Here is a 72,089-nt window from a genome sequence, read left to right as displayed (position 1 = left end):
GAGTAAATTTGGATCATTTTATTGTGTATAAATTTTGCCTCAATAAAACTGATAAAAGGAAACAATTATGTGGAGTGAATTTGTCTATAAAGTGAGAAAGTAAAAAGCAATAGACAACACGGTAGCTAGAGATTCTTAGAAACTCAACCAGTGAGACAATCTGCATCAGGAACAAAGTATTTATTAACCTGTCTCCCTTGTCTCACTTCTCCCTTGTTTTCTAATTGTAAAATAGGGATCGTTTAAGTATTTCCTACATAGAATCACTGTGAAAATCGAATTAGCCAATATGTAAAGCAGTTAGAATAAATCTTGAAATATTAAGAATTCAATAAAGGTTAGCTATAGTTATCATTCTTACTACCAAGAGTCAGATACTATACCAGGCATGTGGAGGTTATAGTGATAAGCACTGTAGACGTCCCCACCCTTGGGGAGCTTAGGGTTCAGTGGGAAGCAAGACCAGACAATTCTCAGTCCACAGTGGGGTGCTCTGGGAGACTAGTGGACAAGTGCCCCTTTACAGTCATGGAAGCAACCCAGCATCTGTCACATGAATATTTATTTTCTGCCTTTCTCTTGGAAAATAAATGGGTGGAAATGCCACATTGTGAGTTTTGCCTATTATTGTTACATAATTTATATTATAATATAATCTGTATGTACATCTCCCCAAGAACAATTTATACATATTGAAACAAAAGGAATATGTATTTCTTGATAACTTTATTTGAAATTTTGCTTGCTATATTTATGTTGTTCTTAGGAAAAAAGCAAAGGAGCTTCCTTTGAAGGAGAACAAAATTATGATTGGTGTTACTGTGGCTCATCATATTAGACACAGGAGACATGTTAAAACGGTCAGGATTCTGACTTTCAAGAAATCACCCGGACATGTCCATTGGGCTTGGACTGAAGGCACCATTTCTGTGTCCATCTTCTAAGACCAGGGTGCCTGCTGTAGTAGTTTCCTGTGACTGGGAAGAAAATCCATTTCATGTTTCTCTCCTTACTTCTAGTGGCTTCTGGTAAACCTTGGTACTCTGACTTCTAACTACATCAGTCCAATGTCTGCCTGCTTCACAAGGCCTTCTCTGTTTCTTCTTCTCTGTAGCTCTCGTAAGGACATTCATCATTGGATTTAAGGCTTATCTGAGTAATTCAGGATGTTTTCACCTCAAGATCCTGAACTTCTACAAAGACCCTTTTTCCAAATAAGGCAACATGCACGGGTTCTAGGAATTTGGACACGGATAGATCATTTTGGGAGTCACCATTCAACCCACTATGCCTCCATCTTCCCCCTGTGTTTGAATTTTTTAGATAATCCCCATATTCTACAGAAGAAAAAATGTAATTCTGGGATTAATGAATATTACATTGCCAGAAGGAAGAAATAAAGGAAACGGGAATAATTGAATTTAAGATTCATGAGGACAGACATTGTGTATATTATTCACTCATATTCCACAACACCTATAACAGTGCCTGGCATATGGGAGATATTTTTTTTTTTAAGAGAGAGACACCAAGCGATAGCATTAGCAGGGGTTGGGGAGGGACAGAGGGAGCAGGAGAGTGATCACTTTAAGCAGGTTCCACACCCAGCATGGAGCCCGATGGGACTCCATCGGTTGTGATGGGACTCTATCAGGGTTGTGATCTCTCACAACCCTGAGATCACAAAGTGAGCTGAAAACAAGAGTCCAATGCTTAACCGACTAAACCACCCAGGTGCTCCTGGGAGATTTTTGGTAGATGTTCATAAATTCTAAGAATGGATAGATAACTCACAAACTAGTCTTTGTATTTTGGTGTCCTGAAAGAATCAAATTTGGCTTCACTTAATCAATGACATTTTGGTAAGGCCCCCAAGAAAAAAGACCATAACCAGAAAAACTTAATGCTGAGTCCTGGCAGCATGGGGTAGCAGAAATGCTCCTGGTGACCCAAGTTCAGTCTGGATTGCAGGGAAAATGAATCTTGTAGGGGCAGCTGCAGAGGCCCGGAGAGAGGCAAAGCTTCATTCTAGGCTCTGAGAGAATTAGTCTCCTTCTTCCAGTTATGATAAACATATCTCCTTCCCACATCATACAGCAGGTCTCTTGACAACAAAGCAAGAGTTGAGAATAAGAGATTATGTCCTTTTTGAAGCTTTCAACTATAGGAAACTATAGACTTAACAAAGCAAAACAATAACTAAAGCAAACTCTTCGTGTGTTTTCCCGTAAAGAGAAAGTAGATAGGGGACTCTCAGGAGCAACCAACCGTTCTTCAAATTCTCATCCCCTGGGTTTTCCCAGAGACTCTCTGATTAGCAGGCTTTCACCCAAAAGTTATGAGCTACAGGGAAACCCAGCGATCGGGGCAAACAGATCAGTCAAGGAATTCTCTGACTGACACTCTTTATGGCCTTCCAAGGAGACACTTGACCACTCTGTGTCTCAATTATTGGCAAATTGGGGACAGCGGTAACAACACTTGCTTACCCTACAGGGATGCTGTAAGAGCCAATTAAACGTGGGCAATGTCACTGGAGATTGAAGGATGAGTGCCATTATGTAGTTACAAGGCATTATTACTGTAGTGTGAGTGGCGAATGGAAAGTAGAGGCTTAGCATGGAAATTCATGGGTCTGCCTGGCGGCAGCTTCCTGATAAATTGCCAATAAAGCCTTCCTAATTTATCTCATTCTGCGGGCATGGTGACTTGTACCTGACAGTCTCTGCCCATGACAGAGAGGAAGAACAAGGAAGCCAAGCCAGGTACAAAACATTGACAACATGAAATCAGGCACTGCAGAAGAGGTTTCCTCTGAAGCTGAATTTTAATCACCCTTTACCATTCTGTCCAGAATATGGATTGGGCAAGGGCCCTGGGAGGGGTCTGCCGTGAAGTTGGAGAGAAAGGGAGAAATTCTAAAGATGCATTTCACCTGGGATCATTAGGGGGTGACCTTTAGGATTTAAACTGGTGTTCAGCAGCTTGACTACAGATCCCTTTGTGAGAAATGGGACACAAAACCGAGCCACAGACCAGACAGTGTGGGCTGATGGCTCTGTCTGAGCATTTCAGTAATGTATGAAGCCGATTTGGGCCACACCAAAAGGTTGCCTTAAGAGCTGAAATGAAAACGTGGGAGCAATTACAGACCTGCAGGGTCAGTAGTTTGGGGAGAGGGCCTGGGAAAATGAAAGAATGTCTTCAAATCCAAAACAATATGCCAAACCCCACCTGGGGACCCTGGCCCAATGCCAGGCCTGATGTGTTTACGACTGACTCCCCGTGGTGGGCAAAAGAGAGAGAGAGGAAAAAAAATGCACTGGTTTAAGAAAATAAAGAGAAGTCTTTAGACACCGAAAAACCTAGACTACCAGGACAAAAAACATCTGCTCGACAGAAATCTGATTCTGCCGGTCGACCATGGAGATTTAGGGATTTAAGAGAAAATCCCCAAACCTGGAATACCTCAGAGTGCTAAAAACTGCGGAAGATTATTGGAGCCTGAGAAACCATTTGGGCATGGGAGAGCAGGGCCCGGGGGCGTGGGAGGTGGTAATTCTCACCCTTTTCCAAAGCCGTTAATTCCTTCCGCCTTTATAATCCTTATCACATCACTGAACTCTGACGTCAGACACTGTGCTAAGTGGCTTAAATATATTGTCACGCCTAATTGTTGCAACAGCTGTGTCAGTTAGAGACTGAAATCATTCCCATTGTAGACATGAGCAACCTGAGGTGCAGAGAGGTTATGAAATTTTCTCACAACCACAGAGTTAACGGCTGGTAAATCTGGGACTCCAACCCTGAGACTTTGACTCCAAGGCCCATGTTGAAGTACTGATATTGTTCTCTCTCTTGAAACACTTCTGGGCAATAAAAAAACTCCTGAGGAAATACAATTTAAATTCCTACCCGGGCCTACAGCTCAGATGAAATGGGATGAATGCCCTACAAAATGCTATTAAAAAGATGCTATGGGGTTGTGTTGAAAGGGGAGGTATATTCCACGGGGCTGAAGGAAATGGATGAGATGAAGAGGAGAGAGAAGAGGCAGCGTGGATGCCGACACTGAACTGTTCCCTGGCCTTTTTAACATCAAGTAATTGCCACCTCACAAAATCCTCGTGCAGTCCTCGGAAGTAGGTAGCATAAAATAGCACCTATTTCACAAATGGGGAAATGGAGGCAGAGAAATGTTCAATACGCAATCCGTAGTATAAATACAAGGGAAGGAGTGGGAGCTAGAGCGCCATGTTGGGGTCTTGAGCTCTAAAGACCTCATTCCTTCTGTTAAATCACATTGCATGATGGGAAGCAGCAACAAGGTAGGGCTTGCGACCTGTCTAGGGTTTCCACAGGAAGAGCAGGAAACATTCCAGATAAAAGAGAGTGTGAGCAGACAGCCATCATACACAGGAAGAAAAACAAAAAGAGACAGTGAGTGAGCTTGAAGAGGCAGAGGTGGGAAAGTGCAGTGAATTTTTGCAAAACTCTAATTAGTCTAATTTAGATAAATGCGAAGGGTCACAAGAGTCTGGAAAAGAATGGCTCCCAAAGACACTCATTTGACCTTGTTCAACAAGTATGAACCTTCATTCTGGACAGAGAATGTTACTGAAGGCTAATTAAACTTATTGTGGCAATCATTGCACAGTATATGTAAGTCAAACCATTATGCCGTAAACTTACATAGCGCTGAATGTTACTTATATCTCAATAAAACTCAAAAAAGTTAAAAAATAAAACATTTTTAAGAGAAGCTGATCAGTGCAGTGCACATATATCAGTATATATGCTGTGTGGGAACTGAAAAGTTGCAGCTGATCTTCTCTTTTGAGCCCGGCCCAGGAGGGTTCAGGAGAAAAGAACAGAAGCAGAAGCAAAAGAAAGACTGAGAAATAAATCTATTAAAATAAGATAAAAACAGAGAAACACCGGGGATAAAGGAAAACAATGGGTTAGGTCCTTGCATATGTTTTGGGTGGAGTCATCAATGCAGAACATCTGGATAGGGAGCAAAGAAACAATTTTCCGTGCACGGCTTTCTTTCCCCAGCATCACCTTGAAATTACTCACCTGCAAAGCAGATCAAGAGCAATCCAGCACAGCAACTGCAGTGAGGCAGGGAACCTTGAGGTGATGCTAATGTCCTCTTGGAGTGTCTAGCAGCTAATCACAAGGTGCTAACAGGTTTGGTTGGCCTTTCCGTATTCCCTCATCCCTGAACATCCCTTCTCCACATCGAGAGCTGAGTGACTACAACTAAGGTTAACCATCCTTGATTTTGAGATTTTATTATTTGACAGAGAGAGAGAGATCACAAGTAGGCAGAGAGGCAGGCAGAGAGAGGAGGAAGCGGACTCCCTGTTGAGCAGAGAGCCCGATGCAGGGCTCGATCCCAGGACCCTGAGACCATGACCTGAGTTGAAGACAGAGGCTTAACCCACTGAGCCACCCATGCACCCCTAACCATCCTTGATTAAGAGCACTGTCAAGGTCAATATACAAGTAATAACTCACTTCATCAAATGCTTTCTCTGCATCAGTTAAAGTTGTCATATGGATATTCTCCTTTATTCTATTAATGTGGTGAATTAAATTGACTGGATTTCAAATGTTATACTGTTATACCAACCCTGCATTCTTAGGATTGACCTCACTTGATGATGATATAGAATCTTTTTTGTATGTGACTAGATTTGATTTGCAAATATTAAACTTGCATTCATGTTCAAGAGGGGTATTGATCTGTACTTTTTTTTTTTTTTTTTGAGAGATAGAAAGAATACGTGAGCAGGGGGAGGGAGAGGCAGAGGGAGAAAGAGAGAGAATCTTAAGCAGACTCCACACCCAGGAAGGAGTCGGAGGTGGGGTTCAATCTCACCATCCAAGATTGACCTGAGCCAAAACCGAGAGTCAGTTACCTGACTGAGCTACCTGGGGCCCCTTAGTCTGTAATTTTACTTAATTTTTTTTAATGTTTGTTTTGCATTGTAATTTCTTTGCCAGGTTTCAATATTGGTGTTATGAACTTCTCAAAAGAAGTTTGGAAGTGATCTCTCCCTTTCTATTTCCTTAAAGAGACTGCATAAATCTGGTGATAATTCTTCCTTAAATGTTTGATAGCATTGATTAAAGAACCACCTGGGCCATCAGTTTTCTTCGTGTAAAGATTGTTGACAACAAATTCAGCTTCTTTAAAAATGCAGAACTGTTGATATTTTCTGTTCCATCTTGTGTTCATTTTGGTAAATTTTATTTTCAAGGTGTGCGTGTGTTTCAACTGAATTGTGACCTATCATTGTTCACGGCATTCTTTTATTTTTTACAGAACATCTGCCAAATCAATAGGGATAATTCCTCTATCATTTCTGAAAGGGTATTAGTACATTATATTTTTGCTCCTTTTCTTCTGTCCAATCTAGTTAAGGGTTTATGAATTCATTAATCCTTTCAAAGAACCATCTTTTCACTAAGTTAATTTTCTCTCTTGTTTGCTTGATTTCTACTTCATGGGCATTTACTGTAATATTTATTAGAAAAGCTTCCTTCTTTGTGTTTACTTCACTTCTCTTTTTCTTGTTTCTTAAAGGAAAACTTAATTGTAGTGCAAATGCAGGGTCATAGGAAAGCTCTATTTTTAATTTCTTAAGGAATCTCCACACTTCTTCAAAGTGGCTGCACCAATTTGCATTCCCACCAACAGTGTAAGAGGGTTCCCCTTTCTCCACATCCTTTCCAACACACGTTGTTTCCTGTCTTGCTAATTTTGGCCATTCTAACTGGTGTAAGGTGGGATCCCAATGTGGTTTTAATTTGAATCTCCGTGGTGGCTAGTGATGATGAACATTTTTTTCATGTGTCTGTTAGCCGTTTGTATGTCTTCACTGGAGAAGTGTCTGTTTATGTCTTCTGCACATTTTTTGACATGATTATCTGTTTTGTGTGTGTTGAGTTTGAGAAGTTCTTTGTAGATCCTGGATATCAGCCTTTTGTTTGTACTGTCATTTGCAAATATCTTCTCCCATTCAGCGGGTTGCCTCTTTGTTTTGTTGACTGTTTCTTTTGCTGTGCAGAATCTTTTGATCTTGTTGAAGTCCCAAAAGTTCATTTTCACTTCTGTTTCCTTTGCCTTTGGAGACATATCTTGAAAGAAGTTGCTGTGCCTAATATCGAAGAGGTTACTGCCTATGTTCTCCTCTATGATTCTGATGGATTCCTGTATCATGTTGAGGTCTTTATCCATTTCGAGTTTATTTTTGTATACGGTGTTAAGAAAATGGTCGAGTTTCATTCTTCTACATATAGCTGTCCAATTTTCCCAGCACCGTTTATTGAAGAGACTGTCTTTTTTCCACTGTATATTTTTTCCTGCTTTGTTGAAGATTATTTGACCATAGAGTTGAGGGTCCACATCTGGGCTCTCTACTCTGTTCCACTGGTCTCTATGTCTGTTTTTGTGCCAGTACCATGCTGTCTTGGTGATCACAGCTTTGTAGTGAAGCTTGAAATCAGATAATGTGATGCCCCCAGTTTTGTTTTCCTTTTTCAACATTTCCTTAGCGATTCGGGGTCTCTTCTGATTCCATACAAATTTTAGGATTATTTGCTCCAGCTCTTTGAAAAATACCGGTGGAATTTTGATCAGAATGGCATTAAAAGTATAGATTGCTCTAGGCAGTATAGACATTTTAACAATGCTTATTCTTCCAATCCAAGAGCATGGAATGGTCTTCCATCTTTTTGTGTCTTCTTCGATTTCTTTCATGAGTGTTCTGTAGTTCCTCGAGTACAGATCCTTTACCTCTTTGGTTAGGTTTATTCCCAGGTTTCTTATGGTTCTTGATGCTATAGTAAATGGAATTGATTCTCTAATTTCCCTTTCTGTATTTTCTTTGTTAGTATATGGGAAAGCAACTGATTTCTGTACATTGACTTTCAAAGATACAGATATAGTGAAAAGAAGGGCCATCCGTACCCCAATGTTTATGGCAGCAATGGCCACGATCGCCAAACTGTGGAAAGAACCAAGATGCCCTTCAACGGATGAATGGATAAGGAAGATGTGGTCCATATACACTATGGAGTATTATGCCTCCATCAGTAAGGATGAATACCCAACTTTTATAGCAGCATAGACGGGACTGGAAGAGATTATGCTGAGTGAAATAAGTCAAGCAGAGAGAGTCAATTATCATATGGTTTCACTTATTTGTGGAGCGTAACAAATAACATGGAGGACATAGGGAGATGGAGAGAAAAAGGGAGTTGAGGGAAATTGGATGGGGAGGTGAACCATGAGAGACTATGGACTCTTAAAAACAATCTGAGGGTTTTGAAGGGGCGGGGGTGGGAGGTTGGGAGAGCCAGGTGGTAGGTATTATGGAGGGCATGTATTGCATGGAGCACTGGTTGTGGTGCATAAACAATGATTTCTGTTACACTGAAAAGAAATTAAATAAAAAAAATATAAAAAAGGTAAAACTTAATTGTAGACTTTCCTTTTTTAAAAGATTTTATTTATCCATTTGAGAGAGAGAGAGGCAGAAAGTGTACAAGCAGGGAGAGAAGCAGAAGGAGAGGGAGAAGGGAACTCCCTACTGAGCTGGGAGCCCAATGTAGGGCTCGATCTCAGGACCTGAAGACCATGACCATCAGAGCCATCCAGGTGCCCCTAATTGTAGACTTTCTGTTTCTAACATAAGCATTTAGGACAAAACATTTATTTTTATATGTTTTGACAATTTTAATTTGTTGTCCTTTTATTGTTATCTAGTTCAAATAATTTTTAATTTCCTCTAAGCTATAGATTACCTGGAAGTGTTTTTTATTTTCAAATATTCAGGGTTTTCCTAGATTATTTTCTACTTCAATTCAGTAATTAGGGAACACACTGCATAATTTCAATAATTTTAAATTTGTCAAAATTAATTGTATGGCGCAATACATGGTCTATTTCGTTGAATGTACCACGTACACTTTAAGAGAATGGACAGACTGTATGTCTTCAGTGCATTTTACTATAATTATCAATTAGGTCAAGGTAGTTGAGGGTGTTTGTCAGACTTGGTTTTTACTGGTTTTGTTATTATTTGTTTATCAATTGCTAAGAGAGAGATAGTCCTATTCCCAAATATTATTTGAAATACTCTCTCTCCCCCATTAATTTTGTGAATTTTTGTTTCATCTACTTTACAGCTCTGTTGTGAAATGAATACATATGTAAGAGTTGGCATGTCTTCACAATAAACTATCATGTTATTATGGAATGCCCTTCTTTATTTCTTTGTCTTGAAGTACTGATTTTATTTGATATTAAGATAGTTACTAAGCCTCCTAATATTTGCTGTTCATATATCATTTTATTCTATCCCTTTATTTTGAATCTCTTTATTTCTATATAAATTGCATCTTTTATACAGGATACAGAAGAAGAGGGGTTCATGGTTTGTTTATTCAACATATTATTGCTTTTTCCCCCCCTCTTCTGATAATTTCTGCCTTTTAGTTATTTAATTCATAATAGCTAATATTGATCTGATTCGATATAGGCCTACCACCTTATTACTTACTTTCTTTCTTTTTTTCCTCTTTCTATTTCTGTGCTATTCATTTCTTGACTTCTTTTGGATCATTTGAGTATTTTATTAGAACCCCATTTCAAGGGGTACCTGGGTGGCTCAATGGGTTAAGCCTCTGCCTTCAGCTCTGGCCCTGATCTCAGGGTCCTGGGATTGAGCCCCATGTCGGGCTCTCTGCTCAGCAGGGAGACTGCTCACTTCCCCTCCTGCCCTGCCACCTTCCTTCCCACCCCCCGCCTGCCTCTCTGCCTACTTGTGATCTCTGCCTGTAAAAAAAAAAAAAATTTCATTTCAAGCTATCATTTGGCTTCTTGATTATACCTCTGTTATTTTTTAAAACTGGTACTCTGTGAATTACAGTATACATCCCTAACTTTTCACAGCTTACTTAGAGTTAATATCATCCCTTTCACGTAAAATGTGAAAATCTTACAATTAAAGAGACCCACCTACCAACCCACTGTTCTTTAGGCTAAAATTATCATATATCTATTATAAAAGTGGTGAGAAAATATTATATATAGGTTTTTTTTATCAATAGCCAAATGTATTTTCAAGAAATTAGTAAGAAAAAATATACTTACATAGTATTTATCATTACTATTGCTCTTTGTTTGTTATAAAAGATCTGCGTTTCCTTTCAGGTATAATTTTCCTAGAGCCTGAAGAATTTCCTCTAGCATTCCTTAGAGTTTATGTCTGCTGGCAATGAATACTCTTAGTCTTGTTGCATCTGAAAATGTCTTTATTTTGCCTTTATTTTTGAAGGTTATTTTCATGGGATGTAGATTTCTGGGTTGACAATTTTGTTTTTCTTTCAGCCTTAAAGAGGTTTGCTTGCTGTCTTATAGCTTTCTTCATTTCTGATGAGAATTCGGGAGTCTTTCAAATTGCTGCCTCCCTGTCCATTGTGTATTGCTTTTCTCTAGCTACCTGTTAGAATTTTCTTCATCTTTGGGTCTCAGCAGTTTGACTATGATTCCTAGCTGTGGTTTACTTCTTAATTATTCTGCTGTGGGTTCACTGAACTTCTTGAAAGACCATTTCCCTTTGCCAAATTCAAAAAACTGTCCAATGTTGATTCTTCAAAATGATATCAGGGCAAAATTCACATAACATAAAATTAACTATTTAAGAGTTTGATGGCCTTCAGTATATTCTCAATGCTGTGCACCTCTATCTAGTTCAAAACAGTCTCATCGCCCCTAATGGCAATCCTGTGCCTATTAAGCAACTACTTCTTAGCCTTCTCTCTACCAGCTCCCAACAACCTAATGGTTTCTGTCTCTATGGATTTATCTGTTCTAAATATTTCATATAAATGAAATTGTATAATTTCTGGCCTTTTCTGTCTGGCTTCTTTCGCTTACCATAATTAGTTTGGGGTTCATTCATGTTGTAGCATGTATCAGCCTTCATTTTAGGGCTGGATAATATTCTAATATATGGTTATATCATATTTTGTTTGCTTCTCAGTTCACTTGGGAACATTTCAGTTTTTCCATTTTTGGCTATTGTAATGGAGCATTAGTGTACAGATATTTCTTGGAATATCTCTTTTTAATCCTTTTCCTCAATGGTTGCACCGTTTGACATCCCCAGCAGCAAGGTACAAGGGTTCCAGTTTCTCTACATCCTCGCTGACCCTGGCTACTCTGTTGTTGCTTTTTTAAATAGACATCCTCGGGCGCCTGGGTGGCTCAGTGGGTTAAGCCGCTGCCTTCAGCTCAGGTCATGATCTCAGGGTCCTGGGATCGAGTCCCACATCGGGCTCTCTGCTCAGCAGGGAGCCTGCTTCCTCCTCTCTCTCTCTCTGCCTGCCTCTCTGCCTACTTGTGATCTCTCTCTGTCAAATAAATAAATAAAATCTTTAAAAATAAATAAATAAATAAATAGCCATCCTCATGGGTGTGAAATGGTATTTCATCGTGGTTTTGATTTTTGTTTCCCTAATACGTAAAGATATTAAGCATCTTTTCATGTGCTAGTTGGCCTTCTGTACATCTTCTTTGGAGAGATGTCTATTGAAGTCTTTTGCTCACTTTTAAACTGTATTGTCTTTTTGTTGTTCAGTTGTGTTATTTATATATATGGATATTAGACTTTTATTAGATATATGACTTGCAAGTATTTTCTCTCATTCTATACACTGTCTTCTCACTTTCTTGATAATGTCCTTTGATGCACAGAAGTTTTTAATTTTGATTAAAAATTAGTCTGATTTTTCTTTTTGTTTTTGTGTTTTCAAATTTTTTTCTGACTCACTGTATCTTTCTTGTACTCTGCAATTCCAGTTACACATACACTAGACTTCTGGTATTGTACCTTAGGTCCTGAGGCTCTCTCTTCTTCAGACTCTTAACTTTGTCATCTCCATTCTGTCAAGGTGACTTAGTATTTTAAAATTTTTCCTTTGCAACATTACACATAACCACTTTAAAATCTATGTATTCTAGTTCCAGTTGGGGCTAGTGGTTTGTTTATTCTTCTTTTAAGAATGGATCATATTCTGGCCGAGACGGGGGTGGGAGGTTGGGGTACCAGGTGGTGGGTATTATAGAGGGCACGGATTGCATGGAGCATTGGGTGTGGTGAAAAAATAATGAATACTGTTTTTTCTGAAAATAAATTAATTAAAAAAAAAAGAATGGATCATATTTTCCTAGTTATTCAAATGTCAGGTAATTTTCTGTTATATCCTGGAAGGTAACTCCATTATATTCCTCCAGAGAATGGGTATTTTGGTTGTTTTGGTAGACAATTAACTTGGTTGAATTCAAGTTGCAACTATTGGGGGGAAAGGGTTCTAACCTCAATCCAGTTCCTTTATCTGTAGCTACACTGCTTGAATTCTGCCCTCTCCCCCAACATATATGGCTTCATGTTTAGAGAACTGGGTAGAATTTATTTACAAAATCCAGGGCTTGCTCTCTCTTCCTCTTTCTTTTCCTGGATACCATCCATCCCTTTATTTTCCAGCAGCTGTGGTTCCCCTGAATTAAGTCCTTTGGTTCATTAGGCCAGAAAGTCTGTTTTCTATTAAGGTTTTAGGCTCTAGCCAACTTTCAGGCTAACAGCTAACATAATGGGAAATTTATTCCACTCTGTTCTTTTCTTGCAAGTTTTGACTCTCCTTCAGATTCTGCTTCTGTTCATTGCCTGGTACCTCCAGGTATTTTCGTATTTCGTGCAGAGTTGAGAGTTGTTGCTCACAGGAGGTGGGGTCCTATTGGGGCTTACACCACCATACATCAGCAATAGAACTACTTCACAGCTTTTTGAAGATACTCTCATCACAACATGTACCACATTTGATTATAGCTACTTACATTTTGCCTTTTTTTTCTGTTAGAAGATTTTATTTATTTATTTGACAGAGATCACAAGTAGGCAGAGAAGCAGGCACAGAGAGAGGAGGAAGCAGTCTCCCTACTGAGCAGAGAGCCCAATGTGTGGTTTGATCCCAAGACCCTGGGATCATGACCTGAGCTGAAGGCAGAGGCTTTAACCCACTGAACCACCCAGGTGCCCTGACAGTACTTTTCTTGAACATAATGACTATCTACTTTTAAAGGTATAATCTTTTTACTCTGCAACAAATTTCTTTTGGAAACTCCCATTGTCTCTTCCAAGATGGTGTCTCCATCACACAGACCCATCTTTCCCACTAGAGATGGAGGTACATGCTTTAAATAGAATCCATCACAGTCCCTTTCTCTGGGATTTGGCCACTTGAAGACAGTGTATTTCCTTCTGTCATTAAAATCTGAATGGCTCAGGATACCTGGGTGGCTCAGTTAGTTAAGTGTCTGTCGTTGGCTCAGGTCATCATCCCCGGATCCCTGGGATCAAGTCCTGCAACGGGCTCCCTGCTCAGTGGGGAGTCTGCTTCTCCTTCTGCTTGCTCTGCCCGCTCCACCTGCTGTTCCCCCTGCTTGTGCTCTCTACCCCCCGACAAATAGAAAAAAAAAAAAAAAGATAAAATAAAATAAAATCTGAATGGCCCACGTAAGTAAGAAATTGCCAGGAATCTTCTTTGCTGTCATGGACAGAGAAACTTCCTGAGATGAAAATCTGTAAAGGAGTAGAAAAGCAAAGAAAAGGAGAGAGAAAAAGAGAGAGGATCCTGATGGCATCATTTAATGCTAGAATTCTATCTTGCTTAAAGAAAACTTCATTCCTTTGGTTTCCAAGTTATGAGAGTTATAAATATTTGTGAGAAAACAGTTGGGAGTTGGGTGTTGCACACTTACAACATCTATCATACGGAATCTTCTGTATCTGGTACTGCAAGTGCCTATTTAAGATAGATAATAAAAGCTTAGATAATAAATGTGTGATGAAAGGTAGGTATATACTGTCACTGAAAAGGAGCATCCCCCCTGTGTGGGCATGGCACAGGCATCCAAGATTATCAAATGGGTCACTGTTGGGAAATCAAACCAACTTGAGTTCATCTTTCATTATTGTTCAGAGCTGACCAGACCCTGATATAGACTCTGAATCACCTTTCTCACCTCTGCCAACATCTAGGCATACACTGAAGTAGATACTCAATTTTGTGGATAGCCTTGCTGTGAATTTGCTCACCTTCAATAATAAAAATAAAGCAGTGATATATATGTTTGTTTATTTTTTTATTGCTTGCTCCTAAGTGTTCCATTTTGAAAAGAAAGCAATTTGGCAGTGTTTAATGCCCTCTTTCCTAGTATCTTCACCTTGGCACGTTCTGCTCTTTCTGTCAGACTTAGCAGAAGATGGTCGTTGCTGGGTGATATGTTGTTCACAGTGTGGGAAGCCTCACTGACAGGGTCGGTTTCCAGTAGCATTTACAACATAGGGAGCACCATAACCAGCCGAGTTTGTGAAAGCTCTTTTCTTCTATCTTGCCAAGAATTCAATCTGTTTCTGGATCCTGCAGACTAACAAAAGCTGTTGCTATGTTATCACTCTAAAAGATGAAGCCATGTAGTCATATGTAAGCTTCCCTTTATATGGCAAAATGTCACCTGGTGACAGGACCAAGCGCTCAGAAACTCTATCTGAACAGTTAGCATGTCTGTCAGCACCACACTGACACTTTTTGGGATGAGCTGAACACCTGCTTGGTGATCTCTGACTCATTCTGTATCCTTCCATTAAGATCAACAATAGATTTTTGAGAAATTTCACTGCTTTGATTGCTCCAAGACTCAAATCCAATAGCAGAAATTGCAGAAACACAATTTTAAGAGAAATAAAATTTGGGTGTAAAATTGCAACTGTGGTGTGATGAATATGTGTTTCTAATAGATCAAGAAATCATAAAAATTCATAAGAACAATCCACCTTGGAAGAAGATTATCTAAGGATAAGAAGATAAAAAATAAAAACCTATATGATAAAAAGAGCTAAATGGAACCTACATGAAAAAATATACGACCTGACTAATAATCTAAGTAACAGAAATTAGAAGATTCAGCTTATTTACTCATTACATTACCTAAGATGTGAAAAAAAATACTGACAAGACCAGGATGAGAGAAACATTTTTTTTTATCCTCGGAGGCGAGCATGAAAACATAGATCATCTCTTGGGAAAAAAAAAATGGTAAAGTTCTATGTTCTGTATATTCATCCACTAATTTGTATCAGAAAACAAATTCAAGTTGATTAAAAGGATACGTAAATGTAAGAAGACTGAAAGAAGAAAAAGAAGTAGGGGAGGAATTAAAAAAGGAAGGTGGGGAAGAGGGGAAAAAGACTGTGTAGGATAGAACATGGAGCTGAAAATAAGATGGAAAATGAAGGCCCTCGAGAGCTTCACCAAACTTCTACCTAACCTACCAGTCAATGGACAAGGAGAACCCCTGAGAAGAAAAGTTCTCTTTTCCATCAGAATTCACTGGATCCTCTTCTTGAAGTTTTATGTGGGTCCCTTAGCATAACCCAATGAAAATGACCATTTCATTTGCTTTCCAAAACTTCAGAGGGGGAGGTGACTCTCTTCCAGAGATGCACATGGTAACAATTGGAACTTCACATTCTCTTGGTTGGGAGGATGAGAGTGTCTTTGTTTGTATCAGGAGATCCTCTTCAGTGCGAGCTTAATTAAATCTCTTTTACTGCTGTATTGAAATGTAACTAAGTGTAGAAGAAGTAGTTTAATAGCCGGAAGGGGTAGAGTGTGGTGATTATTAAAATGTTGTCTCTCAGCTTCTCTACTGTTTTCTGAGCTCGAGTTGGAACTCTGTAAGCCAAATGTGTCCTTTGGCAGCTGGCTCTCCACTAGGCTCTGCTCAAAAGGATGCTAAAAGGGAGACTCCAAGACTGGAGAGGAAGAAGCACTTACTCCTTCCTGCTTTGATTCCTTTTCTGGTCTTGTCCTTGCAGCAATGGCTCTTCAACAATAATCTATGCCAACAGCACTGCTTCCGGTCTGCGGTTCTCCCAACACCTAGAATCAGCCTCACTGTCCTTTCTTGGAAACATGAACACAGTCCCATGCAGCACCCCTCCACAGAGGTCTGAGTCTCAGATGCACAGGGCCTTTCCTTCAAACTCTTACCTTTTAATAACTCCAACTTCTGGGGAACCTGGGTGGCTCAGTCGTTAAGTGTCTGCCTTCGGCTCAGGTCATGATCCCAGGGTCCTGGGATCAAGCCCCACATTGGGCTCCCTGCTCAGCAGGGAGCCTGCTTCCCCCCCTCTCTCTGCCTACTTGTGATCTCTGTCTATCAAATGAATAATTAAAATCTTTAAAAAAAATTACTCCAACTTCTTCCCTTCCTTCTTCATAGCCTTGGAGGTACAGGAACTACTCTTGAGATATATCAGTGCCACCTTTTTGATTTGATACCTTAGGTTAAATTTTCTCTGTCAAAATAAATAACTCTCCTGACTGAAGCCAGACTGATATGATAGAAACAATACTAATACAGTTTTCACAGGACTGTGTGTGTGTGTGTGTGTGTGTGTGTGTGTAACATGATCTGCATCTCTCAATAATTCTATATGTACTTATATACTATATACCACACATTTAAGTATATTTTTATAAATTGTACTTAGAATTGTATATGGCACATAGTATATGCTCAATAAATATTGGGTAACTTTATTAGTAGCAATACTATAATAACAGCAATACTGCTTTGAGAATCGACATCTTGATGTAGTGAAGTTCTAGCTCACTTCTAGCTAATGGAGTATATAAGTTCTAGCTCACTTCTAGCTAATGGAGTATATCCTAACTGCAACTGCAAGGCACCAGAAAAGTGAGAAATATTTATGAAGGAGGCAGGAGATTCTGCCTAAATTTTCCAAAGTGAGAAATATTAAATTCTTTTTTATAATCATCCTCTTTAAACCACATGGTCTAAATGGAATATGGATGTTCAGAACCTTGATATTCCAGGAGAGATGCAAACAGAGAGAAACTGCCATGCATTGTCCTCTTGCTATAGACCAGCTAAATTCCTCCCTTACCATGGCTGTAGCGAGCTAGGTATTATTGTTCTCATTTCATGGATGGAGCAACAAACTCTCAGAAAAGTTGAACAGCATGTCATGGATTAGGTGTGATAGTGGAGGAAGAGCTAGAATGTGAAATAAGATTTGTTATCTACAAATATCAGAAGGGAAACTAAAGGGTGTGTTCATGTGGGGGGGGCAGACTGCAACATATATAAGGAGTCAAAAGCTATTATCCACACAACGTTGAGGACTTTTTACAATCCAATGGGAGAAAACTCCAGGGAGCTCAAAAAAGAAAAAAGTTGGATCAAAGTCACATCACAAGAATGCTTGGATCAGACCTTGAATGTAACACTGGGAAGGAGACAAGTGCTTGTCCCTATAAACCACACTTTAATATTGAATTACCAACCATATCTATACAGCTCACTGGAAAGAGGGACCCAACCCCAGTCATGAAATCCACTGGTTTATATAAATTATGAACTCCATGGCCTTTGAAAAATCATCATCATCAACTAGAAGAATGAAACATGTTACTTATAAGGATGTTTATGGCAACAAACAACATACGTAAAAGACTTTCTCAGGGCGGGGAGGAGTCAAGATGGCAGAGAAGTAGCAGGCTGAGACGACATCAGGTAGTAGGAGATCAGCTAGATAGCTTATCAAACCATTCCAAACACCTACAAATCCAACAGGAGATTGAAGAGAAGAAGAGCAACAATTCTAGAAACAGACAATCGACCACTTTCTGAAAGGTAGGACCGGTGGAGAAGTGAATCAAAAGTGACGGGAAGATAGGCCGTGGGGGAGGGGCTGGCTCCCGGCAAGCGGCAGAAAAACGGAGCACAAAATCAGGACTTTTAAAAGTCTGCTCCACTGAGGGACATCACTCCAGAGGCTACACTGGGGTGAAGACCACGTGGGGTCTGCATGGCCCCAGGTCCCGTGGGGTCACAGAAGGATTGGGAGTGTCTGAGTGTTACAGAGCTCGCAGGTATTAGAACGGGGAAGCCGGCTGCAGAGGCAGAGCTGAGGAGTGAGCTCTCAACTTAGGGTTACCTTGAGTCAGTCACAGGCTGGGTGAGCTCAGAGTGCAGCCAGAGGCCAGGGAGGCGGGAGTGATTGAGTGCTTTCTCTGAGGGTGCACTGAGTAGTTGGGCCCCGAACTCTCAGCTCCTCCCGGCCAGAAACTGGGAGGCCGCCATTTTCATTCCCGTCTTCTGGAACTCTACAGAAAGCATTCAGGGAACAAAGGCTCCCTATTCGGATTACTTAGCCTGGCCCCTGGTAAGGGTAATGCAATTCTGCCTGGGGCAAAGATGCTTGAGAATCACTACAACAGGCCCCTCCCCGAGAAGATCAACAAGAAATCCAGCCAAGACCAAGTTCACTTACCAAGGAGAACGGAATTCCAGAGGAGGAGAAAGCAAAGCAGGAAATTCATGGCTTTCTCCCCATGATTCTTTAGTCTTGCAGTTAATTTAATTTTCTTTTCTTCTGCTAAATTTTTTTTAACTTTTACTCTTTCCTCTTTTAACGTTTTTTTAACTACTTTATCTTAACAATACCTTTCATAAAAAAATAATCTTTTTTGAACCTTCATTATTATAGTCATATTTTATCCTTCATTGTATATAACCTTATTTTTTGTACACACATGGGGTTTTTTCTTTTAAAAAAATCTGGGGTACAACTTCCTCTAATAGAACAAAATATACCCTAAATCTAGCTCCAGGCTTTTTCGAGTCTCCAGCCTGAGCAAATTCTCTCCACTTTCTTTTTCTTTATTTTCTCAACCAACTTAATTTATCAACTCCTTTTTTAGAAATTAAAAAAAATTTTTTTCATCTTTATAGGCATATTCCATCCCTTCATTGTGTTTATCCTTATGTATGTTTTTCATTCTTTAAAATTTTGGGAAGTAGTTTCTTCTAAGAGACCAAAATACTCCTAAAATTAAGTGGGTGACCCTGGTCTAGTCACCAGTGTAATACATACATATATTTTTTCTTTTTTATATTTTTTCTTTATTTGTTTTCCATTTTTAATTTTTTTTTTCTGAGCTTCTTTTTATCCCCTTTCTCCCTCCCACAGTTTGGAGTGTCTTGTGATTTGGTTAAAGCACATTTTCCTGGGGTCTTTGCCACCCTTTTAGTGTTTTATTTGCTCCTTCCTATATTCTTATTTGGACAAAATGACAAGGCAGAAAAATTCACCACAAAAAAAAGAACAAGAGGCAGTACCAAAGGCTAGGGACTTAATCAATACAGACATTGGTAATATGTCAGATCTAGAGTTCAGAATGACAATTACCAAGGTTCTAGCTAGGCTTGAAAAAGGCATGGAAGATATTAAAGAAACCCTCTCCGGAGAGATAAAAGCCTTTTCTGGATAAATAAAAGAACTAAAATCTAACCAAGTTGAAATCAAAAAAGCTATTAATGAGGTGCAATAAAAAATGGAGGCTCTTACTGCTAGGATAAATGAGGCAGAAGAAAGAATTAGTGACATAGAAGACCAAATGACAGAGAATAAAGAAGCTGAGCAAAAGAGAGACAAACAAATACTCGACCATGAGGGGAGAATTCGAGAGATAAGTGACAGCATAAGATGAAACAACATTAGAATAATTGGGATTCCAGAAGAAGAAGAAAGAGAGAGGAGAGCAGAAGGTATATTGGAGAAAATTACTGTAGAGAATTTCCCTAATACGGCAAAGGGAACAAGCATCAAAATCCAGCAGGTACAGAGAACCCAGCTCAAAATCAATAAGAATAGGTTCACACTCCATCACCTAATAGTAAAATTTACAACACTTAATGACAAAGAGAAAACCCTGAAAGCATCCCGGGAAAAGACGTCTGTAACATACAATGGTAAAAATATTAGATTGGCAGCGGACTTGTCCACAGAGACCTGGCAGACCAGAAAGAACTGGCATGATATATTCAGAGCACTAAACGAGAAAAACATGAGGCCAAGAATACTATATCCAGCTAGGCTATCACTGAAAATATAAGGAGAGATAAAATATTTCCAGGACAAACAAAAGCTGAAAGAATTTGTAAACACCAAACCATCCCTACAGGAAATATTGAAAGGGGTCCTCTAAACAAAGACAGACCCTAAAAGTAGTAGATCAGAAAGGAACAGAAACAATATACAGTAACAGTCAACCTACAGGCAATACAATGGCACTAAATTCATATCTCTCAATAGTTACCCTGAATGTAAATGGGCTAAATGCCCCAATCAAAAGACACAGGGTATCAGAATGGATAAAAAAACAAAATCCACCAATATGCTGCCTACAAGAAACTCACTTTAGACCCGAAGATACCTCCAGATTTAAAGTGAGGGGGTGGAAAACAATTTACTATGCTAATGGACGTCAGAAGAAAGCTGGGGTGGCAATCCTTATATCAGATCAATTAGATTTTAAGCCAAAGACTATAATATGAGATGAAGAAGGACACTATATCATACTCAAAGGATCTGTCCAACAAGATCTAACAATTTTAAATATCTATGCCCCTAACATGTAAGCAGTCAACTATATAAACTAATTAATAACAAAATCAAAGAAACACATAGACAATAATACAGTAATAGTAGGGGACTTTAACACTCCCCTCATTGAAATGGACAGATCATCCAAGAAAAAGATCAACAAGGAAATAAAGGCTTTAAATGACACACTGGACCAGATGGACATCACAACATTTCATCCCAAAGCAACAGAATACACCTTCTTCTCTAAGGCACATGGGACATTCTCCAGAATAGATCACATACTAGGTCATATATCAGGTCTCAACCAGTATCAAAAGATTGGGTTCATTCCCTGTATATTTTCAGACCACAATGCTCTGAAGCTAGAATGAGTTCTTCACAAGAGGAAATTTGGAAAGAACCAAAATACATGGAGACTAAACAGCATCCTTCTAAAGAATGAATGGGTCAACCAGGAAATTAAAGAAGAATTGAAAAAATTCATGGAAACAAATGATAATGAAAACACATTTATTCAAAATCTGTGGGACACAGCAAAGGCAGTCCTGAGAGGAAAATATATACCGATACAAGCCCTTCTTAAGAAACAAGAAAGGTCTCAAATACACAACCTAACCCTACACCTAAAGGAGCTGGAGAAAGAACAACAAAGAAAGCCTAAACCCAGCAGGAGAAGAGAAATCATAAAGATCAGAGCAGAATCAATGAAACAGAAACCAAAAAAAACCAAAACAACAACAACAACAACAAAAACAATAGAACAGATCAACGAAACTAGGAGCTGGCTCTTTGAAAGAATTAATAAGATTGATAAACCCCTAGACCGATTTATCAAGAAGAAAAGAGAAAGGACCCCAAAATAAAATTATGAATGAAAGAGGAGAGATCACAACCAATACCAAAGAAATACAAACACTTATAGGAAAATATTATGAGCAACTCAAGGCCAACAAATTTGACAATCTGGAAGAAATGGATGCATTCCTAGAGACAAATAAACTACTACAATTGAACCAGGACGAAATAGAAAACCTGAACAGACCCATAACCAGTAAGGAGAGTAAAACAGTCATCAAAAATCTCCAAACAAACAAAAAGCTCAGGGCCTGACGGCTTCCCAGGGGAATTCTACCAAACATTTAAAGAAGAATTAATTCCTATTCTCCTGAAACTGTTCCAAAAAATTGAAATGGAAGGAAAACTTCCAAACTAATTTTATGAGGCCAGCATCACCTAGATCCCAAAACCAGACAAGGATCCCATCAAAAAAGAGACTACAGACCAATATCCTTGATGAACACAGATGCGAAAATTCTCACCAAAATACTAGCCAATAGGATTCAACAGTACATTAAAAGGATTATTCAACACAACCAAGTGGGATTTATTCCAGGGCTGCAAGGTTGGTTTGACATCCACAAATCAATCAATGTGATACAATACATTAATAAAAGAAAGAACATAAACCATATGATACTCTCAATAGATGCTGAAAAAGCATTTGACGAAGTACAGCATCCCTTCCTGATCAAACCTCTTCAAAGTGTAGGGATAGAGGGCACATACCTCAATATTATCAAAGCCATCTATGAGAAACCCACTGCAAATATCATTCTCAATGGAGAAAAACTGAAAGCTTTTCCGCTAAGGTCAGGAACACGGCAGGGATGTCCATTATCACCACTGCTATTCAACATAGTACTAGAAGTCCTAGCCTCAGCAATCAGACAACAAAAAGTTATTAAAGACATCCAAATCGGCAAAGAAGAAGTCAAACTCTCACTCTTTGCAGATAAGATATGATACTATATGTGGAAAACCCAAAAGGTTCCACTCCAAAACTGCTAGAACTTGTACAGGAATTCAGTAAAGTGTCAGGATATAAAATCAATGCACAGAAATCAGTTGCATTTCTTTACACCAACAATAAGACAGAAGAAAGAGAAATTAAGGAGTCAATCCCATTTACAGTTGCACCCAAAACCATAAGATACCTAGGAATAAACCTAACCAAAGAGGCAAAGAATCTATACCTAGAAAACTATAAAGTACTCATGAAAGAAACTGAGGAAGACACAAAGAAATGGAAAAATGTTCCATGCTCCTAGATTGGAAGAACAAATATTGTGAAAATGTCTACACAACCTAAAGCAATCTACATGTTTAATGCAATCCCTATCAAAATACCATCAATTTTTTTTCAAAGAAATGGAACAAATAATCCTAAAATTTATATGGAACCAGAAAAGACCTCGAATAGCCAAAGGAATGTTGAAAAAGAAAGCCAAAGTTGGTGGCATCACAATTCCGGACTTTAAGCTCTATTATAAACCTGTCATCATCAAGATAGTATGGTACTGGCACAAAACAGACACATAGATCAATGGAACAGAATCTAGAGCCCAGAAATAGACCCTCAACTCTATGGTCAACTAATCTTCTACAAAGCAGGAAAGAATGTCCAATGGAAAAAAGATAACCTCTTCAACAAATGGTGTTGGAAAAATTGGATATCCACATGAGAAAAATGAAATTAGACCATTTCCTTACACCATACACAAAAATGACTCAAAATGGATGAAGGACCTCAATGTGAGAAAGGAATCCATCAAAATTCTTGAGGAGAACACAGGCAGCACTCTTCTACCTCAGCCACAGCAACTTCTTCCTAGGAACATTGACAAAGGCAAGGAAGCAAGGGCAAAAATGAACTATTGGGATTTCATCAAGATCAAAAGCTTTTGCACAGCAAAGGAAACAGTCAACAAAACCAAAAGACAACTGACAGAATGGGAGAAGATATTTGCAAACAACACATCAGATAAAGGGTTAGTGTCTAAAATCTATAAAGAGCTTAGCAAACTCAACACCCAAAGAGCAAATAATCCAATCAAGAAATGGGTAGAGGACATAAACAGACATTTCTGCAAAGAAGATATCCAGATGGCCAACAGACACATGAAAAAATGCTTCACATCACTCGGCATCAGGGAGCTACAAATCAAAACCATAATGAGATACCACCTCACACCAGTCAGAATGGCTAAAACTAACAAGTCAGGAAATGACAGATGCTGGCAAGGATGAGGATAATGCGAAACCCTCCTACACTGTTGGTGGGAATGCAAGCTGGTGCAACCACTCTGGAAAACAGAATGGAAGTTCCTCAAAAAGTTGAAAATAGAGGTATCCTATGACCCAACAATTGCACTACTGGGTATTTACCCTGAAGATATAAACATAGTGATCCAAAGGGGCACATGCACCCAAATGTTTATAGCAATAATGTCTACAATAGCCAAACTATGGAAAGAACCTAGATGTCCATCAACAGATGAATGGATAAAGAAGATGTGATATATATATATATGAATATGATGCAGCCATCAAAAGAAATGAAATCTTGTCTTTTGCGAGCATGTGGATGGAACTAGAGGGTATTATGCTTAGCGAAATAAGTCAATCGGAGAAAGACAACGATCATATGATCTCCCTGATATGAGGAAATGGAGATGCAACGTGAGAGGTTTGGGGGGTAGGAAAAGAAAAAATGAAAGAAGATGGGATTGGGAGGGAGACAAACCATAAGTGACTCTTAATCTCACAAAACAAACTGAGGGCTGCTGGGGGGAGTGGAGGCGGGAGAGGGTGGAGGGGTTATCGGCATTGGGGAGGGTATGTGATATGGTGAGTGCTGTGAAGTGTGTAAACCTGGTGATTAACAGACTTGTACCCCTGGGGATAAAAATACATTATATGTTTATGAAAAAATAAAATAATTTAATTAAAAAAATAAATAATGGCTTTCTCACATGAAGAAAGAAAGATTAAATTTGGGGTTGCATGAAATGGTGTTGTCGGGAGAGATGCAGGAAACAGTAAAGATGACTATTAATGGTCTTCATGTGCAAGGAGAAATGCACTGTTTTCCTATTAAAAAATAAAGTTACCCCATATGTTTCTAATTATTTTACTGAAGTAAAGAAATTCTATGCAGGTAATTGTTATATGAGAATATGCTGTATAATGCTAATGGCTGTGTTGAGGCCAGTTTTCATGGAAAACTATTAAAACTATCAATTTTTGATTCTTCATTTTAGACTCTATTAAGCACTGTATTAGGACAGACTAAGTTATGCTATCACAACAGATTAAACCCACAATTCCAAAAGCTGAAGAAACCAAGGTGTATTTCCCGCTCATACAGTTCTCTCTGGGCTTTTCAGTTCTCTAGGCTTCTTTACTCTCCTGGCTCCATCATACCAATATGTGCTTCTGCCCAGGGAAAAGGAAGACTGGAAGGACCAGCAGCAGCAATTAAATATTTCTGTGTAGAAGTGACATATGTTACTTATGCTCCTATCCCACTGGCTGTGTCACCTGACCACTCTTCATTTCAAGGATGGGGGGAAGTGCAAACCTCCTCTGTGCCAAGAAACAGAAAAACAGATAATGGTGAAGAACAGTAATGCCTACCCAGAACCCTCTACCTACATTTCGCATTTAAACTTTCCACAGTGCTGAGAGGTAAGCCCAATAAAGCCTCTTTACAAATAAGGAACTTGAGTCTTAGCGTCATTCCGTTAAGTTTCTCAGTGTCACGTGCCTACACAGGTAGCAGAGCTAAGATTCAGACACAGGTCTGAGAACCCCAAAGACAGGCTCTGATCCTCATGCCGTCCTACCTGGATGTAGATGGGCATCTGAATGGACATCTACTTCCTGCCACGATTATTTCTTTCATGCAATACTCTCCAAAGAATAAAGGCTGAGGAAAATCTAAGGTGACTTTGAGTCTGTAATTTAGCAAGAGACAGGAACAACCCATTGGCACCATGTTAAAAAAAAAGAAGAGAAAAGAAAAATTTGCAACAGGCAACTTCAGCTTTTTAATTTCTTCACATTTTCTCTTTTGTCCCTGTGTTCTCTGTAATAATAAATAGGAAAAGCCTTTAAGGGTTAAAGATGCTGTGAGCTTGTCTTTGGGTGCAGTGGAAAGGATAATGTCTAGGGATATGACACTCTTTTTTTGGTGAAGTAAGAACTCCAGGGGATAGAATGAATGGTGGTAGCATTAAAGAGAAGAAAGTAAACTGTTTCCAATGTGTGCTTCAGGGAAAAGAAACAGACCTCCTTTGACCAAGAAATGTACCAGAGCAAGAGCAAAGCTGTGCCACTCTGCCCCCATCAACATTAGGATCCAGCTTTGTTTTCTGGGCATTGAAATGGGAAAGTGAAGTTATCTGCTGCTCTCTCATGACCTGTGTGGCTCATTTGCCAACACGCGAGCCGGGGTTGTCAAGGTCAATTCAACAGTTGTTAGGTACCTACTTCATCCAAGGTACAGCGCTGGTTACTTTAAAGAATTTATAATCTAGTAAAACAGAAAAGACAGGAGTACAAATAAGGATAAACCACACATTCAAGAGAAATCCAAGCAAAGTGAATAGGAGAAATTGATTTCATCTAAAATGAAGATCCAGAAGAATTCACAGAAACATTTGTCCTTAAAAAGTGGGTTTGGAGAGAAGGGTAGGGTTCGTCATGATAGAGATTAAAAAGCAAAAACATAAAATAGAGAAAAAAGCATTAGAAAATGAATGGATATGAAAGGGCCACAGATGTGAGGAAAAGTTAGTAACCCACTTTGGATAAAGCGTCCAATCATAAAAGATTTATAACAAGCTAAGTCTGGAAAGCTATGTTGGGGCTAAGTCACAGAGGTCTCTGAGAAGTTTTTCCTGTGAAAATCTAACTGACCCCAAGTTAGCACATTAAGCCCTCAGTGTCTGCTGTGAAAAAAAATATAGGATATCTGATGTTGTCAAAGACAAGAAGTGAGACTATAAAGTAAGATTACTTCGGTTGGAATTAAAACTCTACAGTAATCACTATATATATCTGTGAAAAATCTATTTCAATTCTCTGCTCTTCATTTTCCCACCTTTAAAATGGGGATAATATTAATTAGGGCTTGTTGATCATTCATTCAATAAAACATGAAAGGAGCTCAAGGCAATGCCTTGAACACAGCAATCCATCAATTAATGCTAATATTATGAACTGCTTTTATCTCTTGACTCATACTATCTTCTTCTTCATTAGGGCTAAGGCTATAACTGACACAATAACAATTTCCCTTCAGGAAGGACTGGTACTCAGTACAAATATTAAGTTCACTAACAACTCCATGAATTTCAAGTAAATGATCAAGCCATCTCAAATCTGCCAAAGACATAGAAATCATCCCAAAGCTAGAAACAAGCAAAGATGAGCTGTAAAAACTCAGTGTAAGGACTTGAAACACAATGGTACTTACCAAAGTGTTGTGTCTCGAGTGTTTTTGCTTTTATTTTACAACATCCTCACAAACATAATGATGAATCAACTCATGCCCCTTTCCATATGAACCAGGAGCATGGAAGATCATCTTTTTCTGGACTTAACTCTTTTCTAGATCCTCTGTAATCCCAATTTAGGAGGAGGTATGAAAGCTTACCTAAATGACTTGAATGCAGAATTCAGACAATCCATTTTATTGTTGCTATTTAGAAACCAGAAGTTTTGCTCAATTATCCTAATTGCAGTACCTTCAGTGAACACTAATTACCTTACTTAAAATGTGGTCACCTGTACAACTTATATTTCAATATAATACAAAGAGCTGAGTCTTCATAAAGACTGAAAACTATCTTAATTTCTTTTTGATTATGCAACTTTGTGGTGAGTAGGAGGAAAAGGCAGTTCAGGATAGACTAGAATAATAAGGGTTGTGGAGATTTTTAAGAATATTTGAAAGGAATTATTCGGTTAAGGAGAAGAATGCTAAAAAGAATTCATTCCAAGAATTTTTTTCTTTTTATGAAAGAAAAAGCGACACACTGAATTTCTAATACATTTTATGTACTGTGCCATGGGCTTTACATATATTCTTTCCTTTTATCATCATAAGAATAAACGAGGGAGAAGTTAAATTATTTACCTGAGATTAATCACTTAGAAGCTGGCAGAGACAGAACTCAGTTTATTAGGCAAGTTATTATCAGGTAAAGTATATTTGATCAAAAAGCAACATGACTTTAAAAAATTGGTTAGTCCTCTGTATCTGTTGTAATGGCACTTGACATTTGCGAGACCAAATAAAACAGAAGAGAAAACTTCTTTTATCATGACATTTAAATTAGTCACAAGTACATCACAAAGTATATGAAGTCTGCAGAGTATTTCTTAAATATTATTCTGTGATATATATGGGACAAGAATCCAGAGCCCTAAAATAACACATGGGAAAAACTGTTCTTATGGTTGTTCCCAACACAATGCTTAAAGAATTCTTTAAATTGAAATTTCGAAATCACCGTGGTTTGTCCCATTCTCTTTCTTGAATCTTTTCAATTCTGTACTCAGAAGCCAAATATATCACTTCAAACAAAAGTGACTTAAAAATCCATTCTCCCTCTTTATATGGAATTTAGTTTCTTCTGCTCTCACTTACCACATTCCCAAATGCCTAAACCACAGCATGGATGACGTGCCTTTGTGACCTTTCCTATCAAGGGAAATGGTTTTGTAGATAGAACTCAGCTAAATCAAGACGATAATTTGTTGACACAGTCATTCCTTCTAAGGGGATTCCTAAGATTAGTTCTGAATTCCGACTCACAGCCACAACATGGTTCTCTGCTCTTTCTGGTGGTGGAGGCAAGATTTGTCCTAGAATCATGTCAGTGGAACAAACAGTGGTACATTCCTCATGCGAGGTACTGTGCTAGACAGAGAGAAATGCTCAAGAGCCCAATCCTCTTACTCAAGTCTCTGAGTGAGAACACAAAGCAATGTGACACCTGTGATGTGTGTCACAAATAGAGAATGGAGGAATGGAGAAAGAAGAAAAGCTGTGATGGTGGGAGATGACCTTGAAACTGAGAAACAGGGACACCTGGGTGGCTCAGTAGGTTAAGCCTCTGCCTTCAGCTCAGGTCATGATCCTGATCAGGGTCCTGGAACTGAGTCCCACATTGGGCTCTCTACCCCACAGGGAGCCTGCTTCCTCCTCTCTCTCTCTCTCTGCTTGCCTCTCTGCCCACTTGCAATCCTGTCAAATAAATAAAACCTTAAAAAAAAACTGAGAAACAATAAAAGAAGAAAACATATTTAGGTATTAACTGCAGGGGAAGAGACCTGCTTCTCTGCAGAAGAAAGGCTTAGGTGTCGAGCTTTAGGGTGAAGTAGGTAAAGGGTAGGGGAATGCACTTATCGTGATGAGCAATGAGTGATGTACAGGGTTGCTCAGTCACTCTGTTGTACACCGGAAGTTCAGGTCACACTATATGTTAACTATACTGGTATTCCAGACTTTTTTTTAAATGTCCACCTCTAGTGAAGACTTAGCTCTTACTGTCCATAGCATTATTCTATCTGGGAAAATTCCAAAACTTCCAGATGAGATTTAGGACTAATTCAATCATAACTTGAAGCAGCAGCAACAGATGACATATTCTAATTTATACAATTTTTCTCTAGACATTGATTTGGTGAGAATGTGGAAAATCAGACAGATGTTCACTTATCAAAGCAACAGCCCTTTATATGTGTTATTTTAATTGTGTAATTTGGCATGCATACCTGAGATACCAGATAGACCTTGTAAGAGAGAGCAAGCCTCATGGATACATTCTTTCCTCCTTCTTTCCAAATAATAGCTTCCCAATCAGTATTAATAAATTTTTAAAAAGAACATTTAGCCATCAATAAGATCCCGTTTTCTTGCTCCTGATTAGAGGACACTTAAGCAAACTCATTAATTTTCTTTAGCTATTATGAAGGAAGCCACATTTTTTAGGGACTTCAAGTCCAATTTTCTTAATTGTGTGTGTAACTCAAGATCTTCCTTTCAATAGGACAGAGTTAAACTATTTTCCAGACAGAGTTTACATATATAAATATGCAGGGGTAAAAACTATTCCTAGAGCAAGACACATGGCTTAGGCAAAACTGTAGAGTCATAGGAGTCACAGTTATAAAGTTTTAGGATTTGACGTGATCTTTAAGGAGTATCAAGTCCAATGCCTTCAACCAGACAGAGTATCTTTTTTAATTTATTTTTTATTTAATATAACAGTATTCATTATTTTTGCACCACACCCAGTGCTCCATGCAATCTGTGCCCTCTATAACACCCACCACCTGGTACCCCAACCTCCCACCCCCCGCCCATTCAAAACCCTCAGATTGTCTTTCAGTGTCCATAGTCTCTCATGGTCTTTGGAAAACAGTGTAGAGATTCCTTAAGAAATTAAAAATAGAACTTACCTATGACCCTGCAATTGCACTACTGGGTGTTTACCCCAAAGATACAGATGTAGTGAAAAGAAGGGCCATCTGTACCCCAATGTTTATGGAAGAGTGAGTATTTTTTAAAATGGCTTTATGCCCAGCATGGATACCAATATGGGCTCCAATTCATGGCTCTGAAACCAAGACCTGAGTTGAGATCAAGAGTTAGCCAACTGAGTTAGCCAGGCACCCAAAGAGTAAGTAACTTTTAAGGATACAAAGCCAGTTAATAAGCTACAGGACTCTTGTAAGTCTTGTGATATATAGCTGAGTAGTCTTTTGTTGGTCCTAGATAAATAAAATGCCATATAGTCCCAACACCCTAGAAGAAACAAAGGATCATGGAAGGGTAAGAGCCATGTTTCTGAGGCTATGACTCAGTTAGAGACCCCTGAAAACTGTGGGGGAGGCTGGGCTGGTTTACCACTCCCTAATCCCAAGTGATTCTAATATGACCATAAATCAAAGTGCATAGGTGAGGTGACCAAAATCTGTCCTCAGTGACTAGTCCAAGAGCACAAAACCCATTCAGGAAACCCATTAAATTTGGGACAGACAGCTTCTCTGTCTGCAATAACATAAGCAACAGTGATACCTGTTGGGGGCTACCGACAGCCAATTTTTCCATCACACAGACAGTCTCTTCATAACAGGAGAAAATGAAGCCAATAGGTTTACAGAAAAACAAAACAAAACAAATAAGCATAGCTAGAAGATGGTACCACTATACTTGATGACACAGTCTAGGCACCTGGATCTCACCATGCTGGAAGCCCATATGACCTTGAACTTCCCAGCCACATAAGCCAATAAATTAGCTCTCAGCTTAAGTGGGTCTAAAGTTATATGTATTCCCAATAGTAAGCATCCTAATATAAATTCTTATGAGTGTTACATAGCCAAATATGTAAGTATCTGATTCTAACACTGGATTACAAATGTCTTAATGTCAAAACCGTGAATTTTACATAGAAAAGGCTCATATCAGAGACAAATGGAACTGGTAAGAAAGAAATTTTAAAAATTATTTAAAAGGAGGAATTTTTAAATGACACATTTTATAAATGTATACATTACGTTCATTTGTTAATCCTTTGCTGTATAAGGCCATATTTTTGACACTAGGTCTAATGATTGGTCATTCTGCTTTTATTGAGCTTATGTGTAGCAAGGGAGTGTATTAATTAAGAATTGCAGTTAGCTGCCAGTAACAGAGACTATAACTAACTTTAAAAGATTAAGTGTTTCCCAAAGAACAAATAATCCAATCAAGAAATGAGCAGAAGGCATGAACAGACATTTCTGCAAAGAAGACGTCCAAATGGCCAACAGACACATGAAAAAGTGCTCAGCATCACTTGCCATCAGAGAAATACAAATCAAAACCACAATGAGATAGATACCACCTCATACCAGTCAGAATGGCTAAAATTAACAAGGCAGGAAATGACAGATGTTGGCGAGGATGTGGAGAAAGGGGAAGCCTCCTACACTGTTGGTAGGAATGCAAGCTGGTGCACTCTGGAAAACAGTAAGGAAGTTCCTCAAAAAGTTGAAAATAGAGCTACCCTACCACCCAGCAATCGCACTACTGGGTATTTACCCTAAAGATACAAATGTAGTCATCCCAAGGGACATGTGCACCCGGATGTTAATATGTTAATAGCAGCAATGTCCACAACAGCCAAACTATGGAAAGAACCTAGATGTCCGTCAACCTAGATGAATGGATAAAGAAGATGTGATTGATACACACACACACACACACACACACACACACACACAGGAGTACTATGCAGCCATCAAAAAAACCCCAAAATTTTGCCATTTGCAATGATGTGGGTGGAACTAGAGGGTATTATGCTGAGCAAAATAAGTCAATCAGAGAAAGACAATTATCATATCATCTCTCTGATATGAGGAATTTGACAGGCGGGGCAGGAGGTTGTGGGGGGCAGGGAGGGAAAAAATGAAACAAGATGGGACTGGGGAGAGAGAAAAACCATGAGAGAATCTCAGGAAACAAACTGGGGGTTGCTGGAGGTGGAGGGGTTAGTGAGAGGGTGGCTGGGTTATGGACATTGGGGAGGGTATGTGCTATGGTGACTGCTGTCAATTGTGTATGACCTGTACCCCTGAAGCAAATAATACATTATATGTTTAAAAAACAGGTGTTTATTCTTTCACGTAACTTGAAGCCCCAGAGCTTAGCGGTTAAGACTAATGTGGCCATCCTACGAAATTGTCAGAAACCAAACCTTCACCTGTCTTCTTTACTGTCCGAGAGCATACTTTCCACCTTCAAAACACTTCATGGAATATGTCAGTTACTAGAACTCCAACCATGAGAACCAAGGCCAGACTGCGGGAAGGAGAAAGCTGAATTAAACGGGCACATTCATGAGTTATCACCATTACCATCAAACAACTTATTGTTCACAAGTCATTGCAAGAATTTAATTTCATGGCCACTCTTAGCTGAAAAAATATCTGGGAAATGTCTTCTTTGAACTCCAATCATTGCCACCCCCCAATAAAACTTGGATTCTGTTAGTAATGGAAAGGAACAAATGGATATTGAGGGGCTCTCTCTTACATGGCAAGATACTAGCTAAATAAATTATGTGAAACTTTACATTGTTCATGAGGACACCAGACAAATAGACACAGAACCATTTTAGAATAATTAGGTGCTACTTTTAGTGCAAAGAAAAATTTAATTGGGAAGAACATTGCTCCTTAACATGATGCAGAGAATTAAGTTGGCCTAGAAATATGAAATATTCCTAAGAACCTCATGACTGTTGTGTGTATTTCAAAGCATCTTTGTTGGTATAGAGCTTGTACGCATGTTTCAACTAAACATTTAAAGTAGAGGAGCTCCCTTAGTCTGAAAGACAAGGCACAAATGATTTGGGATGAAAAGATGCCCCATGTTATGACCTGTTTCTCAAGCATGGTGTCCCCCCAAAGTGTGACTCTCTGGCTCCAGTCATACCACATGGATGGCCCAGAGAACAGAATGCCAAAGCTTCCAAAAAGATTGGAACCTCCAGGAGCGATAAGCATGTTTGTCTCATGCCTCCCTCCCTTTGACAGCCTTTCTGCTTGTTAATAAGCATTTTTCGATTCTTAACCTCATGACAAGCCTTGTTTCTCAGATCACTAATTATTACCAACTCCCCCCAACTTCTGCGGTGACATGCTCAACAAACAGCACCATTTCGGATCCTAAGAAACTTGTGAAAATGAAATACCACCAGATTTTCTCACTGACATCATCCTGCTTCCAGTGACAGATCTGAAATGCCTGTGCATGTTAAATTGGGTGTTAAAAAAAAACTTCCGTTGGTGTTCAAACTGTCACAAATGCTGTGGAGGGCCTTGACTTGTAAGAAGATGTGGTTTCTTGTTTTGACAATTCTGGGTTGTTGGTTTTTTTTATACCCCTTCTAAAACCTGCAGGGTTTTAAAAACATGGATGGTTTTAGAGTAAGAGATAATTCATTTTCCCATTGTATCCACAATTCCCACCCTTTGGGACACTCTCATTTTGCTCTATTCTGTGACATACCCTCCCTTTCACCTTTTGAAAATATTATGTGTCAGGAATTTATTGTTTCAATTTCAATTAATTTTGTTTTGACAATCTCCTGACACTGCTTTATGGATGAAGACACTCCGGGGTGTGGCAAAACTGAGACTGTGAATTACTGCTCTCTATGTCCAAAGAAAATAGAGTTGCCCCGTTATGAAAAGACCTAGATAAAAAAGAGTAGAAGGTGGTATTTTGAGACAGCAAATTCTTCAAAAGGACCCAAATTGGTTATCAACTCTTCCTTCCTAAGTGGAAAATTTGGAAGAGAAAATTGTAGCTGATGGAGAATGATGTAACGGCCTGGAAAAACTTGGAAGAACTCCTGCTTACTTTTCATTTTCTTAAAGAATGTTTTATTTTCTTTTTCGTGAGAAAAATAAAGGAAGAAATGTGTCCAACTCAAACTTTGGTGGAGGATGACAGGAGGAATTCATATTTATAATCTCAAGGCTACACAATGCAATAAAGTGGTTTTCAAACTGCCCCTTGGAACTCCTTAGCCAAGAAGAATATATTAGGGGCTTTAAGGGGGAGAGGCCACTGTCCTGGCTTGAACCAGAGATTGAGAAAAAAAAAAAAAAAATATATATATATATATAGTATGTATTTAATTTTTAAAATATTTTAAAATATAGTAATAAAATATAATTAAATGTAATTTAATTAAATGTATTTATATGTATTAAATGTATTAAATGTATTTATACTTCTATACATATATAATAATATAGAAATAAATAATATATATTTGGATTACTTTTATATTAAGATATACACATATAGAAAGAACACATAGCTTTGACTTGAGAAACTGATTTCACTACTTGTTGTGCCATTATCCAGAACCATAATTAAAGGAGCAAGTCAGTGTTTGACTGTCAAATGAGTAGGCTGGTGGATCACAAGATCTTGAGTACTAACTTCTATGTTTTGATGACTTATCATCTCAGGCATCTCTAGAGAAGAGAAAAGGAACAGACTTCTGACTTCAAGAATTATATTGATCTTGGGCAAAAAAGCAAGTAGTCCTTTGTTACCAAATACTCTTCTAAAATGCAATTAAAGATGATGAGGGAGGGCAGAAAACTAGGTTGTATGAATTTTATTCCACCTCTACCTGAAGAGGACGTTTTTTCCTTCAGACTCTGAGGACAGATGTGCTCTTCCTATTTAGCTTCACCGAGAGAAGGGACATTCATTTGTGTGTCCCAAATGGGACCTGGCTGGAGACGCGAATAGAAAGGAGATCACCTGAGACCTCACTCCGCAAAGTGCTCCCTGCTTCCAGGCTCTGAGGGAGGTCTGCTCAGTTATTTGTGTCCACGTGGTCCTGGAGTCAGGGACACAAGCTAAGTCGCTATTCTGCAGAGACGAGTGACCTTCCAACCGTAACACAGGAGTCAGGAAGACCAATTCCCACAGACTGGGACCACTCCGAGCACAAGCTCTTCCAGAGCAGCTGCATTCCTTTCTCTGTCCGTCATTTTGCTCTCTTGTGAGACACACCAGAATATTTTATTCTGGTTTATCTAAGCATTTATTTTATTTTTTTTTTTAAGCATTTAGAAAATGTCAGGCGCTGTGAAAGCGGGAAATAAAAAGATGAAGAGGGATCCGTGAAGCCTGCAGACTTTGTAGGTAGAGGCGTATTCACGGCCGAATAACACGTCAGGTCCGCGGATGCAGATGTGTGCAGAGGGGACACCCCTAACTGAGCTCTCAGGCCAGGCCGTCCCAGAAGGCCTCCTGAAAGAGCTGATACTTGGGGAGAACCCTAAATTTGGTCAGTAAGAATTCACTCATTGAGAGGGCCTGAGTACAATGGGCGCTATATAAACCTGGGAAGTGAAAAAACTATAGAAGCTGCCCAGTTAGGCGGGAGGACGGCGGAAGTCCGGTACTCACGAAGCCCCGCCCCCTCCCCAGTAACGAACTCCCTGCCCCACCCCCTCTGAGCCAGGATGAGGTCAGGCTGGATGGGGAGTAAGAAGTAAGAAGCAAGAGTGGGTGCGCTGGAGAATTGCTTGCACCTGAGCAAAGAAGAAAACAGCTCATCTTGGTTTTTTTCTAGATCTGGGAAGTTCAAATGGGTAGTCAAATGTGTTTACATTTCTGAGTTCTGTCACAAGCTTTATCTTTCCAAATCCTCCTTTTGACACTGTTTTGCTTCATTTCTAATCATCGGGCCTTTCTGGTTTGACACAGAATAAGGATGGCCTCCAAAATCAGATTGTCCTCACATATTCCCCAAAACTCATCTGGATAAAGAGCAGCAAATTAAACCTCCCATAATCTATGCTTTCTACATATGTAAGGAACAGAAAATATAAAACTATGAGCTTGAAATACTAACAACTGGGATATTTTTAAAAATCCAGATCTGGAGAACAGGCAGGGACAGATATTAAAGAGGTCATAGGAAAGAGGCGCAGGGACCACAGAGGGAGCAGAGTCCACACAGATTGCCCTAAAGTAACACCCACCATGAAAAACCCATCATGAGTTGAAAACATGAAGGACATGAAGGGAAAAAGGAAATAAAAGTAGGAAATTGATACTTCTGCCAAGTGTGTGTGTGTGTGTGTGTGTGAGAGAGAGAGAGAGAGACAGAGAATATCACAAAGCAGAATAAACAGAAATCTTCTCCAACAAAAACAACAAAATTAATTAGAGAAACTGTACTTCACCACGCCAACAGAAGAGGGTAGTCTTGAACTAAAATACCCAGTAAGCCTCTCAAAACTCATTTTTTGGGTGAATACAACTGCCATTGCTGGTCTGGAAAATTAGACATTCAAAATAAGCGAAAAAAGCAAACGGCAATCATACAAAATTAGACTCACAAGAAATAAAAACCAAAATATATCAGCTGTTGAAAAAAGCCCCTCAAATGCTAATCATGAAATAAAAGAAAAGGCGGTGATGTGTAACATAATATTCCCACCTGTATTAAATACCCAAAAATAGGAATTTGCAGATGTGAAATAAAGACCTCATATCAGAAATTAAAACTCAAAACAAATATGAACAACAACAATAACAGCAAAAACCAGGAAGATGTTACATGACTGAACTCAGGAAAGATATTGTAGAAAAAGTCAAATTCATCTTAGAAATGAAGATTACATTAAAAATTCCCTGAGCAAGAAAACACTGCATTTGAAATTTAATGACTCTTAGAGAGTCAAGAGAATGAAAACAGCAAAGAGAATGAAAATAAACTAAAAAGGTCTAAGAGAAAGTATCTGGGGTGGGCAAAGATCTAATATACACATAATTGGAGTCTGAAAAAGAAAAACTAAACAATGAAACAGAACAATATCTTAAACCACAATCCAAGATATTTTTCTCTAAATAAGGGAAGTCCTATTTCCACATATTGAAAGGAAACCACTGTGTACTGAAAACCGATCTGATCTGGGTTAGCCATCTCTGAGACACATTAATAAAACTATTAGTCTTTGAAAACAAAGTCTACAGCCACAGCAACAAACAGAACAGAACAGAACAGCCACAAATAAAACCATGTCATTTGCTAAGGAAAAACAATCAGATAGGCAGGAGACTTCCCCATAGCAATATATAAAGGTGTTTCCCCCGCCCCCCAAAAAAAACCTCCAATCTCCCAATTATCTTCAGAGCAACACCTTGATTAGTGTTTGATTGAACAGGACTGTAGGTAAAGCAAACTGACACATAAAACTGGCCATGATACCAATAGATAACCTTATTAGGTTTCTAGACGAAACAACATTCACAGGGGAATTCTGCTCTAACTAGGGCGTCTCAGTTTACCATTTAACTTACCCTAACACTTCCCTCCCCTGACAGTACTGTCTTCTAGGGCAGTGCTTTTCAAATCTGATTATGTGTAAGAATCCTCAGGATCTTGCTCGAATGCAGAGTGTGACTGAGCAGTTTGAGCCTGTGATTCTATATTTCTAACAAGTTCCAGAGGAAGTTGATGCTGCCAGGCTAAGGGCCAGACTTGGAAGAGCACACCTGTAGAATACAGTTGCTGAGACACCCAAGTGCCCAGAATGATCTATCACATCACAAATGCTTCCTCTCCATGGTGTGTCCAAGGATCCCCTGAGGAGCTCATTCATGGGTAGGAAACAATGGACATTCTGGATGCTGAAACTCAGACCTGTCCTTTCCTCAACAAGACACTTGGCATTAGTACCTTACACCAGATTTAATGTGGCCTGTCAGCATTTTGGCTTTAAGTGTACTCAAATATCTATTTCCTTGGGGCATGTTATCGGTCACCTGCATGGCTGGGTGACAGCCTCATAGACCCAGACCACTATTCCCCTTTTAGCCAACCTTCTTGGTTTAGGGCACACTGATCTATTCCTTCCTACTGTGACAATATTGATAACTCTGAGACCTCATTGCCCTTCCCTTTCATGAGACCTGATCTGGACTACCAGTGTCCACCAAAAAAGATTTTAATACCTTTTAATACTGGGGAAGAAAGAGGTAGAGACTATATTTTTATGCCCAGAAATCACCTTGGCTCCTTAGATAAAACTGGCCCTCCATACCTGTACTGGTTAGCTGTTTCTGTGTAACAAAGAATACAAAATCTCATAAGCATATTGCTATAGACTTACTTGCATCCCACCCAAACCTCAGATGTGACCATGCTTGGAGAAAGAGCCTTTAAGGAAGTATCTAAAGGAAATTAAGGTCATAAGGATGGACTTGACTCAAGTATTAGTTCCTTATAAGAAGAGATTAGCACACAGACATGTGTACACACTGGAGGGCCACAAAAGGACACAGTGAGAAGACAGCCCTCTGCAAGCAGAAGAGGGAGGGATCAGAAGAATCCCAACCTGCTGATAACTTGATCTTCGACTTCTAGTTTCCAGAACTGTGAGAAAATAAATTTTTGCTGTTTAAGCCACCCACTATGTAGTATTATGTTATGGAAGCCCTAGAAAACGAATGCACATATAGAGCATTCTGGATTATAATGATATAATAATAAATAATGGGCATTTTTCACTTACGTTTCTGCATGTTGGCCAGGATGATTTTGCTGATCTCAGTTGGATTTCTGTCTGCATTGGTCCATAGGTTGGAGGTCAGCTGATCTAGACTAGGCTCAGCTCAGCTCACTGGGGTAGCTTTGCTTCAAACTGTAAGGCTGTTTGTCAGCCAGGTCATTCTTCTCTATCTCTCTTCCTCTTTGGATCAGGGAGGTGGCTGGGCCATGTTCTTCCCACAGAGAAGGCAGTGGCACAAGAAAGCAAACAGAAACCTGTTGTTATGTTTAGGGCCTAGGGTTGGAAGGGTCACAGTCTATTCCACCTACATGCCATTGGCCAAAGCAAGTCATATGTCCAAAGTCAAGGTGTGGGAAACACTCTCAGCATACACAAGGTCATGGAAAAGGTGTGAATGCAGAGGCTAGTAATTCAGCCTACCACAGCTAGTGAGTACTCTTCAAGGTCAGCATGGTTACAACAGCCAAGATTTGCAGCATATTCACAATAGCCAGGACTTGGAGACAACTGAAGTGTCAATAGAGGGGCACCTGGGTGGCTCAGTTGATTAATCATCTGACTTGATTTTGGCTTAGGTCATGATCTTGGGGTCATGGGATCGAGCTCCATGTCAGGCTCTGTGCTCAGAATGGAGAGGGCTCCCTGTCCTGCCTCTGCCACTCTCACTTTCTCTATCTCTAAAAAATAAATAAAATCTTAAAGAAAAAGAAAATGTCCATAGATAGATGAATGGATAAAGAAAATGTGGCATATATATATATATATACATATATATATATATACAATGAAATACTAAAAGCTTTAATTAAAAGCCTTTTGTCAGCCTTTAAAAAAAGGAAACCTATCATTTGTGACAATATGATGGACATCATCCTAAGTGAAAAAAATGAGGCAGAAAGGACAAAAATGCATGTTTTCACTTAGATGAAATATCAAAAATAGCCAAACTCATAGAAGTACAGAATAAAATGATGGTTGCCAAGGAAAGTGCAGAGTTCCAGCTCTATAAATTCGTGGTACAACATAATGCGTACAACATTGTATCATGCACTTAAAAACTTTTGGTAAGAGGGTAGATTTTATGTTAAGAGTTCCAGACACACACACACACACACACACACACACACAGAGCAAGAGGACACAAGGAATCCTTTGGAGGCAGTGGATACATTTATTACCTTTTTGTGTGGTAATGGTATGGGTATATGTGTATGTTCAAACTCAACAAAATGTATATATTAAATATATACAACTTTTTGTATACTAAATAAATCTCAATAAACTTTAATAATAAAAATAAAGATGCAATTAAAAATAGAGCTTCCCTATGACCCTGCAATTGCACTCCTGGGTATTTACCCCAAAGATACAGATGTCGTGAAAAGAAGGGCCATCTGTACCCCAATGTTTATAGCAGCAATGGCCACAGTCGCCAAACTATGGAAAGAACCAAGATGCCCTTCAATGGATGAATGGATAAGGAAGATGTGGTCCATATACACTATGGAGTATTATGCCTCCATCAGAAAGGACGAATATCCAACTTTTGTAGCAACATGGACGGGACTGGAAGAGATTATGCTGAGTGAAATAAGTCAAGCAGAGAGAGTCAATTATCATATGGTTTCACTTATTTGTGGAGCATAACAAATAGCATGGAGGACAAGGGGCGTTAGAGAGGAGTAGGGAATTTGTGTAAATTGGAAGGGGGAGGTGAACCATGAGAGACTATGGACTCTGAAAAACAGTCTGAGGGGTTTAAAGTGGCGGGGGGGTGGGAGGTTGGGGTACCAGGTGGTGGGTATTATAGAGGGCACGGCTTGCATGGAGCACTGGGTGTGGTGAAAAAATAATGAATACTGTTTTTCTGAAAATAAATAAATTGGAAAAAAAAAAGGAAAAAAAATAAAGAAATAAAATCTTAAAAAAAAAATAAATAAAGATGCAGGGAATATCTTATTTGTCTTGGAATCCGAAGAGGCTGGCACAGCTCCTAGCATAGTGTCACACTGAGGAGAGTACTATAACACGGTGACAAATTATACACTATTGCATCAGGCTCCCTGGATTCACAGTCTACAGTTTACTGGCTGGATGATCTTGGGAAACTCACATAATGTCTCTGTGCCTCTTTTCCTTATCTGTAATTAGGCACTAGATTCTACTTGCCCCCAAATTGTTCTAAGACTTAGAAGAGTCAATATTCAGAAAGCCATTCAAACAGTACCTGGCATATAGCAGGGATTCACTAAATGTCAAATAGTTTACATTGTGAATGTTTGGTTACTTGCCTTCCTGTCCCCTCCCACAGTACTTCTTCTCTTCAGACTGTCAGCTCCTTAAGACAAGTATTCTGCCTAAAACTGTCCTATATGAAGTATCATGGAAGGGCATAAGACCTGGCTGTGAATCTTAATTTTGCTACTAATTAAAAGTTCCCCTTAACCTTAGTCTCTGCTTTCACATATTCATCCACCAAACATTTATTATCTCCTCAACTACAGTGTAAGCTCTATAAAGTCAGGGACCATGTCCACCTGGCACTTACCTTCATCCCCACAGGCCAATATAGTGCCAGGTTCATGGTGGGCTGGTGATAATTTTTGATAAATGCATGTATGAATGAATAAGCACTTAGTATCTGCCAGGCACTGGGTATGGCCATCAAGGAGAAAATGAAGAATATGGCACGATCTTCTCTTTGCCAGAGTTTGTGATAAGGAAACAAAGAATAATAATGACTGCTCATGAGGTTATTGTGTAAATCCAGGAGATTCTGTTACAAAAGCTGAGCAGAGGCCCTGGCACATAGTAAGATAATCAAGGTTGGGGTCCTAACAATGGCCCCATTAGAGCACATATATTCCAGATTTTAAGATGACACATTACCCGTGTAATGCATGAAAAAGACCTAAGAGGGAGAAATGCATCATTTAGTTCGTGTACTCAGCTTTAAGCAGAATGGAAAATCAAGTAACATTTGAATAAAGCAAGAACTATCCTGGAGTGGTTTAATGTTGAACCCTGAACGAGCAAGTGCATAAAAAAGTGAGGGAAAGGATAAATGAAGGTATGAATAAATGAAGGAGTGCAAAGCTGCAAAAGCCGAACACAATAGTGAAGAAAGAGGTGAAGCTTCATTTAAGCCGTGCTTTCTCAGCTAGAGCTAAATCATTTTCATGATTTGCACAGCCTGCACCTCAGCCAGAAACAACTTTCCCTGGAGGGTTCACAGCCTCTGTGAGCAGACATTCTCCAAGGAAGTAAGATGATTCATGAGATGACTCTTAGGGAGACTTGTCAGAAATAAAATCTCTCAGGAAAAAAAGAAAGGCAGGGGGAAACCAACAGAGAGACAGAGAGAGTCCAGAGTGATTCAGCAGATTCCTTTGCTCTTGGTCATTCATTTGGTGTTGTTTTTAGGCAATATATAGCGTAAGGAGGGATAAAGGGATGTTGAAATGAAAAGTTTACAAAGCTGGTTGGTCAAGAATCCTGAAATGGAGCTTCTCTCAAGATGATGCAGGGCAGCAAGTTTGGCTTCAATAATCACTAAGGTTTTGGACTCAGGACCTTCTAGAATCTTCCTCTTGGCCAAACAGCTGCACAATTCAAATAGTCCTACGTTGTTGTCTCTTTTTGAACCAACTGATAAGATTTTTATGCAGCATAATTCACACAGTTACGTGCGCCATTCATTCCTGAACTGGTCCAACGGCCTCTCTTATCCCAGGGTGAATCATGAAAACCAGTAACAATTTATCTGGTTGAAGGAATCACAGAATCATTGAATTTCAGAGTTGGAAAGGTCCTAAGGGTCACATAGTCCTCATTCTTCACTGAGCATTGGGGCGGGGGCGTGAGGAAAGTCACACGTTTCCAAAACCATGAGACTCTAATGACAGTGAAGGAGAAGAGGTTTAGGATGAAGATGTTTACCAGTCAGGCAAGGAACTGAGGAAATTAAATATTAAGAGCCTTATAATGAGTGAGCTGACTTCAGCAGCAGGTGTTTTAGAAAAGACTTGCCTTAATGACCTACTAGAATTATCGACACATTTCCTGCAACTGCTTTTCAAATCTCAAGCAGACGCGTTTACTAATTGTGGCTCCAAGATCCTGACTTTACTTTCAGGGCCAGCGTTTTTTCCAAATATGTTAGCCGTGTTAAAACTTTGCTTTTAAGGTTGAGCCCTGAGATCTCTTCCCACTGGACAAAGCCTGGGGAACAGAGTCGGTCGAGGCGTTGAACGTGAAGGCTTTTCTGTGTGCGTCTGGCACCCATAAAGCAGTAATTTCTCCAACAATTTAGAGCTTCAGAAATCTCACTTTACAATAAGCCGCTGTGAGATTCAGGTGAGGTCAAGGGTAATGTACAGAGGGTATGTGTTCATTCAATCAGGATTTATTGAATAACTATGGCGGGTTCGTCCCTGGAATACAGACATGAATAGTAATGGCAGCAGCATAGAAATATGAACAATGGTGGCACGGCAAGGAGGGCAACTAAGGCCACTTGTGGAGGAAGCAGAGAAAAACAATTTTGAACAGTCTTGAAGAATGAAAGGAGGGTGTCCAGGTGGAGAAACAGGGAAAGGTGTGCCAAGTAGATTTTTATTGGTATCATTAACAGCTAACATTTATCGAGTGCTTTCCATGGCCACATGCTGGGCTAAGGGCTTTATGTGCATTTGTTCGCTTCATGCTCACAACCTCACAAAGTGGATACTATTTTTACTCTGTTCTTTTAATAGGTGATGGAATTGAACACTCAAGAGGTTAAGTCCTATATTCACATTCACAGAGTAATGAGTAGCAGTCTGGATTAGAACTCGGGTCCTTTTGACCCTGAATGAAATGTTTCCCAGAATGATAACATTCCGCTCTTTGATGGGATGTTTACTCAACAATCCAATGATCATTCAGTTTCCGAAGTTTACCATTAATGGGACAAGGTCGTCTCTAAATGCGAACCTCAATATTCCAGTCACTACATGGGCATCACAAATTTAAAATGTGTATCTAGGGGTGACTGGGTGGCTCAGTGGATTAAGCCTCTGCTTTCAGCTCAGGTCATGATCCTGGAGTCCTGGGTTCGAGCCCCACATCAGGCTCTCTGCTCAGCTGGGGGCCTCCTTCCTCCTCTCTCACTGCCTGCGTCTCTGCCCACTTAGGCTCTCTCTTTCTCTGTCAAATGAATAAACAAATAAAATCTTTAAAAAAGAAATAAAAATAACATGTGCATCTATTTATCAGGACAAACTGCATTTCTGTTTTATGAAACTGAGCACCAGAAGCAGGCCTGAGATTTCAGCTAGATTACAAGGTTTAGCGTGACTCTGCCTTGAAGACTCCTATGGGATTTCAGAAAGAGTAGTAGAACACATGCGTGGTCTAGAGGCAGGTTCTAAATCAAGTCAAATCAAGAATTGAAGAGAAAACCAATGAGGAGAGCTAAAAGCATCAATAATTCCAGGCCTTGCTGGGAATGTCAGAAGAGGTGTAGATGGTTTTAAAGCACTCTGAATCTCTTAGCATGCAACTCAGTTCCGCCTTTCATTCCTAGCACCAAGGACAATGATGTCCCCTGCAAATGGACAATGCCACCTCAACCCTTTCCCAGGGGAAGGAATAAATGAGAAGTTGGCATCACGTTTCAGAAAGGCTGCTGTTCTTTAAAACAAGCCTCTGAATTTTTGTCTCTACATTTGGTAATATTATCATTGGTTTAATTGTTCAATATTTTGTCATGTTTAGATAGAAGTGCATGCAGTAGAGGATAAAGTCTGTTCTGCATTCTGTGCAGTGTGCTGGTGATACTGGCCCCGGTCCACTGAAGCTATCATGTCCCCAAGGTCTCTAAGAGATTTGGTAATTACTGGAAAGCCATACATAGGCATTGAGCAGAAAACAATTGCTCGTTTAATGGCTTTCACTTGTTCATCCAGCAAATATTTCTGGAGTGTCTCCTGTATGCCTGGCACAATTTAAGAACAAGGGATACAATGGTAAACAGAAGGGACAGGGTACCTGTCCTCAAGGTGTTTGTATTCCAGTGAGGTAGTTGAATAGTAAGCTTATAAACAAATACCAAATTGTTGAAGCCTTTGGTAGTGCTATGAAGAACAAGATTAGGACAATGTAGTAAATGACACTGGCAGAGGAGAGGGCCACACCTCCTTTAGATGAGGTAGTCAGGGACAGCTTCTCTGAGGAGATGGCACTTAGGCCGATCCTTGAAGGAATCCACCATACAAAGAGACAGGGAAAGAAAGTCCTGGTAGAAGTAATCCCTAGAGCAAAGACTCTGGAGTGGTAGAAAGTTTAGTGTTCGAAGAACAAATACTTAGGCTTGATTAGGGAAAGCTTTAAAGACCTTGGAGCTCCTTAGGGAACTTTGCCATATTGGATAAGTGCTATCAAGCTTTGAATTTCCAGAAGGCACTGAGACTTTGGATCAGTAGCTTTCTAGGCAGCTATATTCTTTTGAAAGCTGAAGGTGAAGCATCCACAGATGGCTGCTGAGCTCAGCTCTGCCCTCCTACTTGAGTGTCAAAATATTCATTCTTGTATTTTCTGTTGCCCAGAAAAGTAACAGTGGTTAAGAGATGACATCTGGAGTCAGACAGACTAGCTTTTAATTCTAATATTCTACCAAGTACTAGAGCTACCTTGGACAATTAACTTAGGCCAGTCTTCTTCCTCCACTTCTTTTCCCTCTTCTTCCTATTTATTTCAGACACCTCTGTACACTGTCTCACACACTCTCGGCCTCACGTCCGATTCTAACTATGGTTATAGAAAACGGTTCATATGGTCTCTGACTCATTGGCAACTTCTCCCCGCAAGGACATGCCACCTATTTTTCACTTACTATTTTGGATCTTCTCTGACATTGTGGCATGGAGAACAGGAGGAAGCAAGCTCTGCACTCCTGTGGGGACTAGAAGTGAAGGAAAATTAGTGCCCTGAGGGCACCCCTCAACCAGTAAGTGAAGGAGTCTGAGAATATTAAACCTCTCGGATCTCCTAAATACTTCATGCTGGCAAAAGGAATTCCCCTTTATTAGCAAAGAGCAAACCCCACTGTCTAAACACTCTTAAAAAGGCCATAACTAAGTCACATGCTTTAAAGAGCATTGATTTTTCCTCTTCAAAACCCACTACCACTCATTTCTTTTTTTACCAAGACCAATAACTTGGGTCTTGTCGCAACATAGCCTGAAAAAAGATTCACGATTTACTGCTCTGGAAAAGGCCTGGAACCAGTTCTAATCCACTTTTGGTTTCCTTGAAGACTGTCCACAATGATGGTGCACAGTACATGAGAGGGAGATGCGAGGCTGCCTGGATAGGAAATTGAAGAGGAGCCAAAAGACTAACGGATGTGAGAATGCTAGAATGGACTTATTATTTGAGACCAGAAAACCAAACTAAATGACTATTCACTGGAAGGACCCATAGATAGATACTCCTTTACGGAGGCCACAATGAAGACTCTACTGAACAGTAGATCTTAGAAGCTCAGTGCAGACTTCCGTCTGTTAGGACAGTAATAGAACTGTTTTCTTGAAATTGGACTGCTTTGTATCAGTGGGTTACTAAGTGATCCAATGATCTCAGAATAGTAAAGGCCAACTGGCAGCACTTAATCTGCAGAAGCAAAATAAATGTGATTATTATAATGGAAAGGGCCAAGATCACAATCAAGGTGACTTGATCTGAAGGGTCCCATGGTGATGGCTCATAGATTAGAATGTCCCAGGGACAAGATGGATGGATAGCTGACAGCGATTTTTATACAGGAATTCAGCAAAGTCGCAGGATACAAAATCAATGCACAGGAGTCAGTTGCATTTCTTTTTTTTTTTTTTTAAAGATTTTGTTTATTTGACAGACAGAGATCACAAGCAGACAGAGAGGCAGGCAGAGAGAGAGAGGGAAGCAGGGCCCCCGCTGAGCAGAGAGCCCCATGTGGGACTCGATCCCAGGACCCCAGGATCATGACCTGAGCCGAAGGCAGCGGCTTAACCCACTGAGCCACCCAGGCGCCCCAGTTGCATTTCTATACACTAACAATGAGGCAAAAGAAAGAGAAATCAAGGAATTGGTCCCATTTACAATTATACCAAAAACTGTAAGATACCTAGGAAGAAACTTAACCAAAGAGGTAAAAGATCTGTACTCTGAAAACTTTAGATCACTTATGAATGAAATTGAGGAAGACATAAAGAAATGGAAAAACATTCCATGCTCATGGATTGGAAGAACAAATACTGTTAAAATGTCTATGTTACCCAAAGCAATCCACACATTCAGTGCAATCCCTAACAAAATACCAACAACGTTTTTCACAGAGCTGGAACAAATAACCCTAAAATTTGTATGGAGCCAGAAAAGACCCCAAGTAGCTAAAGGAATGTTGATAAAGAAAACCAAAGCTGGAGGCACAACAATTCTGAACTTCAAGCTGTATTACAAAGCTATAATATCAAGACAGTATGGTACTGGCACAAAAACAGATACATAGATCAGTGGAACAGAATAGAGAATCCCAAAATGGACCTTCAACTCTATGGTTAACTAATATTTGAAAAGCAGGAAAGAACATCCAATGGAAAAAAGACAGTCTCTTCCACAAATGGTGTTGCGAAAATTGGACAGCCACATGCTGAAGAATGAAACTGGGCCATTTTCTTATACCCTATATGAAACATCATCAAAATGGATGAAAGACCTAAATGTGAGACAGGAATCCATGAAAAACCTAGAGGATAACACAGCCAGCCACCTCTGTGATCTTGGGCACAACAACTTCTTGCTAAACACGTCTCCAAAGGCAAGGGAAACAAGGGCAAAAATGAACTACTGGGACTTCATCAAGATAAAAAGCTTTTGCTTAGCAAAGGAAACAGTCAACAAAACCAAAAGAAAACCAACAGAATGGGAGAAGATATTTACAAATGTCTTATCAGACAAAGATCTAGTATCCAAAATCTATAAAGATCTTATCAAACTCAACACCCAAAGAACAAATAATCCACTCCAGAAATGGGCAGAAGACATGAATAGACCTTTCTTTTTTTTTTTAAGATTTTATTTATTTATTTGTCAGAGAGAGAGGGCACAAGTGGGGGAGCAGCAGGCAGAGGGAGAAGCAGACTCCCCACTGAGCAGAGAACCTGATGTAAGACTGGATCCCAGGACCCTGGGACTGTGACCTGAGCTGAAGGCAGACACTTAACCAACTGAGCCACCCAGACTTCCCATGAACAGACATTTCTGCAAAGAATGCATACAATTAATTTGAATCTCCCTAAGGGCTAGTGATGATGAACATTTTTTCATGTGTCTGATAGCCATTTGTATGTCTTCATTGAAGAAGTGTCTGTTCATATCTTCTGCCCATTTTTTTATATGATTGTCTGTTTTGTGTGTGTTAAGTTTGAGGAGTTCTTTATAGATCCTGGATATCAACCTTTTGTCTGTACTGTCATTTGCAAATATCTTCTCCCATTCCGTGTTTATAGCAGCAATGGCCATGGTCGCCAAACTGTGGAAAGAACCAAGATGCCCTTCAACGGACGAATGGATAAGGAAGATGTGGTCCATATACACCATGGAGTATTATGCCTCCATCAGAAAGGACGAACACCCAACTTTTGTAGCAACATGGACGGGACTGGAAGAGATTATGCTGAGTGAAATAAGTCAAGCAGAGAGAGTCAATTATCATATGGTTTCACTTATTTGTGGAGCGTAACAAATAGCATGGAGGACATGGGGAGTTAGAGAGGAGAAGGGTGTTGGGGGAAATTGGAAAGGGAGGTGAACCATGAGAGACTATGGACTCTGAAAAACAATCTGAGGGTTTTGAAGGGGCGGGGGGTGGGAGGTCGGGGTACCAGGTGGTGGGTATTGTGGAGGGCACGTATTGCATGGAGCCCTGGGTGTGGTGCAAAAATAATGAATACTGTTGTGCTGAAAATAAATAAAAAATAAATTTAAAAAGAAAAGAATGCATACAATTAGCCAACAGACACATTAAAAAAATGTTCAACATCACTTGGCTTCAAGGAAATACAAATCAAAACCACAAGGAGATACGATATCACCTCACACCAGTCAGAATGGCTAAAATTAATAACTCAGGCAACAACAGATTTTGGCAAGGATGTGGAGAAAGGGGAACACTCTTACACTGTTGATGGGAATGCAAACTGGTAGAACCACTCTGGAAAGCAGTATGGAGATCGCTCAAAAAGTTTAAAATAGAGCTACCCTATGACCCAGCAATTATACAACTAGGCATTTATACAAAGGATACAAATATAGTGATTTGAAGGTGTACATGCACCCCAGTGTTTACAGCAGCAATATCCACAATAGTAAAACTATGAAAAGAGCCCAGGTGTCCATTGACAGATGGACATTGACAGATGAATGGGTAAAGAAGATGTGGTAAATAAAGGAAATATTACTCAGCCATTAAAAAGAATGAAATCTTGCCATTTTCAATGGCATGGATGGAACTAGAGTATTATAAGTGAAATAAGTCAGTCAGAGAAAGCCAAATACTGTGTGATTTCAGTCATGTGGAATTTAAGAAACAAATGAACATAGGGGAAGGGAAGGAAAAATAAGATAAAAATTGAGAGGGAGGCAAACCATAAGAGATGCTGCAATCTAGGAAACAAACTGAGGGTAGCTGGAGGGGAGGTAGATGGGGGCATGGGGTAACTGGGTGATGGGCATTATGGAGGGCATTCCATGTAATGACCACTGGGTCTTACATGCAACTGATGAATCACCAAATTCTACCTCTGAAACTAATTTTAAGAAAAGATGTTACTCAACTTGAGATAATGTGACTTCCTCTGCCCCCAACCTATCAAAAAAGCAAAAAAATCAAGAGCCAACACAATGTCCGCCAACACAATGAAAAACTGTAGTCCAAATTCCAGATTTCAATTAGTGCACAGACTCAGAGGTTATTCATTGATGAGGAGACATTTCTTTTGAGAAAGAACCCTATAATACCATCAGTATGAAAGGAAAATGGAATCAAGGATAGTTAAATACAGGATCTAAACTGACACTGATACAAAGGTACCAAAATACCATCCAGGAGTTCCAAGTTCCAGAGTTCCAGGCTGTTCCAGGTAGAAAGTAATGAAGGTCAGGTGATAAACAGTTCTGACTTAAGTCCATTCCAGAGTGTTCACTCAGTCCAGGGACTGACTTTCCAATTCCTTAGTGTACAATTGAGGTATATATACTTAAAAGCTGGCAGAACACTAATTATTTCCTGGCCCATGAAGTATGAGTCAAAACGATAGGAAACTCCTGAGATTACCTCTACCCCCTTGCCAAGAAACTTAAGCATAAGAATAACTCTATTCCAGGAGGAAATTTGGAGACCAGCCCTATTATCAGACTTAAAGGATGTATGAGTGCTCTGTACATATCTTTATTAAATTCACCTGCATAGATTCCCCAAAAATGAAGCCTATAAGTCATATTGGAAGGCAGTAGACACATAAATCTCACCAAGTGTTATGGCCATCCCAACCCACCTACCATGCTAGATGTGAAATCTTTGAGACAGAGCAACACAGACTCTGGTACTGCGGATGAAGCTAGTGATCTTGTGAATGTGTTCTTCCTTAATTCTATCAGAAAGGAGGGTCAAAGTCAGTTTCCTTTTATGTGGAAAGGACATTATACATTCATTTTCTTTTCCCAGGGCTATAGTAAGTCTCAGGGTCTCTGTCACAACATAGTCAGCAGGAACTTTGATCACACTGGCAACTCCTCAAGAATCATACCGGTCCACAATATTGAAGAAATCATGCATATAAGACTTGTTGAACAGGAAATAGTAAGTGCTCTGGTACTTGAGCAGGAGAAATGCATGTCAGAGGATTGAAGACAAACCCCATGAAGAATTAACTGCCCACCATATTAGTGATATTTTTAGATGTCCAGTGGTCTAAGACATCCTGTGACATCCCTTCTAAGGATAAGGGCAATTTTTGCATTTTGTACCTTTCACTACTAAGGAGGCATAGCCTTTGGTATGTCACTTTGGATTTTGGATTTCTAACTACATTTTCAGAATAGTTCTCTAATCCATTTATCTGGTGACTTGAAAGACTGACAGTATTGAATGGGGCCCACAGCAAGGTTCTGTGGCTGTGGTGTTAGCTTCTCTGCTACTTGAGTCATATAACTTTGTAGAACCTATGGTTCTAGAACTATCTCTGATAAAAATGCTGTCTGGAACTTCTATTCCAATAGGAACCCCAATAGGACAGACACAACAAAGAAACATTCCATAGCAGAGAATTCCTTGCTATTTAAAAAGTATCTCCTGGAGCGCTGCTGGGTCCTGGTAAAGACTGAGCACCAGACAACAGATTATCTGGTAGGTCAAGCCATCAGACCTGAAATGGCTTGTATCAGATTCTCCAAAACACAATATTGGGTAGGCACGGCAACAACCTACTAGACACCGAACAACAGAATTTGTATATTTAGAATCAAACTCACCCAGGTCTAGAGACATAAGTAAGCTATATGAAGCCATGTTTCAACATATTCGCGACACTTCTCCCACAGTTTACACCTATGACCTCATTTCCTGTGACTAAAAAATGAAAAGTTGGTTCACAATGTCTTTTTTCTTCCATTGTGTTGGTTTGAGCTGAAAATGGATTTCTACTTGAGTACAGACCCATTCACGCTGGGTACTAAAATACCACGGTAAGGTAAATCTTCCAAAGGGAGAGGTGTGATCAGTGCATTTGTCCATTCACTTTGTATGAAGTGAGAAGTGACTCGAGGTAATAACACACAGAGACCTTTGAACATTGGCCAAAGGCTTGTCTACTTGGTCAGGGGCCTAAAAGATTAGATCAGAGACAAGGGGATCTAGGAAAGAAACATACAGATGTACCAATACAAGTAGGCAAAAACCATGTAGGTATTTTTATTTTATGTTAATGTCCACCAGAGTCTATCCATCATAGAGGAGGTGCTTAACTGGGTGCACAATATGATGTACCACCCAGTTGCTGTCAACCAACTTCTATCCTTGGCCACCCTTGGGACTGTCAGTGAGCACATGGGCTAAGTAGATATGTCTGCAGAGATAAAGGCTATGCATGGGCCCAAAGTTTGGGGTCCCTATGGTCTAGACTAACCTAGCCTTTGACATTGCTAAATGCCAAAAATGCTGGCAAAAGATCAAGCCTGCCTCCCTTGATATGGCACCATCTCCCCAAATTATCTGCCAGTCACTTTGTGGCAAGTTGATCATCTCTTTCATCCTCAAGGGAATATCAATTCATCCTTAAATGAACTGACAATTACTCTAGGTATGTCTTAGCATTTCCTGCTGTGCTTCCCCTGGTATCATCATCCAGGGGCTTGCAGAATGCCAGATTTGTAGGCATGGGATTTATCAAAGAGACACAGTTTATAGCAAAGAAGTCATAGCCGCAGACCAATGACCACAAAATCTATGAAATCTTGCCATATTCTATATATCACTCAGGACCAGACAAACTAATAGAATAGTGAGTGGAAAGACCTATTAAAGTCTCAGCTAAGACACCAGCTTAGCCCAAGGAGGAAGTAAATGATTTAAACCAACGGCTGATATATCCCTGCTCTTCACAAATGGAAACAAACACAACCACTGTTAACATCGTTCGTATGTGTAGCCAAATGTTTGCTTTTTTTTTTTTATTTATTTATTTGAGAGAGAGAGACAGTGAGACAGAGCATGAGCGAGGAGAAGGTCAGAGAGCGAAGCAGACTCCCCATGGAGCTGGGAATGTTTGCTTTTTTTTAACCAGGATGAGGTGCCCTGGTTTAGTGGAAAGAACCCAGACTCTGAAGTACATTGAAGGTATTTAATGAGTATTAGATGATTCATAAGACAATAACTTTGTCTTATATCTGTATTTTATCTCTTCACTGCTGAATTGCTAGTGCCTAGAAGAGTGTTTCGTAACTAGAAGACAATTGAAAAAATATTGCTGATGCAAGATCTACATAACAGTTAATATATTCAATGCTTAATAAAAGATTATCATGAGGGGGCACCTGGGTGGCTCAGTGGGTGAAAGCCACTGCCTTCGGCTCAGGTCATGATCCCAGGGTCTCTGGGATCAAGCCCCGCATCAGGCTCTCTGCTCGGCGGGGAGCCTGTTTCCCTTCCTCTCTCTCTCTCTGCCTGCCTCTCTGCCTGCTTGTGATCTCTGTCTGTCAAATAAATAAATAAATAAATAAATCTTTAAAAATAAATAAATAAAAGGTCATCATGATTATTATTGTTCATCCATATTGTGTGCCACACATGAAGACATCACTGGTCTGGCCTGGAATACCACCCTTGAAGCCTCTTCATTCATACTTCTGTCTGAAGTGAGTCAGCCTAGGACGGATGGCTGGCTTTGCCACTGCTGCTGTTGCTGCTGCTGCTCCCAGCCCCCCACCCGCCCCTGTCTCTCATAGCTGTGCTCATCAGTATGGAATTGGGCTTTCGCATGTCATTATGGGGCCGCCTCCACCCTTCCCTGCCTGTGACCTCAGCACTTACATTCACTATTCAGCTTTTACCTGGGCGCCCTGCTGACATCCAACCTCAAGAAAATCCTTGTGTGAACACCATTATTACACAGACTTAGACTTCTCCCTTCTGAGATAATTACAGAAATGAATTATGTTTCTCAAACAAATCAGATTGTACAGTTTTGGGGAAGAGGATCTTGGTAGGCATAAGGGATCTCAAGACTTATTCTTGCTGCATGCCCAAAATCAGTGTTACAAGGGCCCTTTGCTGCAGCAGAGAGAAGCTTCTGTCAGAATCCTTATGGGAAATTTGTACGAGCAATTCCTACCCTCATAAACAGGATTCCTGCTGGCAATTTGTTCTGTAAGGAAAACAGAAAAAGTGCTGATATAGCTTCATCAGGACCTATACCCCGGACTTCCTCAAGAAAAGAGGTAATTGAAACAATTCCTGATTTGTGGCCTGAAGGGGTTTGTAGTTTTTTTCATTCCATCTCGCAAAGAAGTCCTGAGCTGAGAAAGAATAAGGAAAATAAATCTAATGAATAAAATATTGCAGGGATTGTGATTCTAAAAAGACAAAGGAAAGATCAGTTTTCTCAGCTCATTGGAGTCCGAGGGGCCAGGACGCAACTCGTAAACATCTTTGAGTGATGAGTTTTATGACCCCCTCTCTCTTCTAGCTCCATTCCCTGCACTTGGAAATCAGCCAGTTTGCAGCCCAGCCTGGAAAATTAGTGTTATCACAGTCAAGGTGAGGTGAGATGCATGTTGGTCCACTGACATATCTTTAGTGGGAAGGTGAGAAACCAGGTTTCAGTGGCATCAATGTCACCAGGATACAGGATGGTGTGAATGGGAGCATTTCAGACACAGAAGCTCCAAGGGGCGCTGAGGACTGAGATGATTTTCAGTGTCCATCTGGCCAGCGGCATGCAGGAACAAAGATCCCAGGGCTGAACAATATCTAGGAGAGGTGGACAGCAGTTGGCTCCAAGTTTGTCCATGTATATGTCTCACTATCAGGTAGAAATATGAGATTAGAACCCCGCTTCGGAAGAGAATGTTTCCAAAAGCCAGGTAAGATGCTGAACAGAATTTAGAGAAACAGCCTAAGCTGAGCAAGGGTACTAAATAGGAAAACTAAGCAGAAACCATGAAGGAAGAAATAAAAATAAAGAACCCATGGCTAGGACTCATAAAACAGAGAAAAACAAAAGGCTACATAATAAAGGGCTCTCCAGATTATCAGAGCTCATTCCTGGTACACAGGATCCTGAGTCAGGATGGCATTAAGGTGACTCGTAGGGCATTTGAGAGGCCATCAATCATAGCTGGATTTGGGGTCTGAGAAATGAAACAAAGTCCCAAGGGCCAATGCATAGGGGGAGAGGGAGCAAGGTTGCCAACAGACCTCTTCACCAAAACTATCTCAGGATCGGAGACGAGTTTGGGTTTAGCAAACAGAACTTAGTAGTTCCTATTTATTGAGGACATACTATATATCAGGCCCTGGACTAAGTACTTTATACCCATTATCGATCCCTCTAACACACACATACCAGGAAATACAAGTGGCAACTGTAAAAACTAAGGCATTTCTGACAGTCAGATTTGGAAAGTTATCTACTAAGAAGTTATAATATGCTTAAGGTACTACTACAGCAGGAAAATTTTCACCTAAGAGAACAGAAATTTTGCTTATGCAACCAAATAGAGCACATGCTTTCTAAATAAAAAGAAAGAAAGAAAGAATGATGTAAAACAGCTTTAGCACAGGAGACCTGCCACATGTAATTGTGTGTTATTTCATGTGTCCCCTCCATCTGAATGAGAAATAAAACAATCTTGAAGAAGCATAATTTCTTCTAAAGTCAGGATAGTACTTGGATACCTCCCATTGCTCTCAGACAATCTACCCGTGATTTTCAGTTAAACTGGGCACATAGGCATTGCTAGTACTTCAAATCTGCAAATTTCATGTCCCTGTTTCTGTGTGTCCTCCCTCTATTTTATCTACTATAGTATAACAAAAGACTATCTTCAGAGAGGGGGCAATCCTTGGAGACTGATCTCCACAGTATGATACAATGAATCACCTTCCACAATGATAGCCTCATACTTATGACGTGGATTGGGCCAGAGATGATTCAACCAAAGGAGAACTCTGGTGTTACCTGGAATATACAGGTGTACCCATCTCCAGCTGGGTTTGATGTTCCACTCTGGGATTTTTTGGATATGGTTTTGATGTCAAAGTAGAACAGAATGTTTTCTGGGAAGAGCATAAACCAACCAGTCTCCTGGGTAATATTTTTCATTGCAGCTGTGGTCCGACTGGGGAAATGAGATGTCATCTGGTAGTTTAGACAAAGGTGTGTGCCTCTCCCACTAAGTGTGTGTATCTTTTTGATGGGCCCTGGTGAAAGCTTCCATTCTCATGGTGTAAGCCAAATTTGCTAAGGCTCTCTGACTCTATTAGGGTCTCCCGACAAAGTAATATATGCAGTATACATAGCTAGAATGCTACCACTGAAATCTGACCTCTAAATATCCTAAAATACATCACAAGTGATCTACATGGCTAAGTTTCTAAAAAATGAGAGAGTTACTCTGTGGCATTCTTTAACAATTAGTATAATTTTTTTCAGAGAATATACCTCAAATTTTTGTCATGGAAGATAAATCCTTGATATTAGGCCATCTACATGTGTCCTTGGAGGGAAGGGTAAAGATAGGAATGCTGGTGTAAATGCTGATTGCACCCTTTGTATTATTTTATTAGGTCCACGTGTTATCTTTTAGTTTTTTAATTTTTTTAAAAAAATTCCAGTATAATTAACATACAGTGTTATATTACTTTCAGGTGTATGTAGTGATTCAGCAATTCTATACATGACTCAGTGCTCATGATGATACATAGTCTCTTAATCCCCTTTACCTATCAGACCATGTATTACTGAAAGATACTGCCTTTACCCTTGACTTATATTTGGATAAAGAGGAACATAATCAGTATGTTCCTCTTGACTTTCTCTATGCCTTTACTAACTTTTCCTCATGGGAGAGGGATTAAATTGTCTGATTCACAAATTCAGGCAAATGGGCCACTGTGGCTGAATCTCTTCCCTTTTCCTCTTCTTTGCATCTACTCAATTTGGGGAAGATGTACTCCAGCCTGTTCCTGGTCATTTAGTGAGCTTCCCAGTAGCAGCCCTGACCTTGGTGTGAAGCCTGTGGTTGACCAGAACTACCTGACATTGAGTGACTAAGTCTGTATGTTAATGGAGTTGCCTTATGCGTAAGCCTCATTTTCCCATAACTCCAGCAGTAATGAACCAGCCATTTTAATCTCCATCTGCCTGATTTCTTATGTCTCTCAGCATGGAACTTAGGCAAGAAACAAAATAACATACTCCTTAGGCTGAGCACAAACACCAACATATGTCATCAATAATTTTCACATTGTTTAGATTTACCAAGTTCTCTCTTTTAGTGAACTCCCAAATAGCACCATAAATACTGTTATAAATTTCAACATTACTAATGAGGCAGTTCTACTATGACCTCTCCTTTCATAATATGCCCTTATTTTTGTTAGTCATAAAGCATCTCTTTTCCTGGAAGTACTGATGTTAGGTGTTAGTATGAATCTTAGATACCTTTGAGACCGGTCTGATATATGATCAAGGAGTAAATCTAAGATAATTGGAGAAATTGGCCAATGGTAAATTTATAGAAAACATTCAAAGAGTGGGTCACTTCTTTATAAGGTAAAATTCAGATTTTTAAAAGCTGTGAGATTTTACAAAATGAAGGTAAAACCAATAAGCAGCAAATATGTACTATTCCAGAAATTAAAAACCCTGGGGGCAGGGGTAGGGAGGGAGGCTGAAATATAAGAAAGCATTCTGGAGTGAAAACCTGCAGCAATTTTTCACTCCGGAATGCCTTCTGGTATTTGATGAGGATGGGAACTGCACACAGTTGGCATCCAATATAGAGAGTACAGTTTAGATGGACAATAAGCAGTATCAGTAGGCTTTGAGGTATGTAAAGCAGAAAATAATACTGGAATCCAAAAGTTGACCACCAGGTTTTCAAGTTTTGATTTTGCTCATCCACATTTTATTATTTTTTTTATTTTTTATTTCTTTTCAGCGTAACAGTATTCATTGTTTTTACACCACACCCAGTGCTCCATGCAATACGTGCCCTCTCTATACCCAAGATTTTATTTATTTATTTGACAGAGAGAGAGAGCGCACAAGTAGGCAGAGAGGCAGGCAAAGAGAGTGGGGGAAGCAGACTCCCCACTGAGCAGAAAGCCCAATGCAGGGCTCCATCCCAGGACCCCGAGATCGTGACCCTAGCTAAAGGCAGTCACCTAACCAACTGAGCCACCCAGGCGCTCCCCTCAGCAACATTTTAAATGGCTCCTTTGTCTCATTTTTCTTGAGTAGAAACAGAAGTTACATAACCAAAGTGACGTAGGTTTTAACAGTCTATTTCAAAGAAAGCCTTCAGCTTTATATATGTAGTCATAAAAACTGTTACTAAAACTTATACTAAAATATATACCATTTGGATTAAAAAAATCAATTTTATGAGTGAATTTCTAATGCAATGTAATTGTTTTCTATTTTTTTTAATTGAAGTTTTGTTGACATACAATGTTACATGCAATGTAGTTTTTAAAGAGTTTATCATTAAACTACTAGTCTTCCATGTTTAGATCCAAACCAAGTTCCAAAACTAGTTTATTTTGACTGGTTATCCTTGAAAATATTTCAGGGTATGAGAAGTCATATGCAAGTTTATTACCACTGGTTGTTTTATCAGTGGGCTGACAATGGAGTAAAATGGTATGGAGATGATTAGAATTTTTCTTTTTTCATTAAAAATGTATAGAAACATTTTTCAAAAGTTCACATGCTGGGTTATGTTTTGAAAGCAATTCAAAGCTTCCCAAGAATTTTTAATGTGCTTTTATTGTAGGAGGGATATGGAGAATCAGTGTTAATCCCTATATTGTCATTTCAAACCACTGAATAATACAAATGCATAATCCCTTATTTGAAATTCTTGTGCAATTATGTTTCAGAATTTAGAAATCTGGGGCTTTTTGACTAGGAACATGGTACACAGATCAAATGACATAAAACAACACCCTTAGGGTCTGGAACAGCCCTCTTTAGTTAAACACAGTGATATTTTTACAGTGAAAACATATAAGGTTCATATGATGAAATAAAGAAAAAAAATCGACATTATGTGTAATACGTAAAGATTCTAAATATCCTGAGATGAGCCTTTGCCATCAAATGAGTTACAAAATGACTTCCAGTTTTCGGTGATTCTTGGATTTTAGAATTACAAATAAGAAATTACCGTCCTAAAGTAATACAGAGGAGCACTGAAAATAATTACACAAAGCACCTCACACATATTATTCATTTAGTCCTTTGAACAACCTTATTAGGAGGCAACTATCATAGCTCTCATACAAAGATGAGAAAACTGAGACATGGGAGCTAGTAAGGGTAGAAACAGGATTTGAATCCAGACCTTCGGGCTCCAAGATTATGGCTTTAACTACTATACTCTCTTTCTTTCTAAAGGGACAGTGTTGACTCAACAAAGAAGGAACCCGACCCCATATATCATGGAGGTTGCCATCAAGAATGGCATAAGCCAGTGGCTGTGATCTTGCCGAATCACTGCTCCTTCACTTCCTCCCCCAATGACCAGTGTCTTGCAGAAGGTGATCTAACTTTCCCGGGCTTGTGTCCTGTTAGCTCCCTACCTTATATTCCAGACAAGTTTTTTAATGCTCCCTGTGTTGGACTCAGTTTATCTTCTACCATAAATCTACCCACTCGTTTTCTGCTCAGAGTGGCCCTTGGAAAGTTTTGCACTGTCCTCAAGGTCATGAGGTTAGGTCACTGCTCACGCTCCTGCTGCCACTACTGTTACAGACCAAAGAGAGACAGCCACATAGGCACTTTGGCTAGACTGAACACATAGGGCCTTTTATTTTCCCAGCAGCTAAGAGGGCTGCGTGGCACAAACCAGCAGTGCAGGGAAGTTAATGCCCAAGGGGGTAAACTGGCCAACAAAATGGAAGAGGAGAGAAATTCTTCCTCATTCTTTCCTCCAATCTACCACGTGGACTGTTCTGAAACACGGAAATTCATCCAACCTCGAGGATACTGTCCTCAAAGTCACAGCAATCAGCTCTGCTTTTTATGTAGCTATGGTCAGCCTGGGAAATGCTCCCCTTACATTTGCTGTCCCTCCGTCCATGCCTCACTCTCCCTTTCATCTCTGCCTTCTGCTTCCCTGGGATGCACTTCCCAATAAAATATGAGTACAAAGTTTTGACCTCAGATTCCATTTATGAGAGGATCAGGGCTAAGATACATCCCAAACCTCTTAACATTTCTTTTTGCCTGTGTCCTTTTAGGCTATTTTCTCTGCCTGTGCCCAACTGCCCCCCAAAATTTCAGCCACCCTTCAAGACATCTATTAACATGAATTAATTTTCTCATCTCTCCAATCAGAGGTGATTTCTCCTTACTAGAAAGATCCTCATTATATTTTGTTGGACTTTTCTATAGTAAGGATCTCATGCTAGTGTGTGCTTTATTTAATGTCTTATACGTCCCACTGGAGGCTGAACTTCAGAAGGGTAGAGACAGTGTGCTGCTGCTATGCGTATCTTGCCATGCCAAATGTTTGCATATGAAGTTCTCAGTAGGAGGTCGTTCCATATAGGACCTGGATCCTACATAGCCCTCTAGCCTCTAAACCCCAGTCTTAGCACCCACCCCAACCTATGCTTCAGCCAGAACAAGCAGTGGGCAGATTCCTAAATTCACAAGTTATTTTATAGTAATGTCTTTATCACTGCTCTTCCCAAAGCACTACTCTTACTCCTTCTCACCCAGAAACTCCTTTACGTCTCTCAAAACTGAAATCAAATGTCATACATCAACCTTTCTTTGAAGCTTTCACTAACATCCCTGGCTCTTTCTATAATTTATTGAACTCCAATATAATTCCACTATAACAACTGTGTTTATCTAGCAGTCAGCAAACTTTTTGTGTAAAGAGCAAGATAATAAACATGTTTCATTCTTGCAGGCTGTCCAGCCGCTATCCTGATTCCTCAACTCTGCCGTAGTAACACAAAAGGAGACAGAGACAATATGCAAATGAAGGGGCCAATGAACTTGACAGAAACAGCCATGGGCACCTCAGACCCACAGGCTGTCCTTTGCCAAGTCCTGAATCAACCCACTGTGATTCCTTAAATATCAATGAGTTCTTCATTGTTGGAATCTAGTGCCACACTTGGCACTTATTGTCCAATAAGTATTCACTGCAATGAAGTAAATAGCAAATAAAAATGTTTAAATCACAGCCCCAGACTTCCCCCACTCTGTTTCCAGGATGAACACTCCCTCCTGCGTAAGCGATGGTTTCTGCCTCTTTTTCTAAGCGTGGAATTGGCTGGGCAACATATAATAGATAGAGGGAGTCGCATAAGTGGGGGAGTTTCACGCCAAGCCCTAAGAAGTGTTGTTGCTTTGGCCAGGCTATTTTCTGCCAAAATCTGGAATCAGTCTTTCATTAAAGGAGCCATAGCAGCTACTGGAATCATTGCATTGACCCACTCAGTAAACAGTTTCATTCCTGCCTCACTTCCCTTCTGTCTAATAAAGAATTCTCCATGAGAAACCCATGGTTAAATTCCTAAAAGCTACTGAAAGTAAAGGTGGAAGGTGGTGGAGGAAGGAAGCTGGAGCTGTGTTGAGCCTCTTCTTTAAATTCTGCACTTTCATTCTGCTCTGGTAATGGTTTTTCATTCTGGTGGTGATCTTCATCTTTGCCAATGGTTTCTCCATCATTTTTTCTTTCTGCCAGTTCTTCTGAACTTTTCCATTGCGTCTAATCCTTCTTTCCCATTTTTGGCTCCTCCTGTGGTCAGCTCCTTACTTCTCATGGCGCCTTTCATTTCCTGTGGTGCCTCCTCCATTCCCACTATGTGAAGACTGCCATAAATCCAAAGGTGCCCTAACTTCAATTTTCCTTTCCTCTCTAGCCCATTTCTGCCTCTCTTCATCCCCACCAACCTTTGGGCTCTACAGTTTCTACATTAAATACTAATTTTCCATAAGTACAGATTTCCAGAGGCAAGCTGGCAAGTTCTAGTGATAGTAAAAGAGAAAAATACGATAAATCAAATGTATCCACAAATTTGATGGCAAATGGAATATTTGTGTTTGTGGTTTAAAGGCATATGTACTTGATTTATTAGGGCATGTTAATATGCCAAAGAATTTTTAATTTTAAAAGCTGTGTTGATACCAAGAGGTGAAAAAAAAATATGGTCATCTATGCAATGCAGACTGTGCTAAAAAACTATAATTTATTGAACTCCAACATAAAACAATATTCTAAAAACAATATTCACATAAACTGCAATGGAAGCTGATGGGGAGACAAAATGCATTGGGCTCATTTGGGGACTGGAGCATACAAATGCTAGAAGTTTTCATTATCTGACAGTATTTCTTTCAGCCACAGGAAATTCAGTGATCTTATGTTGATCAAAGATGCTAGTTATCAAGGTTCCAGTAGACAGCCGAGGAAACCAGTTAATTAAGATCTCCTAAACCACGCTATTGGCAAAATGTTCTGAATTCATCTATAGGATTCCAGGAGCCTCTAGCTATATCGTGATGAAATATTTTCATGGGAAGACATGGGAAGAATCAATGACGCCCAAACTTTCTTCCAAAATGCCATGATCACAGAAGCTACACAAACCTACCTAAAGAGAAGCCTGGGAAGAGGACAACCCCTTAACTCCACAAATGCCTAGGGGAGTTCTGAATGCTTCTAATAGACCACTCTATAGGGCTTGGAAAATGGCTGCAAGTGCCCAGGGTCTTAAGACATGTCAAAGGTAAGCAGGGATTAAGAACTATGAGGAGTAAGTGACATTAAGATGATTAAAGATTCATTAAAAGAATTATATGATGATTTGCAAAATTTGATAAAAACCTCCTATAAAAACTGTTCATAATGTATGCATTATGAACAGTTAATCCTTCAAGGGACTCTGGAGGGGAAAAGTTCAGCACCAGAGAGGAAGATGGTAAGAGCAAAAGGTTCATGAAACAGGTCATAGTTGAGATGGATCTAGAGAGTCAAACGTTAGGTGGTGGGAGAAGAAGAGGTGGGAGGGCCATAGGATCAAGGAGAAGACCGGAATTTCTAGAGCTGAAGCTGCATATTGAAGAAGTGTGGGAAGTGGAAAGGACAGTGAAGTGACAGTTGAGGACAGCAAACTGAAACTTCAAAACATAGTGGAATTTTTAATTTTTTTTAAAAGCCATAGTAAGAATGTATTATGAATATAGCACAGTGGTAGGTACTGTGAATTAAAAGACAAATGAGCCTCACTCTTACTCTCAAGGATTTCACGGTATAGCAAGACAGACTGAAATACTATCAATAAATATATTATGATAGGTGCCATAATAGAATCATTTGGATAAAGGGTTTAAAGATTTTATTTATTTATTTGACAGACAGAGATCACAAGTAGGCAGAAAAGCAGGCAGAGAGAGAGAGGAGGAAGCAGGCTCCCTGCTGAGCAGACAGCCCGATGCGGGGCTTGATGCGGGGCTGGATCCCAGGACTCTGGGATCATGACCCGCAACAAAGGCAGAGGCTTTAACCCACTGAGCCACCCAGGAGCCCCAGGATAAAGGGTTTAATAGTGGACAGGTATGACTAAGGATTCCAGGTCTCTCTCAGGGAAAGGGGGCAGCCTCATACAGTGTGTAAGTAAGTATAAATCAGTATAAATCTTTTTGAAAAGCAATTTCATAATAGGATGCTTCTTCATATCCCCTGATTTAGTAATTCCACTGTTATTTTTTTATTAGAAAGTATTAGATGTCATCTGAGAAATACAAATCAGACCCACAATGAGATACCACCTCGCATTAGTCAGAATATTAAAAATTAATAGGACAGGAAAAAACAAATGGTGGCAAGGATGTAGAGAAAGGAGGACCCTCTTACACTGTTGGTGGAAATGCAAGCTGGTGCAGCCATTCTGGAAAACAGTATGGAACTTCCTCAGGAAGTTAAAAATAGAGCTACCCTATGACCCAGCAATTGCACTACTAAGTATTTATCCCAAAGATTATCTGTATCCCAAAGATACAGATGTAGTGAAAAGAAGGGGCACCTGCACGCCAAAGTTCATAGCAGTGATGTCCACAATAGCCAAACTGTGGAAGGAGCTGAGCTGTCCTCCAACAGATGAATGGATAAAGAAAATGTGGTTCATATATACAACAGAGTAATACTCGGCCATCAGAAAGGATGGATACCCACCATTTGCATCAACATGGATGGAAATGGAGGGGATTATGCTAATAAAATAAGTCAATCAGAGAAAGATAATCATCATATGGTTTCACTCATATGTAGAACAAAGAAATAGCACAGAAGATCATAAGGGAAGGAAAGGAAAACTGAATGGAAAGAAATCAGAGAAGGATACAAACCATGAGAGATTCTTGACTCTGGGAAACAAACTGAGGGTAGTGGAAAGGGAGATGGGTGGGGGAATGGGATAACAGGGTGATGGTATTAAGGAGGGCACGTGACGTGATGAGCACTGGGTGTTTCACACAACTAATGAGTAACTGAATAGTACATTAAAAACTAATGATGTACTAAATGTTGGCTAATTGAATTTAAATTTTAAAAAAAATTATTAGATGTGAACAAAGAATTCTATATTAGGAGAATCTGTCTTGATTATGTTCATAATGGTTGGCACTGGTTCTTAAGACAGATAAACTTGGGTTAGAATTCTGGATTTTGGGTGACGAACCCAACCTGTATGGTCATTAGTTTGCTCATCTAAAAAATGGGTATAATAAAAGTTCTTCTCATAAATGGCTGTTAGAGATATTTAAAGTGTAACTAAGCAAAAAAAAAGAAAGAAAACTTAGCAGAATCTCTGGAAGACGGTGAATACTCAATAATTCTTAGCTTATTGATTTGTAGCAGTGGAAGACTAGAAATACCTAAATGTTCCATAATAGGTGACTGGAGACATGATGAAGCATTTCATGTAATGGAATATTATGTAACACAGAAAAAATTTTCTACTTGACTCTTAAATGGAGAAAATGATGATAATATAACATTAATTGCAAAAAAGCAAGGTGCAAATTGTATTTTCCAACTGTTCTGGATTGTCTCAAAACTAAGCAAGTAAATATATAGATACATAACCCCAGAGTAGAAAACAGAAAAACGAAATACCCCCAGAAGCTATCTCTGGGTACTGAAATTAGAAATCATTTTTATTTTCCCTGTGCTCTTTCTGAAAATGGTACAACGAACATATATTACTTTTATTATGAGAAAAGGATATTATTTAAAATTGTGCATTTTCAAAATGCTGAAGTCATTTGCCAGGATATGGTACTAATTTTTGACAAATTATCATCTCAGTCCTTTGAAAACATTTCCATATGGAAGGCTTTTCCCTTACTTAATGCTTCCCTACTCAATATTCATTTGCTTACACAATGAGCCACTAGATTCTACTAGATTCTCAGTACCATGGTGGATATTATATGGAAGACAGGGAAAATGAAGAACATGGCCTTTATCTTTAGAGCATCTAGGAGAAGAATGAGATGCATGAGTTATCTCCATACCAATATAAGGTAAGGAATACAGATATGAAGATAAGGAAGGGTACTATACACAGAAACAGTCAAGGAAGGCTTCAAGGGGAGGGAGGGTTGAATTGGATCCTGGGGATGGGAGAACTTTGAACAGCTTGAGTGCATGGGGTAAGATAAGCCAGCTAAGATTCATACTGTATGGTGACTAACATAACATAATAAAAAAAAATAAATATGGAAGAAAAAAAATTATGTACCATATATTGGCTAACTAAACATTATAAAAGATAAATAAATAAATAAATAGCAAAGAAAGAAGAGAGTAATAAAAATAAAGCAAAGGTAAAAGTTAAGTGATATGTATAAACCAAAACAACCATCTCCAGGGAACCATCAGTGCCTGGCCTAGAGGTGGACAAAGTTTCACAACAAGGATGAGGAATAGATTCCATTTCACTGGCCAATTTGATTTTTTTGTAGGACAGTATTGAGAAAGATCCTGGGACTATTTTGATAATAGAGGATGCATCTAATAAGAAAAGAGTGTTGTCATACAGCAGACTTATTTGTTATGGACAAAAGAAAGGAGAATTGTTTTTTGTTTTTTGTTATCATAGAGTTTTACATTATAATGATTTACTTCATAGAGAAGTGGTTCCAGGTAAACCAAGACCGAAGGGAGGAGTCTAGAACTTATCCAGGTCACTGAAGGTTTTCTAGGAGTAGCATGATCAATGATGGGGGTGGGGGAAAGGAGGGAACAATACACATGGAAGAAGCCAAGAGCTGACTCATGGAATCCTGACCTAGATGATGGCAATGAAAACGGCCCATGAAACAGAAATAAATAGAAGGCACAAACCATCAATTGCCCTTCTGTAATTTAGGGGGAAATCATTAAATTCTTCATATCTACTGTTGTTTCTACAAAAGGAGGAAGCCAAACCAAAGGATTTCTGATGCTTCTTCTAATTCTATGATCTCTAACATTGTTAATATGTTCAATGTAAAATCAAGTAATAAAAATTCAAATATTCTTCCTCCATGGGCCAGAATAACAAATAGCAGTTTATCCCTGTCTTAGTGTGTTTGAGTTGCTCTAACAAAAAAACACAGATTGGATCTTAGGGACAACAGAAATTTGTTTCTCACATTTCTGGAGGCTGGGAAGTCCAATATTAAGGGCCAACACAGTTGTGTTCTGGTGAGGACTCTCTTGGTCCATAGCTGGTACCTTCTGGCTACATCCTCACTGGGTAGAAGGGCTAAGCATCTCTTTGGAGCCTCTCTTATAAGGGCACTAATATCATTCATGAGCATCCCACCCTCATTACCTAAGCATTTTCCAAAGGTCCAGTCTCCAAATACCATCATCTTTGGGAGTTAGGATTTCAATGTATGAAGTCTGAGGGGACACAGACATTCAGAGCATTGCAATTGTCTTTCAGGGGCTTTTCTTTTGAGTGGTTTAAAAGATCTTGAATAATGAATGCATAAATTTAATTAGATTAGGAGTGAATATTGAGGAAAAAAACATGTACTAGAAAGAAAATGGCTAAATAAGATAGATAAAGTGTGATCTATTTGGATAATGTAATACCATATATTAATTGTATCACTCAAGGTAAATAATAAAAATATACTGCTGAGTAAATAAAAGTAAATTGCAGAACAATATGTAGAGTATGATCTTATTTAAATAATAAAGAAAAACCTACAAGCAATACTCTATGTTGTCCTATGAAAAGTACACACAAACGTGGTTGTGTATATATTTAAGGGCATGGATACTCAACACGTAAGAGTAGTTAATTCTGAGGACAAGTGTAAAGAACTAAAATTAGTAGTGTATGGACTTTATAACCTAATGGTTAAAAGTATGATAAGTGCATGTATTACTTGGGTAATTTTAAAAATTAGAAGGAGGAAGAACCAACAGAAAAACAAGAATCAAAAGAATAAAACTCCAAGTGTGACTCTTTCAATAGTTATTGACTGAAGTATAACTCATTTACTTTCTCTGGGCACCAGTTTCCTCCCTAAGCTAGAACATAAGGGCATTAACCAAGAGGATCACAGAAGTCCTAAGATGTTGAGATTTTTTAAATTGTTGATATTTCATAGGACAGTGAGCAAATCACCAATGATATTTAGCACAAATGTCAGAACTTCTATGGGTGAAAAGGCACAGTGACCTAACCTGCCAGGATACTTCTCTATTTCTTAGTGAACTGGAAAGGTTAAGCTCTTTGGTTAACAAATTTGATCAGAATTCTATGGGGGGGGGGGTGCCTACCTAGTTTTCCCACTCAGGAAAACTGAATCTGGTCTGTAATCTGTATAGTCCAACTATCCCAGTTATCTAAATGCAGTAACACCCAATGTGGGAGAGGGGTGCTAACCTGGGATATACACAAAGATGACAAAAGGATTTGTTGAGAATGACTAAATGCATACTCTGGAATAAAAATATATACAGTTTAATCTATAAACAATACACACTAGATTCTGGCATTAGTTTGATTTCTCATCTGCAGGAGTTAATAATAACTCTTCACCACAGTGGCTAAGGAAAGAGCCTATAGGCTGGCCTTACTGATCTGGAGCCTCCTTTCTATGTTCCACCTTGTTCTCCTATCACAAGGTCTGCTCTGGGATGTCAACTTCCTGGTGTAAGAGCTCTTTGCCAAGTCTGAGTCTCTACCTGAGAGTTTTGCTGGACTTGACTACAAGTTTGCCATGCACCTTTGCACGTAGTCTCTGACTTGAACATGCTGTGCTTTTCCCATCTTTGCAGGAATGCAGATTCTGTGATGAATGGTGAATCCATGCTATTTCACTGCCCCTGGGAAGAGTTTTAAAGTCACTTTTTTTCTGGGTACTTTTTTTTTTTTTTCCACTTGGAATCCAAATGTAAGTCAATCCTTCCTTTGTACAATGTGATGCCACTTCCTATGTGTAGCAAGAATTAATGTTCCCATCCTTCCCTTTTTTCTTCAGTAATAAAATCCTCAAATGTTAGTTGGGCACACGACCACCCAAATAAATATTGTGCTTGCTGTCCCCTCTTGCAACGAAATGTGGCATGTGACTTTTTAATTTTAAACCAATAGGATATGAGAGTTATTGACATGTGCAATTTCTAAGTTGTGGCTCCTCAAGAGAAAGTGTGTGTCCTTCACTTTCCATTTCTTCATTCTAGTAACTAAAATATGATGATGAATCCCCTTCATCAATGTGGACGGAAGCAATACCTAGCAACGGCAGAAGAACAAGAGACAGATCTGCATTACTAATCCACCGAACAGCCATATCAGCAGGGGAATGCCTCTCTTTAGACTTAGGTAAACCAGAAATCCAGTTCTATCTCATTTAAGTGAGTCTCATCAGAGCTATGAAGCAATGGACTCATGAATACAGAAACTGTAACACAACTAACACTGGCTTAATGGTTAGGCAGTGGGTAGCAAAGGATATAAAAATTTAAGGCTGAAAATCTAATAGCAAAACATTTGGTAAAAATTCTTCAGGTCATGTCCTTCTCACATTAAATCACTTTGACTTCTTTTGAAGTCATCTTTTGGGAACTATTGAGATCTACATTTGAGAACTACTGTGATTACACTGGGCCCACTCAGAGAATCCAGGATAATTTTTGTCTCTCAGAGGATTAACCTTAGATTATTAACTCTCAGATCATTAACCTTAATTCCATCTGCTACCTTAATTACCCTTTGCTGTGGTGGGTAATGTATTCACAGGTTTCTGAGACTAGGGTACAGCTGTCTTTGAGGGGCTATCGTTCGGTCTATGACAGTGTCTCCTGTGATAACTTGAAAATCAAAAACCTAATTGAGCCTACTACAATTTCTCAGATACAGGTGCATGTTGACTACTTTCTGTCATTTTCCACAAAGCCATATAAGAGTAAACTGAGCTATAGGAAGAGTCAGCCTACTTGAAGGTAGAGATTGACAGAAATTCAGCTCTTTAGAAAGATGCTTTTGTTTTTGTTTTCTTTTTATTTGGATCGTTACAGAGTTGGAAAAGTAGCAGCTTCTGTACTACAGTGATTCCCTTTTATTTTTTTTCCACATCTTAATTTTATTTTATTATTTTTTTCCATGTTCCAAGATTCATTGTTTATGTACCATACCTAGTGTTCCATGCAATACGTGTGCTCCTCCACTACTGGGCATTTACCCCAAAGATACAGATGTAGTGAAAAGAAGGGCCACATGTACCTCAGTGTTCATAGCAGCAATGGCCACAATCGCCAAACTGTGGGAAGACCCAAGATGCCCTTGAACAGATGAATGGATAATGAAAATATGGTCCATATATTGGAGTGTTAATGGAGTATTCTCCATATAATGGAGTATTATATACTACAGTGATTCTTAAGAAATAATCTTATGAGATGAGTCTGTAGCCCAAGATTTTCTAGAGCTTTTCTTGGCAACTGTGCTCTATCAGACAATGGAAGGAAGGTACAGAAATTGGACTAAGGATATTTCCTTTCTACCCGTGGCCTATTTGTAATGACCTCAGATACCTTGCAGGAAAAGGCCAGTGTGGAGGTGAGTAGAGCATAGATAATAAAACATTGGAATTTTCCTGCTTAAGAAGTAGGTTATGTGAGACCACTGGCTGTTGTCACTGTCCAATGGAATTGATTTGAAGCAAAAAGACCAGAAATTGACTAGGCTTTTCGGGGGATTACATTACCAGATGAATGGAAATTTGGCTAGCCAAAGCCTGAAATTGTTGTACACTAAAACACCTATAAATCTTTGAACCTGTTCCAGCAGAATGTGGTTTGATCACTGGGAATACCAGTGATACCTTTCCAGTATCCACTTTGAATGCACTGAAAGAGGACAATGGACAAAGCAAAATTCCCAGAAGAAAAGCCAGGGTTTGGGGGGAAGGGAGGCAGGATGAAGGTGAAGCAAGTCAGGCACTACTAGCCTCAGGTGCAATATTTAAGGGGCTGCAAAAAAGTCAGCAATGAAGATAAATGATATTTTCATGAAATACTTTGAACAATCAAAATTAGTGCATAAAGTTCTTAATGAGTAAAATATCAAAAATTTTAATGATGACAGGATCAGTAACAGGGTCATAGGAAGCCATATTGGAGCCTGAGGCAAAAGGAAAAATCAGTCATATTGATCTTGCCTTTATTAAAAATCTTTATTTTGTTCATCGTGGATCTTTTGCATTCATTTTGTTTGTTTAAAATATTTCATTAAAACATTGTTCTCTTGATTATTGAATTTTTATTGTGTCCCCTTAAATTTTGTGCCTGAAGCAAATGCCTGATTCTCCTACCCCACTTCCCTCTAATCTGGGCCATGGGGAGACACAGAGGGCTTTAATCCAGAAAGTTCTACCCAGTGAGCAGAACCAGAAATGCCAGATGAATTACAGAAAGAATTTACTCCACTACCAAAGGAAAGAATTATAGACTGAATTGTGTCCCCCCACAATTCATATGTTGAAGGTTCTAACCTCCAGTACCTCAGAGTGCTACTGTATTTGGTGATATGGCTTTTAAAAAGGTATTAAAAGCCTCATTTTCAATGGGTGGGCCGTAATCCAAACGGACTGGTATCCTTATATGAAGAAGACATTTGGACTCACAGAAGAGATGCTAGGGTTACACACGCAGAGGAAAGGCCATGTGAGGACACAGACAGAATGCAGTCATGTGCAAGACAAAGAGGACTCGGGAAAAAAAAAATCTACTGACACCTTGATCTTGGACTTCAGAACTGTAAGAAAATAAACTTCTGTTGATTAAGGCACTCAGTCTGTACTATTGCTATGGTGGCTCTGACAAACCAGCACAGGAGTCTTTGAAACTCCTTTACAGCAATATTTCATCATTGTTATAAATTAAGTGCTATATTGTTCTGATCCTTCCTTTTTTTTTTTTTTTAAACAGGAGGTTTTGGCGGATTTTATGTTTGTTTTCATTGCCACTATACAGCTCCTAACCTACTGTTTTACCTTCCTGAGGGGTTCAAATCGTTGGTCTTTTAGGCTATACTGCACTGAGCCAAAAGCAGGTACACCTCGTCACAGTGGCAAAGACATCAACCGCATGCAGTACTGGGCTTTGAACTGATGAATGACTTGGCTGTGACCCTTGTGGAGAGGTGAACGTCTTCTTGGAGGAAGCAGAAGGATGCATACAAATATTAGGTTGGCCACAGGAACAGACTGGGATCAGAATGGCTATTGTCTCCCAACATCTACTTTCTCCTTCATCCTTGGGTAACAGAACTCCGAAATCTCAGCTACACATATGGCCATCCAGATGAAAAGTCCCCTTATTGATAAATGCGACCAGACACTTAATTCTAAGCAATGAAACATGATCAGAAGATATGTGGACAACCGCAAGATCGTGTCCTCAGAGGAAATGCTTCATTCTCCGCATCTCTCTCCTCATGGGGCTTTTCCAAATGTTGACATCGTGCTAAGCCATTTTCCACTGTACACATCAAGGCTACGTGCACCACTCCCGTGAAGCCACAGTTGTCTCTGTTGCTCAGTTTGCCCTGGCGTGGTCAGGAAATACTCATGGCTATCTCCCCAAACCTGCGACAGAAGAAGCTCAGTTGTACTGTTCTCTGGGCTTAATTTGGGCAATTTGAATAGCTCAAATGATGTGGAATAAGAAGAGATTAAACAATTTGGCAGATTGGTTAGGGTATCAGTTCCATTACTGTAAAATTCGAGGGGGTGCCTGGGTGGCTCAGTGGGTTAAGCCTCTGCCTTCAGCTCAGGTCATGATCTCAGGGTCCTGGGATCGAGCCCTTCATTGGGCTCTCTGCTCAGCAGGGCGCCTGCTTCCCCTCCTCTCTCTCTACCTGCCTTTCTGCCTACTTGCGATCTCTCTCTCTCTTTCTCTCTCTCTGTGTCAAATAAATAAATAAATATTTTTTAAAAAGATTCTAAATAATAATGGTCTCAATAAAATTAAAACCATCCCTCCTTCTCATATAACATTTCAAGTGTAAGCAGCTGGGGTTGTAATGGCCGCACAATGCCCGAGACCGAAGTCCCTGCTATTTTGCAGCCTTGCCATGCCGAATTTATAGCTAAAGCCTTGACCCACCTCTCCTGAGCCTCAGACTAATTTGTCCAGTTGCCTAATCAACAGTTCCATGTGGATCTCTGAACGGGATCTCAAACTCCGATTTTGAAAACAGAACTCTTGTTTTTCTCCCCTAAACTGTAATCTCCCCCTACTCTT

This window comes from Neovison vison, chromosome 4 (assembly GCF_020171115.1).
Source record: "Neovison vison isolate M4711 chromosome 4, ASM_NN_V1, whole genome shotgun sequence".
Lineage (NCBI taxonomy): Eukaryota > Metazoa > Chordata > Mammalia > Carnivora > Mustelidae > Neogale > Neogale vison.
Note: the sequence above shows the minus strand (reverse complement) of the source record.